The sequence below is a fragment of the Sceloporus occidentalis genome, unplaced genomic scaffold (assembly GCF_023333645.1).
Source record: "Sceloporus occidentalis isolate IW3139 unplaced genomic scaffold, rSceOcc1.0.p SCAF_47, whole genome shotgun sequence".
Lineage (NCBI taxonomy): Eukaryota > Metazoa > Chordata > Lepidosauria > Squamata > Phrynosomatidae > Sceloporus > Sceloporus occidentalis.
Window position 1 is genome coordinate 3987563 of NW_028317027.1, and position 72089 is coordinate 4059651.

At 39.8% G+C, this 72089-nt stretch overlaps 3 protein-coding genes across 3 annotated transcripts in view; 1 reads left to right on the forward strand and 2 right to left on the reverse strand.

Annotated features, from left to right (window-relative positions):
• LOC149289237 (solute carrier family 67 member A2-like) overlaps positions 1-4380 on the forward strand; it is a 9379-nt gene extending 4999 nt beyond the window's left edge. Inside the window, exons 4-6 of the mRNA XM_089490951.1 lie at positions 1-104; positions 346-555; positions 3584-4380. The exon at positions 1-104 is cut by the window's left edge and continues 26 nt beyond it. Of these exons, the coding sequence (XP_089347077.1) occupies positions 1-104; positions 346-555; positions 3584-4380 (1111 nt within the window). The remainder of the gene's footprint in view (positions 105-345; positions 556-3583) is intronic.
• An 18368-nt stretch (positions 4381-22748) lies between these two features.
• LOC149289238 (sodium/hydrogen exchanger 2-like) lies at positions 22749-52045 on the reverse strand. Its single transcript, XM_089490892.1, has 12 exons — positions 51796-52045; positions 39050-39513; positions 31147-31397; positions 29233-29450; positions 28555-28757; positions 27587-27676; positions 26802-26872; positions 25826-25981; positions 25319-25415; positions 25001-25135; positions 24516-24606; positions 22749-23116 (listed from the first exon to the last, which is right to left on the reverse strand). The coding sequence occupies exons 1-12, from the start codon at positions 52043-52045 to the stop codon at positions 22749-22751; spliced, it is 2394 nt and encodes a 797-aa protein (XP_089347018.1).
• A 13022-nt stretch (positions 52046-65067) lies between these two features.
• LOC149289239 (sodium/hydrogen exchanger 4-like) overlaps positions 65068-72089 on the reverse strand; it is a 37311-nt gene continuing 30289 nt past the window's right edge. Inside the window, exons 12-20 of the mRNA XM_089490893.1 lie at positions 71475-71692; positions 70152-70354; positions 68999-69085; positions 68459-68529; positions 67650-67808; positions 67012-67111; positions 66225-66344; positions 65924-66011; positions 65068-65375 (exon numbers count right to left, since the gene is read on the reverse strand). Coding sequence (XP_089347019.1) covers positions 65068-65375; positions 65924-66011; positions 66225-66344; positions 67012-67111; positions 67650-67808; positions 68459-68529; positions 68999-69085; positions 70152-70354; positions 71475-71692 — 1354 coding nt within the window. The remainder of the gene's footprint in view (positions 65376-65923; positions 66012-66224; positions 66345-67011; positions 67112-67649; positions 67809-68458; positions 68530-68998; positions 69086-70151; positions 70355-71474; positions 71693-72089) is intronic.

Consider the following 72089-nt stretch of genomic DNA (forward strand, 5'->3'; position numbering starts at 1 on the left):
ACGGTATTCCCTAATTTGTTGCATTGTAGTCAGTGCTTTGGGGTACGCTCTTCTTGGCGTATCCACAAACATCTATATATACATTATTGCTAGAATACCTATAGGTAAGTAAACATTCAGAAGGCATTCCAAATATTTTTGGATTATGTATTTAGATTTGTTTTTGCTGGGGGAATCAATGTGTGTATCAAGTTATATTTTCTAAAGATTGTTATTTTTGGGCATTTTGTTCTCCTTTTGTTTCAGTTGTCTAAATCAAGTGTTTTAATAATGTTAAATTTTCCCTCTTTTAAGTTGAATATATGCATACCGTATTTCAAAATAACCTTTCTGTCTCCTCCATAGGAATTTTTAAGCACTCGCTTTCTATATCAAAAGCATTCCTTGCGGACCTGGTGTCAGAAACAGAGCGCCCCCTGGTAATGGGAAGATTTAATGCTGCTTCCAGCATGGGTTTCATTCTGGGTCCAGTGGTTGGTGGTTGTCTTACAGAACTGCCTGGTGGATTTTATATTACCTCATTCCTATGCTCTTCCATATTTGTTATAAATGCAGGTAAGTGTACACTGTAAAACTCCAAGGAGTTTATTAAACCCTGTTTAGCTCATTATTAATGTGTATTTTCATAACCCAAATGCATTACTTTATCAATATTTAGTAACGTTGGCCATTCCCCAGATTATTCTCACAATTGAAACATTCCCGAAAACCGACATCAGGGGCAAAGTTTATAACCCTGCACAATTTACAGTCTTCAAAAAAGAACGTGTTTGCCTTCAACACTTTTCTAGGTCCTTAAATGGCAAATGGTTTACGTTTTCCAGTCTCATAGGGTGAGCGGCTAATCTACATACAGCCCTTACTACCTTGCTGCAGAATCAGATTCAGCATGCAAGACATCACCTGTCCTGATCGTTCTGGAGAATCTCACTCCCAAATACACTGGGGCACAATATTAAAACAGCTCCTCTGCCCGAGTGCATGGTAGCTCTCACAAAAGCAAGGACAAGAGTAATAGTGGGCAGAAACTGTAATGCTATGAGCAATGAAATTATATATGTGATGTATACAGCGACAGAAACGTAGGTGTAGGAATAAGGTGCTTCCGTTGATATTTTCTTTTTTTTGTTGCGTTTTATTCAACCCCTCTGCTGTAAATAAGTAACAGCTGATTGCTGTGCTTGGCTTTATTGATGAGCCTTCTCCAGAATGGCATCTACATTAAGAAGACATTCATAGCAGCCCAACACTCACACAGTGATGTGCAGTCTTTTACAGGACATACAGCACACCCTGTCATAGTTAAAGACAAATCGATAATACTAAAGTGACTTCCCATTCATAATTTTATAGCTTTTAGTTTGTTTCGTAGAAGCCAAGCAAATCTATCCACATTCTAATGATTCCTATCAGGGAAACTTTCCCTGCTTACAATATTCTTTTAACTGCAGTTTCGCTATGAATCGGACACTTCTTATTTATTTACTTGTTCACAATTACCCCAGAACATGTTGCCAGACGTTTCCCCGCATATCTTTACTTTGACACTAGTACGTTCATACTTACAGATCTGTAAATGATCTGAGTACTCCCACCGCTGGGTATTAGTATGATCGACAGCTGGCCAAAGAAGCAACAGATGGCATTTTGATTTCAAGTACAGCTATCAGGCTAAAAATGAACCAAGAAAAGAAATGGCACAGGTTAAGCAAAAAAAAAGGACCTCTAGGAACGTTAAGGGATCCCCTCGCATGAAAGGGTTTTCATCCCTATTCTTATGGTACATAAATACGCAAAATCTATATAAATATTGTCACATTTTTTAGCTTGGAGAGTTATGTGACAGTCAGATTGGATTTTTGTGTTTCTCATTATGTAAATGCATTTTCTTGTTTTACTTCTCTTAACTGTAATTTACAATTACAATCTTGAAGGCTTAATATATTACTTGGTTTGTCTCATTTGCAAACATAAACTTACCGTATTTGCTCGATTATAAGACGACCCCCCAAAATCTGAATATTAACTTAGGAAAAAAAGAAAAAGCCTGAATATAAGACGACCCTAAAGGAAAAAAGTTTTACCAGTAAATGTTAATTCATGTAAACAATTTTTTTAAATAAAAGCTATGATTGAGAAAATATATTTTCCAACCTGTCCCCCAGTTACGCACATCTGCCCCCAGGCTTGCCACACCAATATGGCACTGTGGCCCATGATATGCCTTTTAACCCTCTATGTGCCACTGTGCCCCATGGTATGCCTTTTGACCCCCTATGTGCCACTCTGCCTCCAGAAATGCCTTATACCCCTATATCCCATTCTGGCATTTAGGGGGTTAAAATGCATATTATGGGGCAGAGTGGCATATAGGGAGGTATAAGGCATTCCAGGAGGCAGAGTGGCATTAAGGGAGTTAAAAGGCATTGTATAGAGCACTCTGCCTCCAGAAATGCCTTATACCCCTATATGCCATTCTGGCATATAGGGGGTTAAAATGCATATTATGGGGCAGAGTGGCATATAGGGAGGTATAAGGCATTTCAGGAGGCAGAGTGCTCTATTAAATGCCCCCTTAACGCCACTCTGCCTCCTGAAATGCCTTATACCTCCCTATATGCCACTCTGCCCCATAATATGCCTTTTAACCCCCTAAGTGCCAGAGTGGCATATAGGGGTATAAGGCATTCCAGAAATGCCCTATGCCCCCATTTAACACTCACACACACACACTTACCGGTGCTTCCAATTTCCTGCTGTATTGCCAGGGCAGCGGGTTGACGTTGGAGTTGGCAGCGGGGGTTTGTCTGCGTCCGTCGCGCATACCTTCCCCGGCTGTCAGAGATCAGAGTTCCCCGCACCGGTGCGGGGAGCTCTGATCTCTGACAGTCGGGGAATGTATCCGCGACGGACGCAGACAACCCCCGCTGCTAGCCACACCTCCTTCCGGCTGTAGCGGACGTTGCCTACGCGGCGTAGACGTCAACCCGCTGCCCCGGCAATACAGCAGGAAGCACCGGTAAGTGTGTGTGTGTGGGGGGGAGACAGGAGGATCCAGGTCCCCTGCAGCGGTGCGGGGGATCTGGATCTTAGTCTCATAATCAGACCTCTATTTGAGGTCTGATTAGAAGACGACCCCGATTAGAAGACGAGGGGTATTTTTCAGAGCATTTGCTCTGAAAAAAACCTCGTCTTATAATCGAGCAAATACGGTACTACTTACCTTGCATTCTTTTATTACACAGCTAACACATAGCTCTCAAGCAGTTGTGGAATTACAACTATTGTATAGAATCACATTTGCTTCCTGAGTATCATGGGAGCTTTGGTGCTAAAACAACTAAATACCCCATTATATGGAATCAACAATTACTAAACAAAACAGTATATGTAACTATTGAAAATATTATGTATTTATATAGCATTTATCTTATTACACAGGACTGTACACAACAAGTAGTTCAACACAATATTGGACTTAGACACAAAAAAAGGGAAGAGGTCCCTGCTCGAACAAGTTATAATCTAGAACAAATATTATTAATTAGCACTGGAAATAATAATGTAGTTTAATTATTTGCAGGTCTTGTTTGGACAATGCCACGGGCTGACCTAATAAGGGATACATCCTATTCCAGTCCTTCAAGTATTAGCAAAAGGACGACCAATATGTCTTCTGCAAAGTCTGACCTCCTGTTGAAGACTTCCGAAGAGAATGGCAGAGCTGTTAATACTTACTCTGCACAGGCTATTTGGACTCAGGTGGTTTCTGCATCTAGGAAAGTTACTAGAGTTGCTTTGTCTGATATGTGGGACATCTTTTTAGTACGTTTGCTAAGTGCTATTGCTGTCATGTTGTACTACAGCAATTTTTCCTTGGCGATGGAAGAAAGATTCCATATGACTCCCAAGATGACTGGCTACTTAATAAGCTATGGCAGTGCCCTTGGAGTTCTTGCTGGCTTTTCACTTGGACCTCTTTCCAGCATTTATAAGCATAACTCATACATGATGCTGTTACATTCTAGCATTGTTACATTTGTATCTATACTGGTGTATTCACTGACACCAAAGATGTGGGTTGTTGTCTTATCATCTACCTTTTTGGCATTTTCTACAACTGTAGGACGGACATGCGTTGTGGATATAGAACTTACCCAAGGTAACACACATGGAAGTGGTACACTTATAGGTGTTGGACAGTCTGTAACATCGGTGGGGCGCATAATTGTTCCGCTCTTCTCGGGAATAGCACAAGAATATAGTCCATCTGGACCACCCCAGATTGGTGCGATATTGGCATTATCATCCATGTTTCTTATGTACAAAAGTAAATCACGCTACTCTGTCGATACAGGCAAAAGAGTGAAAGTCGAATGAAACATCTACATTTGAAAAACAGCCAAGATAAGTTAAATCTTTGACTCTCAGTAATGGAGAAAGAAATGCATTAAGGGATAATTCCTTTACTGTTGCCAACCAGTCATAAAATAGGTAGCAGTGAGGACAGAATACATCACATAACTATATCTCTCTATGTGCACATTTGCTAGGAATGTTACTAGCCCGATGTGCATATATGTGAATGTTACAATCTACCTATCGCGGACCAAATTTGTGTTACTTGCACGTATGCCAATAGATTGAGTTCCCGATATTTTATTTGACTGTATTGTTTTGGATTTTTAGATAAGAGTTTTCAGATGGAAATATTGTATGTTAATATGATCTACAATCAACGGCTTTTATGTAAAAGAGAAATTGTATAAGTGTAATTGTTAAAATATTGGTTTCTGTGAAATCTGTATGCCATGCTATATAAAATTATAATATATTCCCCCTGATTTGTTCTCATGTTCTGCTTAGTTTTTTAATAAAAAAAAGTCCTATTTATTCTAGTAAAATGTGATTAGCATGCCTTTTAATAAGATCATGATAAATTGTTAATCACCGAACTTCAATACTATGGGTATTAAAAGGAGGATATAAAGAGTAGAAATTAGTATTATTGATCTGTCCGGTATCAAATGCTTACATTACATTTTTTTATACATTTGCCCAATAAAAGGTATAAACAACTAAAGACCAATACCGCTATATAAATGTTTATGTAGCCATTAACAAAATATAAATATTACATTATATGTAATTTATGTTATTATTTCTCCAACAAGCCCCAGTATCGTTTACTTCCTTCTCGTGTTCGAGGATGACAGTATGTACATAGCCTGTAAGTATACCTTTCCTAGTGTCAATAAGGCCCCTAACAGCTTGCATGGGTAGGGCCTTGCCACCAGCTGGTATGGTCTTTACATATCACTTCAAAAATTAAAGGGGGATTCCCACAATTGTTTACAATATATTTTTTTAATAAAGCATTGTATGTAAGTAATACTTAATGATGGGTGTCACACCAACTTGTGTAGTGCATACATGGACTTGCTACTTGGTAGAGATGGTATGGCCAATTTCAGTATGAGAGGGGTTAATTTGATTGTACAGTCATGTGGTGCCAAAAGGTCTTGTGAGATAAATGTGTCCTTTGAAGCTCGGACTCCAACCGGGGCCTTCTACAGGGTGTTAGGTCCTGCAGTGGAGCTGCCGTTTTGTCTAGGTTCAAATGTAGACGACCATATGCCTGTTTCCCCCTCATAATACTGGATTCTTTGATATGCTAAGTGACCACTAGCAGTCAGGAAAACCATCTCATATCCAGGTCATATCCAACACATATCAATAATAACTCATATATTCATTATCATACCTCCTTGTGTGCATACCTAGAACGGGGAAAGCGCAGCCTACAAAAAGAGTACAAACATGACAGCGCAACGTAAACGGTTTGGAAGGAATTGTGAAGTCTATGATGGTCAGTCATATGTAGCAAGTGTGACATATCTATGGACTTCACAATTTACAGGAAATTCATAAATGCATGAATTATGGCTGTGGCGAGCACAGGAGGGACGATAAAATGAAAATAAGTTATTTTGACGGATATGTTTCCACTACTCAAGGGGGAGGTCACTTATGGTACACCTTCCCTCTGCTTATACCACCTCTGGGCCGGCTTGGAAACTCGAGATGAACTGGGAAAGAGTATAAAGTTAGTAAAAGAAGATTGGTCAGTGTGCTTACTAGGGGCCAAGATCTAATTTTGAGTAAGTCGCCATCTTTCCTTGCCGGAGCCCTACGGACAGAAAAACTGTTACTTGACCATTCAGTGAGTAGTTAGGTTTTCTGTAATTTTCTCCTTTTTATTTTTATCTGTTCGTGTAAATCTGTTTATCATCTTTTTTGTATGCACTGTGATTTTTTTATTCATAATAAATATTCCTTTATTAAGTTCTGCCTTTGTCTGGTAAAGACTCGCGTTACCTGAAGAGACCGTTCTATTGGTAATTTTAAATCACATAATTATTGTGTTAAAATATACTGTGTGGGTTTTTTTAGTCTGATTCGTTTGGGGTACCAAGGCACCCCATTTCTAAATTGTCTTGGTGGTGGCAGCGTTATTTTGATATTTGTTATATCATTATAGTTAATCGCGGGTGGTATTAAGGGTGGATATTTGTATTTTTATCACTATTTTCGGTCTAGGGCAGACAGATAGTGAATTTTAACCCTTTTACCACCAGAACCAAGTCACGCGCACGCTTGGAGTAGAGTGCGTTCGTGACAAATTGGTGGCAGCGGTGGGATAGTTAAAGATTTTTTCCATCTTTTTCGGTACCAGATTTCAGTGTTGCTGGATTTGCTAATCCAGACACTAAAAAGAAATTGTTTCTCAAATTCCAAAGGCTGAACTCAGTGCATACTTAGTATATTTACACCTCAACAGTCCCCCCCCCCCCCCTCTTTGTTTTCTTTTCTTTTGCTATCATTCGTTTGGGCCGGCGTGATAAATGGAATACCAAACACAATCCAAGAGTGCTCTGGAGCAACGTTGCCGTGAACAATGTATTCCCATCCGGGGAAAATCAAAGGATGAACTTATTCAAGCGCTTGTGGACTATGATATGCAACAAGCAGCGCAAAGTGATGCTGCAAACACTTCTGAGGGAGGCATGGTCACGCGGGAGATACCTGCAGCTGATGTCGGTGACGTGCCAAGATCTGGAGATCCCTTGGACTCTTATCTACAAACTGTTTTCAAATACGTGGACTCAACAGATGCAAACCTCAGGCTGCAGCTTATCCTTAAATATCAAGAGAGGGAAGCTGCAGAGCGCCAGGCTGAGAGAGAGAGGGAAGCTGCAGAGCGCCAGGCTGAGAGAGAGACTGCAGAGCGCCAGGCGGCAAGAGAGCATGAACTAAAACTGGCAGAGTTGGAGAGGTTAAGTGCCTCACCTATCAGTGTGGTTTCAAGAGACTCTTCTGCACCCAAACCACGTGCAGAGAATTTTCCCACTTTGGACAAAGATGGGGATCTGGATGTTTTTCTGCGCAGTTTTGAAAAGGTTTGCAGGCAGTACCAATTGCCAAAGGACCAGTGGGCAAAGTACCTCACCCCTGGTCTCAGAGGTCCTGCACTGGAAGCATTTGCAGAGCTACCAGCCGAATCTGAACAGGACTATGAGGCAATTAAGGCTGCACTGCAGAGACGGTACAACCTTACCCCTGAGGTGTACCGAAAGAAATTCCGGACTTTGCAAAAGCGTTCCACAGAGAGCTACACTGCAGTTGTGGGACACCTGACGACGGCATTCCGGCAGTGGATTAGAGGGCTGGAGATTAAAACCTTAGAAAGCTTGGAAGATCTGATCATCAAGGAACAGTTTTTGCAGCTGTGCCCAGCCAATGTACAAGAATGGCTGCTGGACCGGGAGCCCAAAACAGCATTGGAAGCGGGTGAGCTGGCTGATTTCCACACCGCCAACCGAGCACAATCGGACCGGAGCAGAGGTTTTTCTACGGGAGCATCCAGCTGGAAGACCGCTACACCACGGCTTCCCATCACCCAGTCTAATATACCATCTTCTGCGTCAGTTTCTACCTCAGGGAGAGAGGAAGCTAGTGCCATTTCTACGTATGGGGATAGCCGCAGGTGTTTTATTTGTAATAAAGTGGGGCACATTAGCGCTACTTGCCCGGAGAAAAGAAATCCTACGCCATCCACAGGAGTGGGTCACCCCTCAGAATCACCATCTTCGGTGTTGTTCGTCTGCAGCGCTGAGAACACCCCCAATGTGAATATGCAACCTGTCACTGTGGGAAACAAGGTAACTGTGGGGCTCAGAGACACGGGGGCAGAAGTGACTCTTGTGCGTCCAGAGCTAGTGAGCTCTGAGGACTTTATTCCTGGCAAGACCTTAACAGTGCGCGGAATTGGAGGAGTACGTCATGCAGTGCCAATGGCACGAGTATTTTTGGATTGGGGAGCAGGGAAGGGTGTAAGAGATGTGGGGGTATCAGATAACATTCCTACTAATGTGTTACTGGGTACTGATTTGGGTAGGCTGTTGTCAAAATATATGCCGGAGGATGATACTTTTGATTTATCCAGGTCTTCTAGGGGCCCTACCATAGAAAGGGCAGTGTATAAAAATGTACCAGGGCAGCCTCATGGGGAGAGTGGGCAGAAAGGTTGTGCGTGTCTGCCTGTACTAGAACCCAGAATGTCTGAGGTGCCGTGGGAGAATGTGAAGGTTTCGCATCACTGGGAGGGAGGGCAGATTGAATCTGTGCCAGAACCAGGGATGTCTGAGGTGCTGTGTGAGAATGTGGAGGTTTTGCATCACTGGGAGGGAGGGCAGAGCGAATCTGTGCCAGAACCAGGGATGTCTGAGGTGCCGTGTGAGAATGTAGAGGTTTCGCATCATTGGGAGGGAGGGCAGAGCGAATCTGTGCCAGAACCAGGGTTGTCTGAGGTACCATGTGAGAATGTGGAGGTTTCGCATCACTGGGAGGGAGGGCAGAGCGAATCTGTGCCAGAACCAGGGGTGTCTGAGGTGCCGTGTGAGAATGTGGAGGTTTCGCATCACTGGGAGGGAGGGCAGAGCGAATCTGTGCCAGAACCAGGGGTGTCTGAGGTACCATGTGAGAATGTGGAGGTTTTGCATCACTGGGAGGGAGGGCAGAGCGAATCTGTGCCAGAACCAGGGGTGTCTGAGGTGCCGTGTGAGAATGTGGAGGTTTCGCATCACTGGGAGGGAGGGCAGATTGAATCTGTGCCAGAACCAGGAATGTCTGAGGTGTTTTGTGAAAGTGTGAGAGGACCCCCCGACTGTGAAGAAGGGCAGAGAACGAGTGAATGTCCGTCTGTGCCAGATCCCAGAATGTTTGAGGTGCCGTTTGAGAACTTGAAGTTTTCGCATCACTGGGAGGGAGGGCAGAGTGACTCGGTGCCAGAACCAGGGATGTTTGAGGTGCTGTGTGAAAATGTGAGGGGGCCACCCTGTGAAGAAGGGCAGAGGGTGAGTGAGTGTTCCTCTGTGTCAGGATTAACTGGTTCCCAGGGTACTGTATGTATGCCTCCTTGGAGTGGAACAGGTGGAGTGACAGATGTTTCAACCATAGCTGTGGTAACCTGGCAGCAGAATAGGGGACAAAGAGAGGGCTTTTGTGCACCTGTGCCCATATTCTGTGGGACTACGAAGTCAGGACACAAGGGAGAGGGTGAAACTGGTGACCATTCTGTTATCCCTTACGAAGGGCCTACATGGTTTGGGAAGCCAGGGCGAGACACCCTAGCTACCCATCAAGTAGATTTGTTGGGGCTTGTAGCTATACCGAGCCGCATGGAGAACCAATCTGTTACTAAGGGGATGGACTATGCCCCTGGGTACCCTGAGACCATGGCCTTTTCCTGTAACAGAGCAGACAACGTAGCCGATGCTTTGAAAAGTACCTTCTGTAGGGTGGGTTTTCCCAAAGAAATACTTTATCTTAGCCGGAAACTGTTACCCAGGGAAAGAGTAGGTAGGCGCAGAGATAAGCTTGTGGCTTAATCTCTGGGCCACCATCTTATTTGGGGGAGGTGTCACACCAACTTGTGTAGTGCATACATGGACTTGCTACTTGGTAGAGATGGTATGGCCAATTTCAGTATGAGAGGGGTTAATTTGATTGTACAGTCATGTGGTGCCAAAAGGTCTTGTGAGATAAATGTGTCCTTTGAAGCGCGGACTCCAACCGGGGCCTTCTACAGGGTGTTAGGTCCTGCAGTGGAGCTGCCGTTTTGTCTAGGTTCAAATGTAGACGACCATATGCCTGTTTCCCCCTCATAATACTGGATTCTTTGATATGCTAAGTGACCACTAGCAGTCAGGAAAACCATCTCATATCCAGGTCATATCCAACACATATCAATAATAACTCATATATTCATTATCATACCTCCTTGTGTGCATACCTAGAACGGGGAAAGCGCAGCCTACAAAAAGAGTACAAACATTAATTTGTCACGAACGCACTCTACTCCAAGCGTGCGCGTGACTTGGTTCTGGTGGTAAAAGGTACTCTTTTTGTAGGCTGCGCTTTCCCCGTTCTAGGTATGCACACAAGGAGGTATGATAATGAATATATGAGTTATTATTGATATGTGTTGGATATGACCTGGATATGAGATGGTTTTCCTGACTGCTAGTGGTCACTTAGCATATCAAAGAATCCAGTATTATGAGGGGGAAACAGGCATATGGTCGTCTACATTTGAACCTAGACAAAACGGCAGCTCCACTGCAGGACCTAACACCCTGTAGAAGGCCCCGGTTGGAGTCCGAGCTTCAAAGGACACATTTATCTCACAAGACCTTTTGGCACCACATGACTGTACAATCAAATTAACCCCTCTCATACTGAAATTGGCCATACCATCTCTACCAAGTAGCAAGTCCATGTATGCACTACACAAGTTGGTGTGACAATGGGGGTTTCAGCTAAACCATTATTAATTTTTCACATACCAAAATATTTCACGTGGCTACTCGCCTTCCTGTGCTTGTGAAGCTTGTCCTCCCAAACTAGAAGCCTCCTGGAAATCAGAACACTGACAAAATTACATCACATGCAACATAGCATGCAACATAATCTCATAAATATGGATGACATACACAACATTTTATAGTGTCAGAGGATCGATTGACTGCTTCTGTACTTAATGTAATCACAAAATTGAGTACTTTTTGAACCATCATTTCTGGACAAAGGATGAAAGGGCAATAGCACCGGGAGCACTCGAATTGGCATGTATAGAGACTTGGTGCTTTTGTCAAACAGGCTGTTAGGGGTCAGCCACTGAATAAATCTCTGAAGTCTGTTAATCCCAGGGAATGTTGGCAGGAGATTTGTGGCTTCAACTATCTCACTTCACTTTTTATTATGAAGGGCCGACACTGGCAGGTTTATCCAGCTAGAAGGGCTAAGTTTACCATGCATAAAGTATAAATTAATAGATGAGGAGATTTTGAAGAAATTCTCATGCCAGCTCTGCCTTTAGTGAATATGCCCCATTATTTCTTACTTCCCTAAAAAAATGTAGGTGAGGGTACTGAAATTAATGAACGCATATTTACTTTCTACTAACATTTTCATCTTAGTGTGGTTTACCCTGTAGAGTGCACATGTAGTGGTGACAATAGCTTCTCAGTAATACAATGAACCAACCAAAGTGTAAAATCTCATCTCTAAACCTGGCTCATTGAGCCGTGGTACTCCGAGGAGGGGGGGGTTGGGCTACCACCCTAGGCCTAGTCGGCTTAGGCCAGGATACGTCACGGCCCTTGGTGCCACTTCTTACATGTGCTTACATGATAAGCTGACATATCTTTCTGTTATCCCGCAATAAACAATATAACTTGTTTTTCTCATGCTTTTTATTTATAGCACAGCTTGTCAGGAGTAATTACATAAGTTACGATTGTAATCAGAACAGTATCACAGTTCTCTTCATATTGTGGCTACATTTCACAGGTTTACAAAATACTTGCACGTCTTTCACAGGTTATTTGGAACCTGCTGCAACTCATTGTCACAAGTCGTATATAGCTTCGTGGTTTTGGATAAGTACGTACAAATATGCACACAGAAAATTTTACTTCCTTACCCCTACCAATCAGAAGCAAAGCACCTACTTAATATCAGAGAGAGAATAAAAGTTATTGATTGTGCTTGTAACATTTATGAAAGACTAAAACAAGACCAGTGTATTTAGAGGTAACTATTCAATAAATGACTTATTAGGAGTGGAAAACATCTATTCTATAGCACTTTCTCCCCCGTACGCGAGTTTCAAAGGTTCTCTAAAAACCCACCTTTCTCGAGAAACATACAACCTTTCCTTCTAACACTCTCAGCCAGCATTCTAATCAAGCCACCTGCAGATCAGCAACCTCTACAGATCATCCTGACCTGATCAACTCATCCCCCTCCAAGCAGTCCTCTTCTACTGTTTCCTCTTTTCCCACAACCAATGACTAGATTGTGAGCTTGCAAGAGTGGGACCCTCTTCCTTCTGTACCAGTATGTTTCAAAATGTGTCATTTTAATAATAACTGGCACCGTCAAGAATAAAAAAAATAACAGAAAACATGGGAAAAAAGGGGTTCGCTGTTCAATAAATAAATACCCTATTTTGCCACCTTTGTTATTTCTATGGTACCTGGACTTATTCTGTGCCTTTAAACTTCTAGGGCTAGCTACCTTGGAGCTCTCTTTCATGGACCTGTATCCCAGAACCTGTTCAGCCAAATCTTCGCCCTGAGAGTTACCGAGTGGGGCGACCCCAAAGGGACAAACAGGGCAGGAGAGACACCAGGCACAAGGCAGGTAGGGTTTAGGCAATATAATAGTCTCTGAGTAAAAAAAAATGGCAAAAGCGTGGATAATCATACTAGTGCTGGATCTACTAAATGAGATGTCAGCGGAAAGCCAAATTCAGTACACGTAGGAGGTAGTTGTAATAGCCAGGTCGATAGAGAGGGTAGTCGTAATAGCCAAGTCTGTACACGGAGAAGGTAGTCATACTAGCCCAGGTCCACACACGTAGAGGGAAGTCACAGCAAGCCAGTCAGTACACGGGAATTCACAGAATAGGCGAGATCAGCAAATACTTTTGAACACAAACACCACACTAGGGTAAGTAATAGCAGGAATTCTGGACCTTTAAATCCAGCGCCACTGTAACGTTCACCCTTTGCTGTATGGACTTGGTTAAACTTTGTGCCATTCATTTCATGTTTCCAGCCACTAGTGGCCGCCCTTGCCATTCAGAACCACTCAGACTAATTATCAGGTCCAGCTGCAGTTGCTTAACTGATCAAGTCAGCCTTTATAAACCTGCCCAGCCCTGCAGTCTGGGCCTTGACATTAACGTTTGAGGACTACCTGTTTGGTTCCTGCTTTTGTTCCTGCTTTTGTTCCTGCTTTTGTTCCTGCTTTTGTTCCTGCTTTTGTTCCTGCTTTTGTTCCTGATCTGTTCCTGCTTTGGTTCCTGAGTTGCGGCCAGTGCCCCACTAAGTGGACTGCCAAGTTGAGTACCCTGCAAGTGGGCAACCTGCTGTGTGCCCTGCAAGTGGGCAACCTGCCGTGTTCCTGAGTTGCGGCCAGCGCCCCACTAAGTGGACTGCCAAGTCGAGTGCCCTGCAAGTGGGCAACCTGCCGTGTGCCCTGGAAGAGGGCTTCTAGTCGTGTGCCCTGCAAGAGGGCTTCTAGTCGTGCCGTGTGCCCTGCAAGTGGTCAACCTGCCGTGTGCCCTGCAAGTTGGCAACCTGCCGTGTGCCCTGGAAGAGGGCTTCTAGCCGTGCCGTGTGCCCTGGAAGAGGGCTTCTAGTCGTGTGCCCTGCAATAGGGCTTATAGTCGTGCCGTGTGCCCCATCCCGTGGGCTTCCTGCCGAGTGTGCCCCATCCCGTGGGCTTCCTGCCGAGTGTGCCCCATCCCGTGGGCTTCCTGCCGAGTGTGCCCCATCCCGTGGGCTTCCTGCCGAGTGTGCCCCATCCCGCGGGCTTCCTGCCGAGTGTGCCCCATCCCGTGGGCTTCCTGCCGTGTGTGCCCCATCCCGTGGGCTTCCTGCCGTGTGTGCCCCATCCCGAGGGCTTCCTGCCGTGTGTGCCCCATCCCGAGGGCTTCCTGCCGTGTGTGCCCCATCCCGAGGGCTTCCTGCCGTGTGTGCCCCAACCCGAGGGCTTCCTGCCGTGTGTGCCCCAACCCGAGGGCTTCCTGCCGTGTGTCCCAACCCGAGGGCTTCCTGCCAAGTGACTTTCTTTGTGTATATGTATTGTACCATCATATGCAATACAACTCTTAATCCGCATCTTCTGTCCTGCGCCTGTCTGTACCAACCCCAAGCCATCATGCATCGTGGGGTACAGACAGAGCCCCTCGTATCCCCTGCACCTGGGCTCCTTATCTACCTGTGTCCTCGGTTCGTGACAGCCACATGAGGCCACGCCCCCAGAGCAGGACTCAGATCCGCCCTAAAGTAATAAATAAGGACGCCCCCTGTCAGTCTCTTGGTTGGGCACGCCCCCTCCTGTGAGTCACACTCGCTGCCAGTAGTCGTAAGGCTTTGGCCAAATGTCAGCGACTGTTGGCCAAAGCGTACAACATCGCTAAGTAAAATCGGTGGAGTCTGGTATGCAGATGAAGATTCAGCACTGTAATCAGGATAGCCGGGTCTGGTACACGAGAGGTTAACGTAATCAGGATAGCCGAGTCTGGTACACGAGAGGTTAACATAATTAGAATTGCCAGGTCTGGTACATGAGAGCTTAAGGGAATTCGCATCAGAGAGCACATCTACACGGCACAATAACTGAGCACTGACTGAGTCTCAGTGCTCAGTTTTTGAATTGCCCGCTAGTAGACACCACGCCCATGGACGTGACGCTACGTGCGCGTCTAGCAGAAGTAGGCTGTGGAGGCTGAGGAAGAAGAAACGGAGGATGCGATGCGGGACCTGGTGTTCGGACCGAGCGGGTATTCAGGTGAGTTGCTCCGCTGGACCCCAGGACCCTGACAGCCAGGGACTTGCGGTTTGCCGCGAGCGAGAGCGGTGGCAGCTAAGAGCGGATTTGCCGGTGGACAGGTAAGTCGTGGCACTCTCCATCTATTGCTCCTTATAGGAGACTGGAGGTAAAGATTAAAGGGCAGGGCTAGTATTACCTAGGGATGGGGCTAGACTGAAATTACCTTGAAAGGGGTGGGCAGTGGGTACAACCATTACATGGAAGTTAAATACCGTATTTGCTCGATTATAAGACGACCCCCCAAATCTGAATATTAATTAAGGGGAAAAAAAAGAAAAAGCCTGAATATAAGACGACCCTATAGGAAAAAAGTTTTACCAGTAAATGTTAATTCATGTAAACTATTTTTTTAAATAAAAGCTATGATTGAGAAAAAATATTTTGTTTTTATTTCCTTCTATTTTCCAACCTGCCCCCCAGTTATGCACATCTGCCTTTTAACCCTGTAAATGCCACTGTGCCCCATGATATGCCTTTTAACCCTCTATATGCCACTGTGCCCCATGATATGACTTTTGACCCCTTATGTGCCAATCTGCCTCCAGAAATCCCTTATACTCCTATATGCCACTCTAGCATTTAGGGGGTTAAAAAGCATATTATGGGGCAGAGTGGCATATAGGAAGGTATAAGGCATTTCAGGAGGCAGAGTGGCGTATAGAGGGTTAAAAGGCATTTCTGCCTCAGTCACTATGTACAACATTGTAGTGAAGCTGCAGTAGATCTCTCTGATCACCACAACTGGCCGATGTTGCATCATGGACTACTTGATTGGCTACTGTCACCCACAAATATGCGGCTGTTACTTTTCTGTGAGGTTAGTTGTGAAGTTTAGTGATCTAAGGAATGCAAGCCTAGGTAGTAAAACAGTTGCTTAAGCCTTCCCCTAAGCTCTGAATAATAAAAAATGGGACCAATGCCTGGCTTTATGTAAAGACTTTTCCCATATTTCTATATAAATAAAATGCGCATTCTTTCCTGTGTTTCTACTTAAAATTTGCATTTCATCACTCACTCCCCAACATCCCAAAAGTTTAAGCCTTGCTTTATAGTAAAGTCCATTCTCCAGTAATAGGTTAAAAGTATGCATGCATGTTATTGAAATAGAATTCCTGTAAAATTACTTAACTATAGGAGGGCTGTTTGTTGTAAATTTCCTAAGGTGGTTCAGGACTATCTCTATAACAATAATTTTATTTTCCCTGCCACTCCTAGGGGTGGAGATCCATGCACACCCAATCATCTGAAATACTAATAGTATGTTACCATGGCACACTATCTGGTGTTAACATATGTATAAAATTATTTGTAATTTGATGATACATTAAAAAAATATTAGAGTGTGAGATAGGCTAATTCTATAGTATCTGACTTCTAAGAGCGCCATAAATCTGACTGTGTTGGAACAATAATTTTTGACCTGATAAGCATGGCCACAAACTGTATATGATGTCTTGCCTTGTGTTGCCGTCAACACAATTGTTTTCAGCCATAAACCTAAGAAAGTTGTATATATATGTATATTTTAATTTGGCACTAATAAGTGTACTTAGTGCTTTACAGTGTACAGTATAATAAATATATACTATATAACTGAACTGTAAGAACAGACATTTTGATCACAGTACAATAGGTGAATGCATTAGGAAAGGTAGTCCCGAAGAGCTTTCCTAGATAGCTTGGAAGTACTAAAACATATGCAATATGTGTTTCAGTGTTAAGAATGGAATACAAAATCGCTGGTTTAATGAAACCTTAAAAATGAGAATGTAATCCACTTCCTCTAGGTGGTACTACAACCCCGATTTTCCAATTCCAATAATTTAATTTTCAAGGTACAAAATTAAGTCTATATATACTATATGGACGAAAGTATTGGGTCGCTTGACCATTACACCAACAGGAAATTTTATGGCATTGCATTCCAAATACATTAATATGTAAACGACACAAACATACTCTGCTGATTTTGTACATTTGCCCACTGACAAAGACATGATCAGTGCATCGCCTTGGTATATGCCGCATCTGATGGTCACTTGTGCTAGCTGCCATTGAGTTCTTGAGGAAGGTCTTTAGTATCCTCTTGACTTTGTGTGTATATATATATATATATATATATATATATATAGTATATTGAAAGCATTGATCACAGCAATTCTCACTCATTTCATGCAGGAAGTTCAGTGAACACAATGGTAAGTATTTTCGCCTACCTTGTACAAAGCAAAAAGCCATAACTGCTAAGGATTTTCAGTAAAACAACCCCTTGATCCTTGTAGGATTCTGGTGGAGAACATGACCAACCACTCCTGTATCATATAAGTGGCAGCCTCTTCAGTGAAGCCACATGTGTTTGCTGTAAATATTTCTGTAGTATTAACAATCTACTAATTTTATTTTGATTGTGATTATTTTGATTGACATGTGAACATACGGTAACATAGTCAATAAAATTAAGCTATTTGCAGGCGTAGCCTTGTTTTCCCACTTAACTACTAATTCATTGGGCATCAGGAATGCTTAAACAGATGAGTTTTATTAGTTCAACAAGAACAGACAGAACAGAGGTACTGTATGCCCTCCAAGCTGGAGACTCTCAGGCGGTACTGCAGGTGCTGCTGCTTTTTTTTCTGGTTAGGAGGAGCAGTGGCACCTGGATAATACACAAGTATCCATTCTAATACTACGTAGAATCCCAGATGGCAGTGTAAGCATCTTCTCACAGGTCAGGGTCATGATGGACCACAGGTCTCATCATGATCAGGGCCGTAACTAGAAACCACCGGGACCTGGTGCGAATAAATTGCCCCGGGCCCCCTAACTTCTATGCCTTCTTTGCCCCTTGCCCACCTTCCAACATACTACATATGTAAACACACTTATACAAATTACACACACTTACTCATACTCACTAACACAGACTTCATCTCACTTACACAATTACACACCCATGCTCATACACACATGTATACAATTACACATCCATGCTCATATAAACACACAATTACACTCTCATGCTCATACAAACACACAATTACACATCCATGCTCACACACACACGTACACATCCATGCTCACACACACACGTACACATCCATGCTCACACACATACACACAAGTACACATCCATGCTCACGTACACACACAAGTACACATCCATGCTCACACACACACAAGTCCACATCCATGATCACACACACGAGCAGCATCGGTTTCACTGTGGGGGCATGTGATGTCATGTGACCCAGATATGTTCATGTCTCCCCGTGCTGGTTTAAAATAGTTTAGAAAGGGCCCTTCCAACCTGGATCGGTGCAGTCCAGGTCGGAAGGGCCTATTCTAAGAAATTTTGAACCGTCACAGGGAGACAGGAAGAAGGGGTCGCACCGGGCCCCCTAGAGGCACGGGCCGGTCCCAGCTACGACCCCTGTAGTTACGCCAGTGGAGGTAATGCAGTTGCACACAACATATTGAATGTTACAAGTATCCCTTCTTAATGGTTTGGAGGGAAAGGGTCTTCCCTACACATCACCTTTACCTATTAGTTCACTAGGTTGCAGAAACTGAGGATATAAATATATAGGGCCATACCACATGTCCAAAGCCACTGAAATATAGATGTAAGTGAGCTTTGCAGCAGACAGATCTATAATTTGATGCATGGACTCCTTCTTCCAGTGGCTGCTCCACAATATTGAAGGAACTCACTGGCCTGTTGGAAATCTTGTTCTTTGAAGTGCAACATATAATGCTAATTAAGGGAGGATTCTGTTGTTTTAAAGTGTAAAACCAGTTCTATAGCATTCTGTATATTCTATGTCTGGCATTTTTCCTGGATGATACATAGCACGTGGCATCAGTAATGATATTTTTTTACACGTCAATGTTCCATACCCTAGAAATGTTACCAGATAATAGCTCTCTAGTATCAAATTGTATGTTAATGTTATAGCATATCCATTGTAGAGTATACTAACAATAATTCATATTCTGCATCTCCTAATTATATGTTAAAAGTTTAATGAGTATGCAAGAAAATGCTATATAAATGAAAGAAGCACAACAATAAAACCAAGGTAAAGGTAATTTATATTTATACAAAGTCATAATATTTTAATTCAAAACTTGTTAAATGTTCTTCCAAGGCACGCCTGATCTTTGGGTTTGAGCAGCTCCACCACAAGTTTAAAAACTCTGTGCTGTATCTACTCACCTCTCGTGAGGTGTACGACGCCTGATCCTGTGTTTTGTGGATCATTTTGGAGTAAGGCCCTCGGATTAAAGTACAAAAGCCTGCATATAAACAAGGCATCTGTGGCACATGCAGGGCAGTAGCTGAATACAGGCACTCAAAAGGGGAGACCTTCCATTCATTTACCCCTTTAGGACCCACAGAGGGGTGGAGGCAGAGACGTCGCTACCTATAGGCTAGGTAGGCGCAGGCCTAGAACGCAGATAGTTTGGAGGGGCGCCTCCTCTGCCGCAGGCTGGTTGCCCGCTGCTGGAGGAAAAGGGCCTGTTGGGGGCATCATTGATCTCCCTCTAACCGGCAGTGCTCCAAAACTCATTCCTGAGCTCTTACTCACCTTGGATTTCATTGCTCCCTCGGGATGCTGCCAGTGAGTGATCATGATGCGCCCAACTTCACTTCAGAGCGCTGGAATATGACCTGCGGTGAGGTTGGGTGTGCCATGATGAAGGCCTGCAAGAAGAAGGACTTCAGAAAAGAGAAAGGTAAGTGATAGGGAGATATAAAAAGGGATAGATGAAGAGAAAGATATAGGGGAGAGAGAGCGAGAAGTGGAGAAAAGGGGAGATCATGTGAAACAAAAGTATCAGGAAAAAAGGGGAACAATTTTGAGAAAGCAGATTGATCTTGAATAAAAGAAGAGATGAGATAAAGTAGAGAGATGAAGTGAAATAGGAGGAAAGCTAATAAGGGATCAAAATAAAGGAAACAAGAAAAAAGATAGAGAGAGAGAGAGGCAGAAATAATAATGCTTCAAAACACATCATTAATTGTGGTCAGAATGCAAACATTGTACGCTATATGCCTTGATGGGCTTACATATTTTTATCATTCTTCATTTGTCATTCTGTGCTGATCTGGTATTTCCAACACACCTTTTAACACTACAAACACTGAAACAATTGTTACCTATGGCTAATTTACCAAGCAGGTTATCTACCTCGTACTTTTTATTGATGTCTACTACACTTGTGTTGTGGCACTTGTCAATAGTCTTTTTGTATAGATACATTTGAAGGGCCATTTCAACCCTATTTTCCTGTAAAATACATAATTAAGTCAATTTTCCACCGTCTTCAATGCATTGTACTACATGTAAATCAAGGCATGCATTCTTTAGAAAATGAGAATTAAGTATACTTTCTGCACGGGTTCTACGGAACCTCACCGAATTTAATGAAAGCTCTTCTGCTACAGAGATCCATGGGCGTAGTGGCGGCCAATTTAATTTTTGTTAAAGTGTCATAAAAATACAAAAAGAGTGCTCATAAAAGTGAATAACACACAATGGAAACCTGTTACATAATCTGCTTCTCTTTACTATATTACAACTGTCTCTTTTATTTGCTGGAATCATCTGTATGCAAATACCTAGAAGTAGACATCTTAATATAAAATGAATGTATTTATGAAATATGTATTAATTTAGCTATTGGTCAATCACCACATAGACTAATGCAATCCAATATACATTTGATTTGCACACAGGAAATGGTAATGTCAGTTCTCTGTAAATAATCTGCATTCTTCACCCTGAAATATAAAATATATTACTCCCATTCATATTATACACTATTTCAACTTTTGCAGCAATATGTCTATATAATTCCTTTGGTAGATGTTAGTTAATGTAGACACAGGCCAGATACACACTCACTGGCCACTTTATTAAGTACACCTGTTCACAAATCTCTAATCAGCCAATCACATGGCAGCAACTCAATGCATTTAAGCATGTAGACGTGGTCAAGACAATTTGCTGAACTTCAAACCGAGCATGGATGTGAAGCGGACAAATCTGCAGCAACTGCGTGATGTCATCATGTTCATATGGACCACAATTTCTGAGGAATGTTTCCAGCACCTTGTAGAAAGTATGCCACGAAGAATGAAGGCAGCTCTGAAGGCAAAAGCGGGTCCAACCCGGTACTAGCAAGGTGTAACTAATAAAGTGGCCAGTGAGTGTATATATTCATATTAAAATGTTCCTAATAACGATAACAATAAATAAATATGCAACTGCCTACCCACAAGAATTCAAGGTGGAACAGTTCATGAAAAACCACAATTTTTTTAATATAAAAATAAAACATACTGCCTTGTTGACCTCAAATACAGAACGATACAGGTGCATAGTGACAGTATTCTGTAAACTGGACTGCTTTACTAGAATCAGATCGCTCTATAGGTACACCACATATATATACAGTATATACAGTGTGTGTATATATATATATATATATATATATATATAACATGCACCCCAACTGTCCTGATTTACGCAGGACAGTCCCGATTTCAGGTCTCTGTCCCACTGTCCCGCCTATCCCTTCCTCTGTCCTGCTTTGCAGGGGCAGAGGAAGGGTGAGGCGAGATCCGTTCTCACCTCAGGTGCAGCTGCGGGGGGGGGGGGCACACAGCCACCCGATCAGCAGCTGCAGCCTGCAGACTAGCTGGAAGAGCGCAAGCTCCCTCTAGTCGGCTCAACATTAGAGAGCGTGAGGTCTGTCACTTCAGACCTCCCTTTACTGCTTTACTGCTCCCAATTGGTCACACAAATTATGCCAAAATAGTATATACAAGTACATCCAAGCACATATATTAAAAAGGGGGTTGTATTAGGTAGTACATACTTCTTGCATAACTGTGTTATTAATAATGTGATTTTATATAATTTAGGATCTCTCTCCTTAGATTACTCCAAAGGGTACCAGTGACAATGTCACCAACAGCAAGTGCACACAGAACTAAGACAAGATGACATCTTTATCCACCACAACCCACAAGCATAGCCTATGATCATGCTTATGCTTTAAAAACAGTATAAAGGTATAGCTTATCATCAAGTTGACTTAAACTGAGAAAATCACTAAGAGGGGACAGAAGGATTAAAATAATCAATGCCATCTCTGATGGGGGAAACATAACAGAGAATGTAATTTGGCCTGCTTCAGATCTTCCTCCTGCTATTCTAGTTACCCTACAGGTACCCTTTATTTCAATTTCTCCTTCTGAGACACAGGCTGGTGGGGCAATTTATTTATCGGCAAGGATGTTGCTTATGACTAAAGTTCTAGGTATTTAATACAAATATATGTGTCTTTATTGTTACAGTATCTTCTTTTGGTGAGTCTAATGGGTCTACTCACTAAAGGAAGAGTTGGCAAGCGAGTGTGAAGGAGAATTGTGTACTATTAAGAAGATAGCTTAGCTGGTCCTGGATAATGTATAGTTAAATCAGTGAGATGTCCCCACCCTTTCACTTATGCTTTATGCAGGGCCAGCTCAGCCATTGGATGAGGGAATTGAAACCACAACTCTCCTGGCAACTATCCCTTTAGTGAGCAAACCCCACAATATTTTCCTCTGTTGAAAATGTGTTGGCAGATAGAGTATTTGTAAAACAAATTCATCAAGAATCAAACCGACATTTATCCAATATATTGTCATATTTAATATTTATTCTTTTCAATTTCCTAATAATAAATATATGCTACTTAATAATCTTCTATGGAAGAAAACACAATTGTTAATATTTGGGTGGCCTTGGGTGTGGTTTAGTATTTTTGTATTTTCTTTTCTGATTCTCCGCTTCAGAAGCTCGTCTGGTTCGAGGCGGTGGCAATGGTGCTGTGTTTTCCATGTCTGGTCCCTTGTCCTCCCTTAAAGTTTCAAACCTTGCCTTGGGCAAAAGAGGTTCTCGAAATCCGGTAGGCATTTGAGTTTTGTTTAATGCATGTGTTTCTTTGTCATTATCATGCATTTCTCTCTCATTTCTCCACTCAAAACTGGTGTAGGGCTTCCGCTTTTTTCTTTCTTCTTGTAGGATTGTTGCTGCTCTGGGATGAAAGTTTAGTTCTAGGGCAGAGTCACCCTGGTCAGAATCTGTGTCTCCAACTGTAAAATATAAACAAAGAGAACAGGTTGTACATATTTGCATTTATGTTTTTATGTATTCAAAATGAATAGTGCTAAAAAAAAAAACAGGAGTCTACAGGGGACAGGTAGTTACTATGGTTGCCCAATGATCCTTTTAATGTTTCCAATAAAAATGCAGAGCGAAGATTTATTACTATAAAATCTCACGCATAATACCGTTTCTATGATGTTTCAGAAGAGAATGTAAAGAAAACACCAGTTATATTATGGTTTTAAAGCAGTAGCTTTAGTAGCTATACTAGCTATAGTAGCTATACTATAACATACTTTATACACACAAATAGAGCATAGATTAGTATCTGCAACCTGCAATATTTCAAAAACAGCACCTTAAAACATGCTCCTTTTCCTGGCCTTAGTTAAAAGATGGATAGCAAAGAGAACTGTAACATGTGCCCTGTTTTTAATAAATAAATTAATATCATAAGATATAAAAAGTGTAATTGTACTTATTACAATTAAAGTACTTTAGTGTGAAAAGCCACGCAAAATAATATTCAACAAAACCAAATAATGTGGTACAATGAAATCTAAAAAAATCTTACTGTATATGTGTATATCCAAAAAGATGCAATTTTAAACTACAAGAACAGAAATAGAAAATGAAAACATAACTTAAAATCTTTAAGACTTTTGTAGTTGTAAAAGGGATAATAGTACACAAACGAGGTGGCACTTTTAGAGACTGATAGGACAAACGGGGATAGGAATAACACAAGGTCCAATGGTTAGGTAGCCAGGTAATATTAATATGGTAATATTGTTTATATTTCATTTTACCATATAATTTTGTTTTGTTTAATATTGAATATTTTGTGTGGATTTTCACACTATAGAAGTTGAGTAGGAATAAGTACAATCACAACTTTTTATATTTTCTCATAATTTTTTATGAATAGTGCACATTTTAGTGTTCTCACTGTTTTCGGTTTTTAACATGTTTTAAGTGATTGTAGCACCATTATTACACTGCGAAAATGTTATCGTCACTTTGACTATTCTGTTTATTATTCTTAGTTAAAAGATGTTAGAGTAACTTCATACTACTGCATAGATAATTTGACCATCTCAAATTTAGATCGAAAAGATTTGTAATTAACTCCGTGACATCATTAGTAGGTATACAATCAAACTGGAGAATTTACTGATCCATGTTTACATTATAGTCATTAGACAAGATAAAGTGTTGCCAAGGATCCATAGTAAAACAGCAGGCACACTTAACTCATCATTAACAAAGTATCTGCTTACCAGTAACCTAAACAGAGCACTTGCAAACTCATGTAATTAAAATACAACTCTCAGGATAAAGAAAACTTTTTTTCCATTAACATCTACAAGTCTGTTTGTGACCGACCTGTAAAAGACGTTGTCTTTCTTTCAATTGGTGCGTCATAAAGCTTGGTATGACCAGGAAGTGACAAGTATCGCGCATGGTGAGTTGTCGCCTGAAAGGAAAAGGTTACAAATGGTAGCAATGTTTATTCCTATTACTCTATAAACTAAGAAACTAAGATCTGTGAGAAAAGTGGGCCGTTGATACTTCATTGCTAAGCCCCTTCCGTCCTTTAAAAGGTTCAGCAACTTAACTAGCGAGAAAGAAATAACTCAATAGGGAGAAATGGGCAGATCCCAAGACAAGACAGTTATGATGGTGGTTCCTACTTGTATACACAAGATCACAAGAAATACACTAACTAAAGAAATACAAGAGTATTTTATAGGAGGTTGGTAAATTTTTCTAGGTTGGGGCAACAGTAACCTGACTCATGGAATTCCATGATCATGGCGTCCATAAAAGGTACTTCAAATAGCATGTATCAGTCAAATGTAATAACGTACTGGCCTGGTCCTTGACAAAAGGCTGTTATGTTTCTTCAGACTCTCCCTCATACTGTGTCGACGGCGAATAAGTATTTCTTTGGCTTGTTTTTCATTAGTCCCTGCTGCAAGGTTGTGCCTGTTATAGGAAAGTGTCTGGATCCAAACAAAAAAAAATACATCCAAGGTAAGAAAGATGCATTTTTTACGCCTTTTCATTGTGAATACTGCTGATGATGCTGCTGATGATCAATAAGCCATTTTTTTTGTTTACCATTATCACTAATAAATGATCTGAAATGGAATGAATGGATATGTAATCGAGGCATATACACTTACCCGTTGGCGTATTTGGTATAGGTTCTTTGTTAACATATCTCGCATTTCGTTCACCTCAGTATGGGAAAGGCGTTTCACCTTCTGTTTTTCAAAGGTTCTGACAAAAAAGAACATAAGACAATTACTGTGGAGTATATATAACCACATTAGCAACAGCATTTAGGATATCATTATTGTTGAATGGCAAGTGCTGTACGCTGTAATTCATGAGGGGTTTTTAATGTAAAACCTTCCTCCAATAGCTTTTCTTGTTGTTAGAATAATTTAGAAATAAATATAAATATATAATGCTCATAAATCTTACACCATACTGACCAGTTAAATGGAATTTTAAAGGGGTTGGTCAGTATTTACTAAATCTTGGCTGATTATACAACATAAACTTTGTAATACACTGAAATTGCTTAACAAATAAAAAATATAGCCATTATCATGTCACAAAGTCATGTAATAGACTCTTTTAAGTCACTGAATTTGCAGTTTGTGTCACTTAAAGATGGTACTTACACCAGTGATGATAATGATGGATCTCTGCTCATGCCTGTCTCTGCCATCTCAATAGCTTGTTTTATCTCCAGCTTTTTATATAGTGACACTATACTCGATGTTGGCTCATTATCCCGAATCAAAAGTTTTCGCAGATACTTGTCAAACTTTTTAAATCTGTGTAGGACACAATTAACATATGATTGAAAGACTTGTACATTTGAAGAAGTGATTCTGGTGCACTTTGAAAAGTGGTCTCATCACCAAAACAATTAGTAGAATCCACCTAGCCCCCTATGTATATAGCTTTTCCTGCTTTCATTTTCTTTAGTGCTCTGATAAATGGAAAACAGCTCTTTAATGAAATTGTATTTATTTTACAAAAAAATCTATTGTAAATCTACATTAAAACCTGCAGATATATGCTAAAGGCAAATACAAGTTTCAACTATTGTTTTATAAAGCATTCACAAAATATTACATACTATGGCTATTTGTATATTATGCTACATATGCTTATCAGCTCTTAAAAAACACTCCAGCTATCACATGCACTACAACGCATTTGCTGCATGGTCCTTTTACATTTTTTTTTCGTGATGCTGTCTTTGCAAATGCATGGGGGGATTCTGCGGAACACATCTCCCTGCGCATGATATACTTATTGCCAGTCATCTCCAGTGCTGCCTTGGCGAATGCTGCGGGCAGAGTTCTATTTACATTATTGATATCAATGGGAGTAATCTCTTGATTGGCTTCTTGATGCAAGAAATGTTGGCTCACAGAAGAGAAGGGCATCAGAATGTTTTTTTGAGGGAATACATAATAAAGTAATCACAGAGCACTGTAATATGCATTCTTCTTTCATGGGAGTGTCAGGGACATTTGATTCTATGCAAATATCCAACATCATTTTACTGTAATAATTAACTTTTCCTGAATTTAGAATTTGCCTGATAGTTGGAGTTGCGGCCTTAGTAATACCCCACTGACTTACTTGTCTCTGCAGTAGTTGTGTCCCCAATGCCCGCAGACATCTTCAATCCCAGCCTTTACATGGTCCAAAAACTGCAATTTGAATTAGAGGTTAGCTTTAGATTATTAGATCATTTAGTACTGTATCTTATTATGCTCATGAGCTGATGTCATGCCTAGTCAGTAATATATGGTGCTCTCTGGAGAGGGAAGTAAATTCCCTATATACTGTGTAGTCTATATAAAAAATCCTGTATACAGTTAGAGGTACAGGGGGGAGATACAATGAAGGGAGCTAAATATTTGCAGTTGAGAAGTCAGCTGAGACTGAAAATAATTTATTGGCATAGAAATGGAAGCCATTTAACCAGAAAATAATATTGTTGGGCGAAAACAAGTACTGCATAGTCCTTGAGAGAGAAAGTGTACAAATGAGTGAATACATGATAATGTTTATAATTTAATGTGTGAATCGCTAAAAAACACTCACAAATGAAAATCTGCACCAGTGAATTAAAAAAAAATTCAATGTGGTCCCCCCATAGTAGGGAGACAGCAAAGTGTATTTAGACCATGTCCCTTGCCAGAAGCAAAGGGATTAGGACACAATGGCACAAATACAATTCAACTGAAACCTAGGAATTTGGAACAAAACTAAAAAATCTCCCAAATGCACAGAGTGAGACTTAACTAAAAAGTTTTAAGACTACAATCCAATAATTACTTTTTAAATGGGGTTCCCCTTTACCGCCAACAAAATAATTCCTTTACTAACAGATTAGAGCAAAATAACAATGCTTTTAATACCCTGTTATGAATTTCTTCACTTATAATCTGCTGCTTCTTGTTTGCTTTTTTCACGTTTAAAAATTCCACCAGTGGACGAATAGTTATTCCCTAAGAAAATAAAAAAACAGAAACAATAATTATTTCCCAATCTTTGATGATAGAATTCATCTAGTTTAAATGGAAATGTAAAAGTATACAGTATGTTACTTTTGTTATATTATGATCACTGTTGAATAGCTAATATTACTGCAACAGGGTTTCAGAATGAACATTGTTGTGGTTCTGGGCTATTTTTTTTGTGATCTCTTGTGTTCTCCATTTTACATTGTGTTCTAGATTTTACCATATGATGTCATATCTCAATGCCCTGCATCTGTGTACTTCTTTTTTTTACATATCAAATATATATCATATTTTATTAAGCGTTAATTCTATTACACAGAATAAAACAACAAATGGTTTAAGGCAGTGACGGTGACCCTATGGCATGCATGCCACAACAGGCATGCCAAGTCTTCTGTTGTGGCTTGCGCCCAAGTAGCTGAGTGACCGGTTAATTTTTGAAATTGTACCAGAATAAAGGGGTCATACAGACCTCTGCTTCACTGGTCCCTCTCAGGCTGTTGATGCTGAGTACTGGGATACGATGTCATATGCTGACGCTCAGCACTGAAGTCATGTGTACCGGGATGGAGCACTTATACAGAGGTCTGTAGGAACAAACCTCGCTCTCCCATTATAGGAATTAAGAAAGGTCAGAGATGGGGAGACATAGTAAAAAAATGAAGACATAAAGAGAAATATATAGGAGAGAAAATGAGAGAGACAGGGGAGAAATAGAGAGAAAAGATTAACGGGGGAGATAGTGGCAGCAGCAAATGGGTTCCATCTGAGAAGCCCCCAATCACCTGGGCCCCAAATACTACGCCATTTGGGGCCCATCTTAAAACTTAATGAGCCCTAGGGAATAAGGGTGTTTTACTCACTTGAATAAAAACTGTGAAGAAGATAACCACAATAACTGAAGTGATAAAGAGTTTTTTCCTAGGGAAAACTGAATCGGGAAGCAGAAATACGAGTGAGAAGCAGATTGCTCCTCGAAGTCCTCCGTAGGCAATTATGAACTGATCTTTGAATGTCAAAGTTATTGTACGAAACCAGTTGATTATGTGGGTCAAGATAAATACACCTGGAAGAGAATGAACCATTTTATTTCAGATGGGAATCTTGTCAACATTTAGCAATTTAATCCTACCACATATGATTTCACGATGACTAGCTGACAATTTATCAGGATTTTTTCAAGAAACCTTGTGATTGCTTTACCTAAATGAAAGCAGCATACTTTTTATGCGTAGATGCACATATAGATTGGCCACAGTTTTCAATAGCTGTCTGTCTCAAAAAATATTTATATGCCACTACGTTCAAAAAGCTCATAGATTGTGCCATGTCTGGGAGTAATAAAACATATAACATATAAACATATAACATATGAAGATAAAGCAGAACCGTCATTTTTGCTATGAGAAGAAGAGAAGAAAGTGGGGAACAAAGAGAAGAAAGGGACAGAGGAAAATAGTGTCCATAATTTTTGTGACAGGCATATATGCTAGTTAATGTATAACAGTTTGGTAAGAATTTATCATGTGATTTCAACGTACCCATTGCTCGCCAAACCAGGCAGAAAAACAGCGTGAAACAAACAAAAGCCCAGTTCCACTCATGGTTTCTCCCAACTGTAGAAACACCCATGAAAATAAAGATCAAGGTCTCACTAACACTACTAAGCATCTTCATAAAATATTTGATTGTAGTATATGATTTCTGGGAGACATTCTCTTCTACATATTTATTCATAGACATGGCACATGTAGCTATGCTGTAAAAAAAAACAAAAAAAAGTCCGTCAGTTCACACAGCACTGGCTTCTTTAAAGACTGAAAAAATGGGAAATACATATTTCACAACTATTTCTGGAAACGAAATTCAAAATATTAGTCATGTAATGTTATTTTGAAGATTTTGATACTGACTCAATGTCAGTGGAACCCTAAACTGCCAGGATTTGCAGACTTACTTTGTTGAATCATCTGCATTACATCTGGGATTTCAATGTAAATATGCTAGGGGCAAATCCTTTATTATTAAGGGCCAACTCAACCCTTCTTACAGGAAAAAGTTGCTGAGTTTGGCTCTTCAGAATAAACAGTCAATACATTGGGATGAGCTGTTTCAATTCACTGTATCATCCTTGTTGATTGGTACAGCAATGTAATTCACTCATCCAGCACTGTGGTATGTGCTGGCGTAGTATAACTCAACAAATAATAGGAATAATCCAAAATGAACTAATTAAAAGTGAACAGATGGAGTTATACTGGAATTCAGCTGGAAGAAACTGCATGTAACACCTAGTCAGCAGCACCATCTCCCTTTGGCATTAGCAGGAACCATCCGTTTCCATCACCATCAAGCTCTCTAGGCCACTGTCTTTTGCATGTGACTTTCATTACAATCAAATCACCTTTACCCAAGCAGTCCCCTACCTTATGTCTCAATCTTCCTCAACCTCCTAATAGATTTTAAATTAGTAGGGGTCTCTTCTCTTCTTACATTTGTTCATGTTATTATTAATCTTAATGTTATGGTTAAATCTGTATTTCCCTTCATTTAAGTATTTTCACTGACCCTTTATGAGCAGTAAGTTGTTATATATACATTATTGGTACTAACAGGTGGCTATAAACATAACTTGCATAACTGAATGTGGCGTAATCACAATCTTATCTGTAAAACAAACCAATAAAAAAGATGTCATGACTCTCAAGTTGGTTTTTATTGCATGCTACTGAAACTGTCCAGTTGATTACATTCATGTATATCTGTTTTGTTCTTTTCTATTATTTCCTAAAGTGGCAAAAAAATAAATGATGTTTAGACATGTTCCACTATATGTTTTTACTTTGGAACTAATAAGCAGTGGAGTAACGGAAACAGTCCTAGATCAAAGGGGCACTCTCTACATTACATGAGTTCGCGCTGCAGACTGTCATAAGTTGTCTTCTTAGAGCCATCTTCATACCTAAAGGGGACAGGAGCAAACTTGTCCCCATGACCCCCTAGTCCCATTCCAGCATGATGGGAGCCTGACATCCCATGTGCATGCTCATGTAAGCTGAGTATGTGCAGAAGAAATACATCGGAGCTGCTTATGTGCAGCAGTGGTGAGCACTATCAATATGATATATTTTTTACATCATGGATGTCCTCCGATGTATGGACAATAAAAAGTATACGTCTATGGCCCAACTCTACCTTCTTAGACCCAGTCGTGGGTATCTCCAGTACTGGGTTGCAACCCGTCCTTTGAAGAACCTCAGATACAAGAATGTAAGCTCACAAGTGCAGAGCTCTTTTTCCACCTGTACCAGTACATGATACGGTTATTCCTGACTTTGTTAATTTTGCATTTTGCCTTAAATAATATAGCTCAACGGAATCTGCAGGTCTTAAACTATATAATAAGGTTTTGATTTTTTCATGAATCTCTAGCGTATGTTAAATTGAATACTTACGCCATGATACCTGAGAGATGAAACATTTCAGCTGTCAAGTATGACAAGTAACTGTACAGAAATACAAAAAGAGGCTCAATAACACGGATGTTGCGGGTAAAGCGGGTGGTGAACGCTGCTACAAATCCAAAAACTAGTCCAATTATAATTCCTCCTACTCCAACCAGAAAAAAATTTGCGATTCCAGACAAGACATCAATCGTTTCGATAGTTTTCATTTTGCAGAAAGTTTTGAACAAGTTATAGAGAACCTGCAAAGAGAGAAGCAAGCACATAACTATTGCGTGACTAACTATACAAAAATATTTATATGATTAATTGCAGTTTTTGCTGCAATCCTTTATGTCCATTGTGTTGCACTGACCATGGTCAATTCATAGAAGAAGAAGTTTACTATTCTTCCGTTTCAAATGTTCGGAAATTTGCTAGCAAAACCTGCCCGTAGTTACCTTAACTTGGAAAGGTTGTAGTGGTAACAGGATTGAAAACTTTAAAGGCCATCATTGCTAATAAGAATTCTAACATTTGTGTTGCACTGTTTGATTACTAAACACATAGCTACTGTATTTAGGTACTCGTCATTGAGCTTCATTATTTAGTCTCATTTATCCGCAGACACAAAGTGAGGTGGAATTGCTGTCCTGTCAAGTTGGGGGTGGAGTTATTGCCCTAAAATGGCAGCAAACAGACGTGTGTAAAATAATTATACAATATAAGGCCAAATTAAAAGGGAATGGTTGCCATAAAAGATTTTAGAATAACTAAATTCATTAATTAAAACTTCACGTAGTTTGTGGTTTTTTGTTTGTCAATTAGTATAATTGTTTTGGGATATTCATTTAACCCCAAGGTGACTGTGGTCTGTGTCTCAGAGTGGCAGGGCTGTCATTATCTTATGACCTAATTGTCCTTAAGTTCTCCCTCTTCTCCTCACCCATCACCAACATGATTATTGGGTAATCATACCAAAGTTTAGAAAAAGGTTAAAATACATTTCCCTATTTTATACATAAAGGGTGTTTTTTGGTTTTTTTAAATAAAATACAGCTGTATACAGTAAAATTAAGTGTTCATAATTATAAAATATGTGATGGATAAACTTTAAATATTAATTACGGTAGTTCTTTATTATCATGACTCCCTAGTTATATAGTGGGGCTTAAGTGAAAACACACAGTATACTGTGGGGCAAAAAAGTATTTAGTCAGCCACCAATTGTGCAAGTTCTCCCACTTACAAAGATGAGAGAGGCCTTTAATTTTCCCCATAGGTACACTTCAACTATGAGAGACAGAATGAGACAACAAAGTCCATATATCACATTGTCTGATTTTTAAAGAATTTATTTGCAAATTATGGTGGAAAATAAGTATTTGGTCAATAACAAAAGTTCATATCAATACTTTGTTATATACCCTTTGTTGGCAATGACAGAGGTCAAACGTTTTCTGTAAGTCTTCGCAAGGTTTTCACACACTGTTGCTGGTATTTTGGACCATTCCTCCATGCAGATCTCCTCTAGAGCAGTGATGTTTTGGGGCTGTCTCTGGGCAACACGGACTTTCAACTCCCTCCAAAGGTTTTCTATGGGGTTGAGATCTGGAGACTGGCTAGGCCACTCCAGGACCTTGAAATGCTTCTCACGAAGCCACTCCTTCGTTGCCCGGGCAGTGTGTTTGGGATCATTGTCATGCTGAAAGACCCAGCCACGTTTCCTCTTCAATGCCCTTGCTGATGGAAGGAGGTTTTTACTCAAAATCTCACCATACATGGCCCCATTCATTCTTTCCTTTACACGGATCAGTCGTCCTGGTCCCTTTGCAGAAAGACAGCCCCAAAGCATGATGTTTCCACCCCCATGCTTCACAGTAGATATGGTGTTCTTTGGATGCAACTCAGCATTCTTTCTCCTCCAAACATGACGAGTTGAGTTTCTACCAAAAAGTTCTACCTTGGTTTCATCTGACCATATGACATTCGCCCAAGCCTCTCTAGCAAACTTCAGAGGGGCCCGGACATGTACTGGCTTAAGCAGGGGGACACGTCTGGCACTGCATGATTTGAGTCCCTGGCGGCGTAGTGTGTTACTGATGGTAGCCTTTGTTACTTTGGTCCCAGCTCTGTGCAGGTCATTCACTAGGTCCCCCCGTGTGGTTCTGGGATTTTTGCTCACCGTTCTTGTGATCATTTTGACACCACGGGGTGAGATCTTGCGTGGAGCCCCAGATCGAGGGAGATTATCAGTGGTCCTGTATGTCTTCCATTTTCGAATAATTGCTCCCACAGTTGATTTCTTCACACCAAGCTGCTTGCCTATTGCAGATTCAGTCTTCCCAGCCTGGTGCAGGTCTACAATTTTGTTTCTGGTGTCCTTCGACAGCTCTTTGGTCTTGGCCATAGTGGGGTTTGGAGTGTGACTGTTTGAGGTTGTGGACAGGTGTCTTTTATACTGATAAGTTCAAACAGGTGCCATTAATACAGGTAACAAGTGGAGGACAGAGGAGACTCTTAAAGAAGATGTTACAGGTCTGTGAGAGCCAGATATCTTGCTTGTTTGTAGGTGACCAAATACTTATTTTACCGAGGAATTTACCAATGAATTCATTAGAAATCCTACAATGTGATTTCCTGTATTCTTTCCCCCCATTCTGTCTCTCATAGTTGAAGTGTACCTATGGTGAAAATTACAGGCCTCTCTCATCTTTTTAAGTGGGAGAACTTGCACAATTGGTGGCTGACTAAATACTTTTTTGCCCCACTGTATATGTCCTAAAATGAGCTCAGAGATCTTCTTACAAAAAGGAGAGAGATCTGATTCCTCATGATAAAAACCAACATTAAGTAAAATGTGCGTGTGTGAGAAAAGTTTTTTGGGGAAGCTAACCACACGCAACAGCTCACAACTACTGACAAGCACCTCAGAGAAATGGGATACAAGAGGCAGTAAAAAATCATGCTTGATATTTGTAAAATTGATGCAATGCAAAAGTGAATACTATAACAGAGCCTATAGCCTTTTAAACACAACTTATTTTATATTGTTGTGTGCCAGGGTCATATGTTTGTAATAGAAGATACTCTGAATAGAAATTATACCTTTCACTTCATGAATGCAGTTTTTCCAGTCTTTCCCAGTACCTTGACAGCAGTTTCGGTTGTGCCTGTAATGCTTTCGTAACTGACAAAAGCATTCATTCATTTGTAAATGTACACATAAACACAGCTAACAAATGACGTGTGCCACTCAATGACAAAGCAGGTATACCCTGTCTTAATGCAAAAAGTCAGCAACCCTTACTGGTGCAGAAAATTCAACATTGTATCCCGTTCAGTAGTAGGCAATTATCACCTGTTTCCCCAGATCCTAAATTTTACGGTTCTATGTCCTAAATCAACCTATGTAAAGATCTTTACAAATTAAAATAGCCAACCTATACATATTAAAAACCCAGCTAGTATGTATATCCTCCCCATTAAGTCATCTCTCCACTATTGTTGAATTGCATGCAGATCATTGTTGATTGTGTTAACTTGCAGGTTGTTGATAGGCAGCTTTTGTAATTGTGGGTAAGGAGAATGGGGGAGGAAAAAAAACTCCAGGACATGAAAATGATCAGTAAGGTTACACTCCATATTTAAAAAAATTTCCCATGCAAATCGATAGAGGGTTCATCAGAATCCTCTCTATATATTTGTTCTGATTTCTAACCCCCCAGCTATTTGTTCCGTTGGTCTAATGAGACCCCTGCATGTATGCACATTTGGCCCTCCCATTGATTCCAGTAGGACTGCTTTCCTCCCAATGTTTGGCAGCTTTTAGCTTTATTGCAGAGATGCAGCATTGGAGCTTCAGTGTCTTCAGAAGCTACCGCAGAAAAAGCATGTTTGGAGCTGTAGACGTTTTAAATTTAATAGATTTAACTCAATACCAATAAGCAAGACAAACGTCTAACCAAAATGCAGAAACCACAGTCATATGTATAGAACAAAACCATCTTGTACCATTTTTCTCATTGTATATTCCACCTAGTGACATTCTGGTCTTTTGTCTCTATGGAAAATTCCAGCCTGATTGTTTCAACTCCAACGCTTAAGGACATTTCAACAAGAAACGAACAGTGTGGATTGTACAGACGTAACTAAGTATAGCTACAATGATGTTTTAGATTGTAGAATAGCAATTAAAAAGGACAGATGGTTCTTTTGCATTTGCCTATTTAAGAATACTGCCCAAGTAGTACCACTAAATAGCGAATATTTTACTTTACAGTTCTATTTTGTCTTAGAAACAGAGGTTTCAGAAGAAGGGCTTTTTTTGGATATGCGTTTTATATTTATTTCTTAAATTAGGGATCGTGAACTGATTAGTAGCTGGATAAAAGAAGACAACATTACATGCTAAGGTGCTACATCATACAATATATGACCAAAAGTAAGTTGACACTTGACCATCAAATCTATATGAGCTTATTGCATATCCATTTTCATTTTCATCCACAAGTCTGTGTGGAAATTTGTGCCCATTCAGTGAAAAGAGCAGTTGTCAGGTCAAGTACTGATACTGGATGAGAAGGTCTGGCTTGCAATCAGTGGAGTAAAGGTCATGGCTCTGTGCAGGCCAAGCCAAACTAGCCAAATCATGTCCTTATGGACCACGCTTTGTGCACAGGCGAACAAAGCAAAATGTCTAAGTGAAAGATGCAAATAAAAAGACTACCCTATAAGAAAAAAAGCAGCGGAGGTTGTCTGCGCTCATAGCGCAAACGTTCACCGGCTGCGAGAGAGGAGGATCCAGGTCCACTGCAGCGCTGTGAGGGATCTGGATCTTACTCTTGTAGTCATACCTCTATTTGAGGTCTGATTATAAGACAACCTCAAATATAAGACGAGGGGTATTTCTCAAAGCATTTGCTCTTATAAGCAAAATGCGGGCAAACACGGTAGTTTTCTGTAAGCTACTACAGTTGGCTTCAACACTGCCTTTATGGGACCAAAACCTGCCCGAATGCAAAGATTCGGCTGGCTAACGTTTGTTAACACAAAGTAACACTGACTGAGCAATGTGTTACGTGTGTTATAGACACATTTTTGTATGTGTGACTCTCTTGTAAATCCATGGCCTTTAAATTTTATTATATTAATATATTGAAATGTTAGGGACTACTCTTTTACTTCACAACTGTTACTTATTGTTTCTTTTTTCCTTACAGGAAATACTAGATGAGAGAATGACAGCCAAGTGAAACTTTATCAGTTTGATCGGAGTGTGTGAGTTTCTATGAGGAACAGGTGAGACTGGTTCAAGCTGTGCCTAGCTCTAAGGAAACTGAGAAGAATATTTTTACTGGATTTGGCAGGGGGATTTGGCTATGTGGCTGTCACACTCTATGGCAGTATTCAATGTCTCAAAATAATTAAATATCAAAATTATATTCAAAATGGTTTGAAAAGTAATTTCCGTTACATTTTATGGCATATTGGATTATACGAGCTCATCTCCCTTTGACTTCAAAGGGAATGCTACTGAGCATTTACAGGAAGCACTTCTCTTGCTAACATTTCCTGGGTTTGGAAGAGGCAGCCTGGGAACAAGTTAAATGAGTCTAAACTCTTATTGTCTAACTACAACAACTATAGAATACATACACCAATGAACTCCAAAATGCATTACAAAAAATAGTGTTGGGATCTAGACTGTTCCTTTAACCCCTTCAATCCCAGGGGTTTTTGGTACCTCAAAGCCCAGAGCAATTTTGCCATTTTTGGGGTATGTCGGTTTAGCGAAGATTCTCTTTTCCTGTGAATAGTGTACCCATATAAACTATATATTGTTTTTTCAAGGAGAGATAGAGCTTTCGTTTGATACCATAGTTGGATGATTAGCTGAAAATTTAGAATGAGAAATTTAGTAAAAACTAGCGAAGATTAGAAAATTAAACTAATTTTTTTTTACATTTTCCCTCTGAATCCTCACAAAATTAGGTAAAGTGATGGAAAATCCCCTCCAAGTTTATTAATTCAGGTGTCCTGATTTCAGAAATACCTAATTTATATAGATTTTCCAGACTTTCCCAGCACCAGGGAGCATACTATAAGGTGTACAATTTTGTATAATTTTTATGCCTATGGCTTAACGGGTTTGGGGGTTGTGAACGGGGGCAGAAGGGTTATACTGGCTAGATGTTATGCTAGGGCAATAGGAAGTAAGGTTTTTTAATAATTTTTTTATTATCTTTTTTTATAGATTTTTTTTTTTTAAAAAAAATTATTTTATTTTTTTTTACATTTTTTTTATTTTTTATATATTATTTTTACACAGAAATGGTTAGAGGTCCTCCTAGGGACCTCCTGAACATGCCAGTGATGTCACAATGACATCACAGCTCACATTATAATTTTTTTTTGTATTATATATATTATTATTTTAATGATTTATTTAATATTATTTTTTAAATGAATTAACTTTTTTTTTTTCTGCTTTTCTCTTTCAGGACAGGAGGGGGAGTGAGAGAGATGGTTTCTCACTCCCCTCCCCGCGATCCCCCTGCACCGATCACACTGTGATCTCTATGCAGGTCCTCACAGGTCCTCGCATCGGGGAATGCCCGATCGCGCGTTTGCAACTGCGCGATCGCACGATCGGGCACTTTCAACCGTAACAGCTTACCGGCTTTCATGCCAGAAACTGTTACGGGAGATCGGGATGCAGAAAGCCAAACGACAGCCTGGTCTCCCGTGCAGCGGCAGGGATGTGTCCCTGACGCTGCACGAAGGGCTGGACGTACCCGGACGTCCATAGGGGTTTCCTTGTGGGCGTTTTTTGGACGTCTCGGTACGTCTATAGGGGATTGAAGGGGTTAAGGACTTTCTTGAAATCAGATGCTGGGAACACTATAACATCATATTAGGTTACAATACAAATAAAGCACTTGGAGACCCTGACAACTAGACCTAAACCTGGAGGAGAAACACTGAGCATTCCCACACCAAGCTTAAAAACTAAAATTACAGTTACGTTGCCTTGGATATACTTTCTTCATGTAACTTTGCCAAGGACACCTTTGACCTGACAGCGACATTAGAATTCATTCCACTTAACACTGACGTATTTGAATAATGAGAACGGGTCCAAAGGTTTAAGCCATTCAAGTTTCAAAAATCATGCAAATATTGTAAATTTTAGTTCCTGTTCAATGTTTCAACATTTTGTTGTTTTATCAAAAGGCACCTGCTACACGATCCGTAACGGAAACATACTCTGCTGGAAATGTGGGCAGAGCAGGGAAGCGGGCACAGCTGGATACGAGACAGGATTATGTAGTACTGCTGTGCTGAACTGAACTTGCTTGAGAAATTCAATTACGACAAATTAGAATATAGCATTGTTTTCGAAACAATCATGCTAAATCATATGACATTATTCTTAATTATTCTTAGGGGTATATACTTGAGTGTACATATTGTCATCACAACCCAGACCAGATTAAAAAAATTATAATAAATATAAATCAACTGGAAATTTCCATTGGTGTCTAAAGTGATTGTTTCCATTTTGGAATTGTTCGGCAAATTGTTCCAATTTTGCTGTTCCTTTTTATTCAGCATCGAATAAATGCTGTTTCTCCTACTGATATGAGGAGCAACAAATCTATAAAAAATTTGATTTCACATTTGGTGTATAGATTTTTATACAAATTTTACAATTCTTTTAAACTATATCAAATATTTTATAGGTTCATCATCTTTCCTACTAACAATAAATAGAAAATTTCTTACATGACTAAAGTAATATAATGTTGTCTCTTTTACAAACATCTGTTCATCTGATATAGTGATATTTGGTATAATCAATGGAAAAGATTATGAAATGCACAAAAATTGTTTTTTGTTTTTTTTTACTCACCACTGTTACGGCATCATTTAACAATGATTCTCCAAAAACTAAAATGTAAAGTTGTTCATTGACATGAATATTTTCAAAAACAGCCAGGACAGCTACTGGGTCCACAGCTGAAATGAGGCTCCCAAATAACAGGCACTGCAGCAAACTAATGTCCAACAGACCAAATGCTTCAATCTGACATATGCCAAACAAAGATATACCAATTCCAATGGCATTCCACAATGTGCCCACCACAGCATACATGAAAATGGTGCCCGCATTGTCAAAGAAGGCCCTCGTAGGTAAAAAATAACCAGCATCTAGTACAATTGGTGGCAGGAGATACAAGAAAAAGACATCAGTCTTCATTGCTGGTGGAGACTTCTCATTGACTGCGAATATAATGCCACCAAGAAGTAATCCAACAAGGATCAGCAGGCAGCTCTCCGGCACAATTGTGTGCAGTTTGCGGTACAGATGAAAGCCTGTATGGGCAAAAAATAAATGACATTAAAACCAGGGCTACCTCTAGATCTAGATCTAGATGGTGTAGGACCAATCCTAATTAAAACATAAATCAGCTTTGAATTAGAATATGGTGACACTCTTCTAAATTATTTATTTTATGGGATTAAATCACCAAAAAATAGGAACATGAGTTGCTTTTCTAATATATTCACATCATTCACATGATATAGGTAATGTTGATGTTGTGAAGACGGTAATCTTATTTTCTGGTAGTATAACACACTACTATACATACATATACTATTTTAACATACTACGTTTTACAATGGAAAACCAACTATTATATTGATTCCTAACTTCTAAGTAAAAAAAAACATGATTAACATAATGTTATTTATATAAGTATGTATTATAAGTAGTTTTATAAATTCTAGGGGCTTGCTTGGAACAGCAATGTAGCAAATCTAGGGCTATTGATCAGACATAACCATGCTATGTCACCCTCTCTTTCAAGTATGGCACTGCTGCATTCTAAACACATTTTTACCAAACGTTAATCCCTTGTCTTTGAATGTAACACCTATGTTCCGAAGACACTCTAATTTACCTTTCCTCTCTTGGGCTCTCCCCTCTCTTTTTACTCACCTCACTAACATGTCTCTATAGCTCTATATCTCCAAGACTGATGTCTCGATCACTGTTGAAAATTCCACAGTCTACCCCGGCAGATCAAGTTTGCTGCCATGGTGTTGCAGTTGAATCTGTTCTCTCCTTCACCCTTCATATCCAGTTGCTCACCAACTAATACCACCTTTACCTGTGAAATATCTCTCAAATTAGTTCTTTCCTCTCACAGGAGACTTCTGAGATACTAACTTGTCTCCCCTCTTGTCTCCCAGGCCATTGTTCTGATTCATTCTTAACATCTCCGTCACACCTATCTCATCATTCCTCATTTGCTGCCCCAAAAGAGCTTACAAAAAAGCTGTTAATAACATTGCTGCCCTTTATTGTTGTACATATCTCCAAATAATCCCCTAACTGCCCCTTCTCACAGTTTATGTTTCTCTTCAACTATTAACACTCCTTCCCACTTTCATCTCTGGGATTTTACCCATGCTGTACGTACTCTCTGAAATTCCCTAACACACACCGTCAGAATATTTCGTACAACTTTAAACTAAAAATTCACCTATTCAGAGATTCATACAATCTCTCTTCCTCATATCTTCAACCTTCATTCTTAAAGAAACCTGTTCTCACCTTTTAAATCTCCACGCCACTGTCTTCACTGTACCACCTTTGGAAACAATCAAGCAAGCCACTTTCCTTCTATCTCATTTAACCTCAACCTCTTAAAAGACTGTAAACTCATAGGAGCAGGACCCTCTTCTGCTTCTGTTACTATATATTTTTAGAATATGAATGTTACTATTAATTTTCACTCTCCACTTATTGTAATAGCATTGTGGAATATGATGGCACTCTATAAATAAAACATAATGACATGTATTATGTATATAATGATGAACGGGATCGGCTGGAATTGGGCAGTTCCTCCTGAAGTTCTAATTCCAAACTGTCCCATCAAAGTAGCAATATTTGGTGCCTATAATTAAATATTACGTATTAATTAATTCTTTTGCATAAATGGAAACTTTTCAAGTCTCATATGGAGATTCTCGACCTGGCCACCCAATTTAACACAAACAATTTAATTGTGAATTGCTTTTAATATTCACTCTATATCATAGAGTATTATGGGTATAAAAAAGGTACAAAGATAGTGTTTTTCTGTATGCCATTTAAACATAATTTACTAAAAAATACTAAGTACTTTCATTCGGTTTAATGAAATCTATCTAGATTTGTAACGTGTATGTACCACGCCCATGCAAACAAATTAACCAGGCTTGTACTAATGTTTTACTGATTTAAGATATCATATTCATTGGCCAGCTTTCTTGAGTGTTTGTACACAATGTGTCATTGTTGGCACTCCACTGTTTCTGCTTTTCCGTGATTTTTGCTTTACCTGTATTAAAATCATTGCTGCTCTCCAGGAGGGAATTTTTTGTCACCCCAGGTAAAGGTCAATTTACACATAAATCTCAATGATAATAACAGCTTTGAACTGGATCTTGATCTTTGTTCTAAATTTGGCATGGCTAGTCTTTCAGTTGTGCTAATTCATTACAGGTTATATCCAAAAAAAGAGATGCGAACCTATTATTATGCTGCATGCATAATCATGTGAATAGTTGTTGTCTTCTCTGAGTTTAGAATAAAACCAATATCTATATTTATTGTAAATGTTCAATTTCTGCAATATTAAAAGGGTTTCTACATTGGTAATTCCATATAATAACATTCCATATAATACAGAATTTAGTTATTTTTCTTAAAAAAAATAAACATTTTAATGTTTTAAAAGGGGGGATCCACAACTGTAAATTTGTATAAAATATTAATACACTTTAAGTTATTACAACTCAAATATTATCCGTGATTATTTAAGAACGTGCTTTTAAATTTAGGCTCACCGTAGTTTGGGGATTATAGTTTATGTGCACCTTGGTATAAAGCTTTATACCCTTTACCTCAGTTTGTCAGTGTAAGCTGCAGTCAGCACCAGGTAAGAAACCCACTGTGTGTGTGATATGAGAGGGCCTGTGTGTGTGTATGTGACTGTGTTTGTCTGTTTGTGTGACTGTGCGTGTGTAATGTCTGGTAATAGAGGGGTTAATTCTACTCCATACTGTGTCCCTGAATAGCAGAAATAAAATGTGGTCACCCTAACTGGGGCAGCAAATGATCTGGGATGTTTTAAAAAAATTAGTCTGGGTGACTGGAGCGCTGAAGGGCAAGAGCGATGGAGGGCATTTATTAGGGAACTGGATTTAGCTACCCCACTTCTGCTGGTTTATTAACAAGAGATTATGGCCTATTAAGGTTTTGCCATCATCATAACAAACTTGTAAATTTGGATTATAAATGACCTACAAATATAACATTGCTCTTTCTAAGAAGCCTTCAGCAAGCAAAAACTATTTGTGCTCCAGATTGTTTTCTAGATGCTATTTTTAACACTAACATGGTTATATGATGTTGTCAGTAAAGTTGCCAGCCTGGAAAGAATACCATGTGGAGAGCAATCTACTACATAATTGTCAGAAAATCTCATATTTCACTCCTGACAGCAAACCTACATTTACCAGGGACGCTGCAGGGGATAAACAGAATAATGAACACTACAGAATGAAGATTCTAATTATATATATATATGAAACTCTGTGGGACCATGTGGAACAACAGACACACAGGTGCAAGTTTTGTGTTTTAGACCATGCGCAAAGTTTAATTTTAGCTTCATTGGCAGGTAACCATATACCTCTATCCTATGCCTGCATTGTCTATTAATGAACCTAGTGCTAACTGCTTTCAGGTAATCCAGATCTACATGTTGTACAATTCATGGCAAGTAATAAAAGACAATTTAAAAATCACAATTTGAAAATGTTAAACGAGAGTACAAATTTAATGGCTACATCATAAAGATTACTAACTGCGAACTGACAAAAATCCTTAATTTGCCCCCTGTGTTAATTTTTACCACATTGTAAAGTGTTGTTCATTAACTTAGTATTAACAGTAAATCTAATGCGTTAAAGTTTTACTTTACTGAGAGGGTGGCAGATAAGTGGAATGGTCTACTACTAGAAGTGGTATAGGTTGTATGTTAAAGAACAATGTGAGTACTTTAGTATGCATTCTTCCAAAACAAAATAAAATAAAGCACACTCCTGACACAGAAGATGGAGTCCTGCTGCTGTAGTTGCCCACCTCTAAAATAATCTAAAAGTTTTTGCTACCAATTGGTTGCTTGAAATCAACAGGAGCACTCTCCATCAATGTTCCCTCTAATTTTTCTTAGGTGGTGTGCGCAGAAAATGTCTCTTGTGCAAAAATTTTCCCAGAGCCAAAATTTTGTGCGCACAATATGCTTCTGCAAATGTTAAATTTAAATTGTTATTCTATATTTTTGGTATAGCCCGCTCATGGTTAATCACACTACATTATAGTGTGATAATGTAGTATTAGTTACACAACTGTATTATTTACTGTAATGTTTTTTTAAAGGTGAAATTCTCACTGCATAAGTAAATTATGAGCGAATCACGAGCGGAAGGCTCCAAGCCGCATAAAAGATAAAAAAAAATTGGGAAAAACTGTTGTCCGCAGGGGCGTACCTAGAGTATTTGGCACCTGGGGCGGATCCTGTACGTGGGACCCCCTCACACACACACTTTAAAACTGCATAGCTTCTATCATTAGGCAAACATTGACAGGGGAAAAGAAAAGAAAAGACACTGTACAGCCAACACACTGTATTTGCAGCATGCTCACACTGTTTGGTAGGCCTCATATTATACATTTGTATTATTTGAGCCTGAGACTAGCTTAGCGCACCGACATTTTTTCTTTTCCCTGTTTGCACATATTTGAGGTTGTTGGCTCCTCATCAGTCTGGTTGCAGCTTGCTGTCCAGGGGTTAAATGGGAGGAGGTTTAATTGCACCTCCCCCAACACATTAATAAGGTTTTGGTAGCAGTATAAACTGCTTTGTGTGCCCACTATGTAGGAGGTGAGAGTAGGTTCTCACCCTATTGAGAGTGTGCCTTGACGTGGCGGGTGAGCTTAATTATGCTTTGGCCAATTCATATAACCAAAACCTCTCATTTATATTATGTTTATATATTTGTTGCCAACTTTATTAGGGTGAGAAGCGCAGACAGTATTTTGTTTTTTGTAAACATTGACAGGGGGACTGTATTTCTCAACCAGAAATACAGTCCTCAAACCATTACTAAACTCATAGAATTCATCCTCACACACAACTACTTCAGTTTCAACAACAATATATATCTGCAAACCATGGGCACTGCCATGGGGACGAGAATGGCACCACAATATGCCAATCTATTTATGGCTGACCTGGAACAACGATTCTTGGAAACACAACTTCACAAACCCTACAAATAGTATCGCTACATTGATGATATTTTCATTGTCTGGACGGACGGAAAAGAAAACCTCAGAGAGTTCCATAACGCATTTAATACATTTCACCCATCTATCAAACTCAAAATGGACTTCTCCACAGAAAGTGTAAACTTCTTGTATACAACTGTCACAATAAACAAGGACACACTACATACATCCCTATACAGAAAACCCACAGACCGATCCAACTACCTGCACAAATCCAGCTTCCATCCATCCCACACAAAGCAAGGCATCATCCATAGCCAAGCCACCAGGTACCACTGCATCTGCTCCAACACTGATGACAGAGACATGCATCTAAAAACACTGTCTGAGACACTCAAACAAAAGGGATACAAACCTAGGATCATCAATAAGAAAATTAACTCTGCTCTACAAACACCACGTGAACACCTGTTGCAATACACAGACAAACATCCTCACGCATACCTCTAGTAGCCACATACAATCCTGCCCTAGAATAAATACCAAAAATCATCAAGGATCTGCAGCCAATGCTAGCAGAGGATGTGGTGTTAAAAGAAATTTTCCCTGAACCCCCCATCTTGGCCTTCAGACAACCAGCTAATCTCAAACAAAAGCTGGTGAGTAGCAAACTACATACTGAAACAACACACACAGATAATGGAAGCAAACCATGCAACAAAGCCAGATGCAAACTTTGCCAACACATCTGTACCAGCAACACAGCCACCCACAACAACAAGACATACAATATTAAAGGATCATACTCATGCACTTCACAAAATGTTGTATACATGATTCAATGCACCAAATGTACTATAGGGTGTTACATCGGTGAAACCTGCCAGCAACTCAATAAAAGGATGAATCTGCATCAGATGAACCATCATGATGAAGAAAACCTTTGCACTCCAGTTGGGCACCACTTCACCCAAACGGGTCACTCCATATATGACCTTAAAATCAAAACACTGAGAGGTAATTTCAAAAACACCCAAGAAAGAAAGACATTTGAAGCCAAAATGATAAATGTTTATGATTGTAAAAACAGAGGACTTAATGTGGATTTGAGCTTCTTAGCACACTATCAAAACTTCCTATAACCGTTTTTTTTTTTTCTCTTCTTCTCTCTCTCCTACACGCTTAGCCCTGCTCCCCCCTAGCCTTATCTGTGCAGTATATGCCACTATATACTATTTACGACCCTCTTAGTTTTTTGTCTGCAAATTCTCTACCGTGTTGTTTTAACCCCTGTTTTAACCCTGTATCAGAACATGTACTGGTCAGTTTTAAACTGTGTTTTTCACTTGCTTGGTCAGAAATGCTTTTGACTTGATAAAGGGAGGACTCCCGAAAGCTCGTCTATTATTTTAAATACTGTTAGTCCAATAAAAAAGGTATTACAAGATTCTGCAACATTCTGTTTTTTTGCATTCTTATATACTGAGGCAAACATTGACGGTGGTACAGCATAACTGCTATCATTATATACTGAGGCAAACATTGACGGTGGTACAGCATAACTGCTAACATTATATAGTGAGGCAAACATTGACAGTGGTACAGCATAACTGCTATCACTATATACTGAGGCAAACATTGACAGTGGTACAGCATAACTGCTATCATTATATACTGAGGCAAACACTGACAGTGGTACAGCAGAACATCTATCACTATATACTGAGGCACGCACTGACGGTGGTACAGCATAACACCTATCACTATATACAGAGGCACACATTGACCGTGGTACAACATAACACCTATCACTATACATTGAGCCAGACATTGACAATAATGCAGCATAACCCCGATCACTATATACTAAGCCAAACATTGATGTGGTGTAGGCCTACCACTTTAGTGTCTGGCCTAGTATCTATGTATATATATGTAGATGAGTGTTTAATAATACTTCTACTACCCCTTAAATTTAAGTGGAAGGGTTTCCATCACCTTTTACCCACCATAACTTATGTAATGAACCGAAAATGACCCCCCCCCACACCTTGAAAAACAAAAACAAACAAAAAACACTTTTATTAAAAATAACACACCAAAATTAGACAAAAAAAATCAATAACAATATATATATATATAATATAACATATATATATAATTAACAGCAATCACACTCCTATCATGCCCAGGTTCTAGAATGTACTGGTTGCTTGGGCATGATAGGAGTGGGCTTGCTGTTAGCAATCATATATATATATTAATATTGTTATTGAATTTTTCTGTCCAATTTTGGTGTTACTTACTTTTAATAAAGGTGTGGTTAACACACCAAAATTGAACAAAAAAATATATAATTGCTAACAGCAATCCTATCATGGTCAGGCAGCCAGTACATGCTGGAACCTGAGCATGATAGGAATATGATTACAGCCTCCCTATGCCATGCTACCCCCCCCCACACTTACACATCCATGCTATCACACACACACTCATTCACAAACATTCAGTTTAAGCTACAGCATAACACCCATCACTCTCACACACTTACTAATTCACTTTCACAGAATGTTTTCCTACCTGTCACTTTTCCTCCTCTTCTGTGTCCTCTCCTTCCTTTGCAGTGGAGGCGGTGGGTGTGGCTTCAGTGCTGTGCGCCGGGATATGACATCAAATCCCAACGCACAGCATCAGTTGCCGCGCGCATCGAAAGGGAGCAGGATCGGACATTAACAGACCTCCAGCTCCCTTGATTTTTTTAAAGATGGTTAGAGGGAGATCCTTGATCTCCCCAACCGAGCTTGCTCCTCTAGCGGCGGACATTACTGTCCGTCTCTGGAGGAGTGCCGTGCACACAACCAGTAGAGGACCGCCCCCCCCCCCTTCGGTACACTGCCGGTTGTGCGCACAATTTTTGTTCGTGTGTGCTCCCTCTGAAAGCTATGTGCGCGAGCACAAGCGCACAGCTTAGAGGGAACACTGCTTCCCTCACATGCACGTGGTAGTCTGAACAGACCTCACCAGCAGTGCTCGCTGAACCAGCTCTGAAGCCACCAGTAAGTATATCATATGCTAAGAGGTGTGCACATCACCTTGAGCAACAGCAGCATAGAAGAGGGGAAGATCACCAATGAGGGTGACCTGCCCCTTAGTTTTTCTACAGGAGGACTGCTGCCACACAATAAGTCGCTGCTTGCATGCCATTTACCTGGGGGGTGAAGCAAAAGCATATGGGAGGATCCTGTAGAATCCCCTCATGCTAGGGTGACCACATTTGCTCACTGCCATTCAGGGACACTTCTTTTATATTAACTTTCAGAAGGGTATTCCCACAGACAGTGCTACAGCATGACTCCTAACATTATAAAGTGAGCCAGACAGACAGTGGTACAGCTTGAGTCCCATCATTATAAAGTGACAAGACATAGATGGTGGTACAGCATGACTCTTATGATTATATAATGATTCAGACACTAAGGGTGGTACAGTATATCACTTATCATTATATAGTGATCCGGACTCACATGATGATAAAATTATTTAGTGATCCAAGCACAGGCAGGCTGTTTAGGGGCCGAAATGGTACAGTCAGGCTGTTAGGGGTAAAAGATGGCACAGACAAGCTGTTTGGGTTAAAGGTGGCACAGACAAGCTGTTTGGAGCAAAGGTGGCACAGACAAGCTGTTTGAGGACAAAGGTGGCACTGTGGGAAAGTTACTTGTGAAGCTGTGATGGCCCGGGACAATTTTTGGACAGGGCCAGTGTAGTTTCTAGAAATGCTCCTTCAGCTCAAAACCAAGTAAATAATACAGTTGTACTTAATTGAGTCCCTTTGATTAACCATATATATAGATAGATAGATAGATAGATAGATATATAGTCGAACTTGCATTTGCGAGGTGGCCCTGGCACTTGGCCAACAGCCGTATGATGACATAAGTGCTGCCAATAGCTAAAAATAGGTGCCCGCATACATTTTGTACGCTCCCGTAGCGCGTGGCTGGGTATATCTAGCCACTGACCACACACAGCAGCACCCGATCTGCCACTAGAGCCAGCTCACATGTGTCATGCTTGATTCAGGCTGGGCACAGGTTTTGGTGTTTTTATGCAGTGTTAAATAGTAGAGGGAAATAGCCATTTGGGGCACATGTATAGCTTGATGAGCTTTGGCTACACTGTATTTGAGCCCGATGCCTGGCTTTACTCTGGATCATACATAGATGAGAAACATATGCTGGATCAGGGCCAGTCCAAACTCTTCCTCTAGCCTACAGTTGGGCTTGGCTCGGGCGCTGGTTGGCTCACCCACCTCTTGTACTGCATAAGGCAGTAATTCATACATATTATCTTCATGTTTTTTTATTGTCTAAACATTCTTTCATACATACTTAAGAGCAGAGACAATTTAAGAATCCATTGGGCCACAGAGAAAATATCTTCATTAGCACCATTTGTGCATATTTTCACTTAATTCATTATATGGGGACGCAGCTACTATGCGTGGAGCTCTAATGCTTGCTTTGGCTCACAGCAGGGGCTCCAGTTTAACAAGGGTTCTAGGCAGTAGCCTAGGTTGGCTTGAGGATCATTATCCTATAAATATCCTATAAACTTATTGTGCAATAGTGTTTGTATAGGGGTTTATTTACTTTAAAATTCATCACTTTAATTACAGAAAGATTTTAAGAAGCAATTTAGCTAATGATCTAGTCGATGGTTACTTAAAAGAATGCCAAATGAATGCAATTAGTGTCCGATTGCTGTTATCATTGCTTGCTTTGTCTCTGAAGGGTAAACTCGGTATGAATAATTCATACCATATTACCTGCCAACAAGCTTTGGTTTGTCGTACTAAAACTATACAGGTCTCGGGGCTGGAACTGAAATTGTTATTTTTAGTGTACATACTGTATACTGTAGTACCATCAAGTACTTAATATTATAGTAGACATACAGTCACAGTCTACATTAACACACATATATATATATATATATATATATATATATATATGTATAATAAAATAAAATATATTTTTTTAGTATTTTGAACATCATTTATCACACTTATTTTTTCTTGTTATGTTGCATTTATAAGCGTTAGTCGTTTTAAAATTCATTCATGCATTTTAAAAGATCTTATTCTGTATGTAAAAATCCCACTAGCTTTTCTCAAATAGCTTTTCAAAATGGCCAGCACAGATTTTATTTTTTTATTTTAATTTCATATATACCTGTCAGCTATAAAATTATGACCATCTGTCTAACATTGTGTAGGTCCCCCTTTTGCCGCCAAAACAGCCCTGGCCCGTCGAGGCATGGACTCCACTTAACCTCTGAAGGTGTGCTGTGGTATCTGGCACCAAGAGGTTAGCAGCAGATTCTTTAAGTCCTGTAAGTTGCAAGGTGGGGCCTTCCTGGTGACATGTGTTCTCCAGGTAAGCAACACACACACACATCCGGCCATCCACGTGATGGAAAAGAAAAATTTGATTCATTAGACCAGGCCATCTTCTTCCATTGACTTCGCCCCCCACGAGCATCAATGAATTTTGGCCAACCATGACCCTGTCGCCAGTTCACCGCTTTTCCTTCCTTGGACCACTGCAGACCAGGAACACTCCACAAGAGCTTCAGTTTTGGAGATGCTATGATCCAGTCCTCTAACCATCACAATTTAGCCCTTGTCAAAGTCACTCAGATCCTTATGCTTGCCCATGTTTCCTGCTTCCAACACATCAACTTTGAGGACAAAATGTTCACTTGCTGCCTAATATATCCCACCCACTGACAGGTCATCATGTTATGGCTGATCAGTGTATTAACCAATCACTTGATTGTTCGGCTATTTGCCAAACACGTCTGCCATGTTATATACTACGAGTTAGCTACAGCACAAGCTTGACATGCATTCAGGGAGTGGTCTAGAAAGACCACCTACAGGTTTTGATGAGATCCCTTTTATGTCACTCATTAGCTTTTCCAAGCAGCCAATCAGTGGCATGGAACATCAGACCATGGATTAGGTGTATCACTGCAGCTTCTACTAAAGGTAAGCAATTAATATAATTTTTTATTTCAAGTTCACTTAATGCATATTAATATACTAAGTACTTTAATATGGATTGTTTGTTTAAAAGGCCACCTGGGACATTTAGTGTCCTTTTAAGAGGCAACCTAGAACAGGCCCACACTGGCCTTATTGCAAACCAGGTAACTGTCCGATGGGCCTGTACCAGGCACCGCACTTCTTCTATTGTGTCAGATCAAGTGCTGTACACAGCGTGATGTATTAGAGATGACATTTTCGGAAATCTTTTTACTTAGGGCCCTAAAAATCCTGGAAGAGCCTCTGCCCCCCGCCGACACCACGTTAGTCCACTGTTTAAGAGTTAGTAATAGCTTTGGCTGGTCGTGGAGTATGTGTAATAATCTGTTTAGTCACCAGTCACATTTGGAGGGTATTTTGAGGGTGTGTAATGGCACACATGCCCTTCTCTAAATAGCTCATGTAACGAAGCGGAAGGTGAATATGTAACAAGGAATATGTTAACAACTCTAGTTAAAAATAAAGAGCTTACCTCTCCATTCCGAGTCAGGACGCACATACAATTCCTTTATATGATTATATGAACTATGGAAGCCTAGTCTGTGAACTAGCCACATACAGAGGGAGTGCCAGGGAAGTGGCTACACATTTTCATAGATCTAATTATATAACTTAAACCTTTATGTATCTATGTATATATTAAATATATTTTACATGTATAGTGTCACGTTAGTTCTCAGAATGTATTTTTTAGAGGAGTGATATGGTTAACCCTGTATTTCCTGCCTGTAGTGTCTACTGTAACCTGCAGCATGTTATGAGTAATCACATCAAAAGATTAAAACCGGTTTTTACTAATATGGACAGTTATATCTTTAAAAAAAACAGTACAGCATTTCATTATGTCGCTTAAACCTCAACCGATCTTGTGTATATGTCTGTTGTGTTAGTTGTCATCATTTATTTTCGGAGCGCTGAACTGGTTAACCCTGCATACTAAAAGAATCAAAACCGGTTTTTACCCCCTGTGACCCATCAGGACCGGTATGTCCTAGTCCTAGATCAGGTGAGCTAAAACTTTATAATTACGGTAAAGTATAGCACTGCTAAGTGGCATGGACACTCAAACACAGTCATTGTAAGTAACACCATACCCAGCTAAGCTGTTCTTCCTAAATGGGAAACTTTGTGGTGTGACATTGGATCTCCTGAGAACGGGGCTCTTAAATCGCCTCTGAGAAAGCAGTGATCCACTCACCAATCTTGGCCAAGGAAGCCAAAAGAATCCATAGCGTGATCTCAAAGGGCACCTGCACATGCGGGTAATCCAAAGTGAAGACGGACAGCCTGGTTTCTGCAGGGGTCACCTCGTTCCTGGGAGCCAAGTGAAAGTTAGGGCTGGAGCCACTGGGCGACAAGGTGGCTGTCACTTGGGGTACAAAACCCCAGCAACTTAGGCACACAAGCCACAGGGAGACCCCGGAATGGAGTGGCACAGGGGGTAGCATCGTATACGTTACGACTCTTCCAAAGGGTACACTGTTCTTTTAAAAGATCTTCTTCACAAGAGCTAACAAAGGAGAGATGTGCATGTGTGCAGCTTGGTGGGATGGCAGGTAATCCAGATAGAGCAGCGAAGTGACTTAGAAGAACAGGTTGCAGAAAAGCCTTGGGGCTCCCTGTCTTCCCTGCCTCGCTGCATTCAGTATCAGGTGCACAGATACAGAGCACGCCCAGCGCTGGCTGCACAGCTCTGCCTCCACGACTCCTCCTTCACTTCATCTATGTCAAAGACTCTCCTCGGCTTACAGGTTTTCATTCAGTGCAACCTCACTGCTAACATAAAGAATGCAGCCGAACAGAAACACGAGTGGCTTAGTAAGTGAATGCACGGGGATGTATAAGAGACCTAGTTTGTATACCTGTAGGGGGCAGAAGACATTTGCAGGTGTCTCTAACAGTAAAAGAGATCATCAGATGTGAGCTGTTGTGTTTGTAAAGTACTGGAACTCCAGTCTAGGGTACAGTAACTGCCATCATGCTCATCCACACACAGAATGAGAACTTTGCATAACCTGAGTAGCAGAAGAGTCTATCCCTGTGTTTTCAATACAGTAAACTTATGTCAGCTATTTGACTCCTAAGACTAATATAAAGTGTGGAGTAACTAAATATGATTTAAAATATATTGTTTCAAAGTGATAATGCCATTATAGAACACAATGGAATGAATGTGAACACTCTTTTGGTTGCTATGTTGATAAGACGGCTCTGTAACCTTGGCGCCAGCCGTTTTTTTATATATATAGGCCCCAATATTTTTTTTTTTCTATAATTTTTAACCGAACTGATACACCGTAACTTAAATGTTGGGAAAAAAATGAAATGCCTGTTTTTTATGTTTACTAGGATTTTTAAACAGCTGCTTCTGAGTGAGACACATAAGCGTTGATGCCTTTAGCAATCATGGGGCTAAATGTTTTCATTTCTTGCAGAAATAATATTGGATTCTGCAATTTATGAAGATTGCAATGGTCCATTTCACTCAGTCTTATGGATGAGCATGATGGTAGTGTAATGGCACAGACGTTGATAGCAGAGACCACCTCTGTAGTATGGATGACAACAATCGGCAGTCACGACGGGGGTAGAGTTGCCACCTGTGATATCGATGATGGTACTCAAAGAACCTGGAGAAGTTTTGGGGTGCTTAGTGCCAGAAACCCACCTCAGACCCCATGAATAAATGTTTCTGGTTGTCTCCTTTCACTCTAGGTGGCAGTCATACCCCTCATAACTCCATCAACACAAAGATAGATAAAAGAAAACTACCGTATTTTTCGCTCTATAAGACGCACCTGCTGATAAGACGCACCTAGATTTTAGAGGAGAAAAAAAAGGAAAAAATATTTTGAGCTAAAAAATGGGCTAAAATATTTATTACAATAACTGAATAAGCTATGAACACAGTAAGACACACACAGTAAGACACACACAGACACAGTAAGACACACACAGACACAGTGAGACACACACACACACACACACACACAGTAAGACACACACACACACACACACAGTAAGACACACACAAACACAGTAAGACACACACAGTAAGACCTCCCTCCCTAACCCCCCTTCTCAGTATCTCCCCTCTAACTCCCTAACCCCCCCTTCTCAGGATCTCCCCTCTAACTCCCTAACCCCCCCTTCTCAGGATCTCCCCCCCCGCCCCGGTCACTTACCTTAAACTCCTGTGTTGGAAGCGTGAGGCGTTTGTCTCGGGTGCCGGCGCTTCACTGCTGAGCGCCGGCGTCTGACGTCATATGCCGGCGCCCAGCGTAAAGCGCCGGCACCCGAGACAAACGCTTCCAACACAGGAGTTGAAGCGCTGAGGCAGGCGGCAGTGGCGGCGGCCGCCGCCAGCAAAGGATTCCTGTATATCTGTCAGGCAGGGGGGCCCGAGAGTTGCCGAGCGGTTGTCTTCAGCAACCGCTCGGCACCCCTTGGGCCCCCCTGACTGGCAGAAATCCAGGACTCCTCTGCTGGCGGCCGCCGCCGCCTGCCTCAGTTGCGACCCCGGATTTATCGGCGTATAACACGCAGGTAGGGTTTAAGCTCCGGATTTTAGTTAAAAAAGTGCGTGTTATACGCCGATAAATACCGTATATCGTTGCCCCCCCCCCTCCCTCCCTGCCTGCATCTTCGCTCCATAAGACGCGGCTGATTTTTCATCCTACTTTGGGAGGAAAAAAACTGCGTCTTATGGAGCGAAAAATACGGTAAGTAAATGAAATGAACTTGATTTAGTTCTGTGGTGTAATATTTAGAAGTTAAACATTTTCATAAAAACATTGTTACAATGATAATGGCTAAAATGGTTCTTGACATCACTGCTTGATTCATGTATACTCCTCAACAAAGTTAGGGATTGAACTCTAAATTTTCATCATATTTTAGAGAAGAGAGTTGGTGAGCACTGGCAATCAAGAGCATCCAGAAAAACATTCCCGGTTTCTGAGGAAGTGGTCTGAACAGACAATACTTATTTTATCCTTAACTTTCAGCCAAATTTTGTACTCGCATGTGCCCCTGATTATTATTATTATTTTTTATTGTTTTATATAACAAGTAATATATAACATAACAATTTGACTTATAGAAACAACAGGTGAGGAGGGCCCTGATCAAACGAGCTTACTGATCATTTCTGGTTTTTACCGTTTCAAATTCCATTGTCCCTGGAACTTCAAGGGCAGAGGCCAATAAGTGGCGTAATGCAGCAATCTGCTGGATGTATACAGACACAAAGTACGCATTTACACTTTTGTAGAGTGCAGCTGTGTGTAAAAAGCAAGTGGTCACACACTAAAGCACAGGACCTTAAGGTGTGTAGAAGGTGTCATCAAGAACTGGTTCACTTAGAAATTTTTTGGTTTGGCATTTTGGTTTGGAATATATAGTTTTATGCGGTTAAATTCATATTTGGGACCTTTACTGTGTCTCAAATGAGACATGGGCCCAGTAAAGTGATCTGTCAAAATGCCAAGTTTTAAAATTGAAAAGCACATGTTCTAGTTTTGACTCCACAATGTCTGAGAAACATGTCTTATCCACGCTAGGGTGGCCACATTTTATTTCTGCCATTCAGGGACACACTATGAAGCGCATGAGATCACACACACAGGTGTGTGTTTATATAATAGCTGTTATTTTGAAATCATATTTCAATCACGGTCTTTACTTCAAACATAGAAAGTGACGGCAGATAAGAACCAGTAGGCCCATCCAGTCTGCCCAACCTCTGAGTACTTTTCTTTAGTACTTGCCCTTATCCTATATCTAGCTTGGCCTTATGCCTATCTCATGCTTGCTTAAATGACTTTACTGTATTAACATCTACCACTTCTGCTGGAAGGCTATTCCATGTGCCCACTACCCTTTCCGTAAAGTACCTAATATTTTCTGATGTTACCATTAAACCTTTGCCCCTCTAGTTTATGCTTGTGTCCTCTTGTTGTGGTAGTATTTCTCCTTTTAAATAAACTATCTTCCTTTACCTTGTTGATTCCCTTTAAGTATTTAAATGTTTCTATCATATCCCCCCTGTCCCGTCTTTTTTCCAGGCTATATAGGTTAAGATCCTTTAACCTGTCCTGGTAAGGTTTATCTTGTAATCCATAAACCATTTTAGTAGTCCTTCTCTGCACTTTCTCCAACATTTCTATATCCTTCTGGAGATACGGTCTCCAGTACTGTACACAATACTCCAAGTGAGGTCTCACCAGTGCTCTGTACAACGGCATGAGCGCTTCCCTCTTTCTACTGCTAATACCTCTCGCTATACAACCAAGCATTCTGCTAGCATTACCTACTGCTCTACTGCATTGTCTGCCTACCTTTAAATCCTCAGAAATAATTACCCCTAAATCCCTTTCCTCACACGTTGAGGTTAGGACAGTATCAAATATTCTATACTCTGCCCTTGGGTTTTTTATGCCCCAGGTGCATTACTTTGCATTTATCTACATTAAATGCCAATTGCCACAGTTCTGACCATTTTTCCAGTTTACCTAGATTGTTTGCACATGTAGTTAAAAATACATGTCTAACGTATATATATATATATATATATATGCGTTAGACATGCATTTTTAACTACATAATATGTGCTCATCTCTTTGAAGTAAAGACCGTGATTGAAATATGATTTCAAAAAACCAGCTGAAGTGGCAGTTAGTTTTCATTCTTTAATATTAGACCCTACATCCAATATATACTAATATTATCCCCTGCTGCCGATATATATTAATATTAGCCCCTGCTAACAATATATATATAAATATTAGATCCTGCTGCCAATATATATATATATATATAAATATTAGACCCTTCTGGCAATATATATATAAATATTAGACCCTGCTGCCGATATATATTAATATTAGCCCCTGCTGCCAATATATATAAATATAAGACCCTGCTGACGATATATATTAATTTTAGACCCTGCTGCCAATATACCGTATTGGCTCGAATATAGGCCGCACCTGAATATAGGCCGCACCCTTAAAGTTTGGTGCTATTTTAAATAAAAAAATATTTTTAAAGAAAAAATACACATTAGTGGAATGGTAAAACAGTATTTTATCTAATAAACAGACATACATGTATTTTAAAATTTTTGGTATCTATTATACAGTTTGTCAGCATTTGTTATATACAAACAGAAAACCAATAGCCATTTTAAGGTCCCCTCCTTAATTCGTAATGCATCTTACTTATAGATATGCCCCTCTGCCCCCTGATATGCCTCTCTTCCCACAAATATGCCACTCTGTGACCCAGATATGCTTTATAACCCCTGATATGCCACTCTGCCCTCCAGATATGCCCCTCTGCCCCTAATATGCTCTATAACCCCTAATATGCTTTATGCCCCCCAGATATGCCACACGGACCCCTCAGATATGCTTTATGCCCACCAGCCTCCAGATATGCTTTATGCCCCCTAGAAGTATCACTCTGCCCCCTGATATGCCACTCTGCTTCCTAGAAGTGCCCTGCACCCCCAGACTCCATGGTGTGTAGCGCGCCGGCCGGTGGACATCTGTGCGATGCGCACAGACAACCTCCGCTGCCGGCACTTCCACCGGGACTTCTATGACGGAGAAGCACCGGCGGAAGTTCCGGCAGTGGAGGTTGTCTACGCACAAAGCCGCAGCCGGTGAACATTCCTGGACAATGCATTGTGCCAGATTGAGGCTGCCCGGGACCCGGGACTTAAAGTCCTATTGCAGAATTGTCCCGGGACATGTGGTCCCTAATCCACGCATGTGGGTTATTGCTGTACTCGGGGGGGGGGGGGTGTTACTGAACACAAATCAAGACCTTTTGTGTTCTTTCAAATATCCACTCAGGATAGTCTCAGGGGAGGCTGTCTGAGCGTATCACAGAGTAGGATACCGGTCCCCTGCACCGCTGCGGGGGATTTGTATCCCAACCCCACTGCCTGCCCGGCGCTAGACCCCAAATATAGGCCGCACCCCCACTTTAAAGACTTAAAGTGGGGGGGGGAGTGCGGCCTATATTCGGGCCAATACGGTATATAAAGTTCAAAATTCTATAGTGCAAAATAAAAATATTATAGGGGCCCCAACAATGTCACCATCACATCACTGGTTGCACAAGGTTCCAGAGACCTTCTTTTGGGGAACTCTATTCATATTGTACTGTGGGCAGTACATACAAAAGGAAAGAAAATAATAATAATATAAAAAGCTATATAATAATAAAAATGTGCCCCAATACCTTTTGTCTTTACCAGTGCTGTATCTTGCCCTAGGTCGAGGGCAGCACTTTATATGGAGAGGCATAAAAAGCCTCCCCCCACCCGGGTACCCCCAGCCAGGTCCGGCGCTACCTATAGGTAAGGTAGGAGCTGGCCTAGGGTGCAGATAGTTTAGGGTGGCGCCTCCTCAGCGCCAGGCTGGTCTGCACATTAATGTCCTTCCATATACCTTTAGCTTACCTTTCCTAGTCCCTCTCTTACAATACTTAAACTAGTGTAACTGGTCCATCCCTAACAGCACCTTTATCTCTACCTATTGTATAATATACCCTAACTCCCTCTAGATTGTAAGCTCGTTTGATCAGGGCCCTCCTCACCTGTTGTCTCTGTAAGTCAAATTGTTATGTTATATACTACTTGTTATGTCCAGTCTACCCATTGTACAGCTATGGAATATGATGGCACTATATAAAACAATAAATAATGATAATCTCTACTGCTCTTCTTTTTCTTTCTCTCCCATTTCTTCCTGTCTCCTCCATTATTCATTATCTCTCCTCTGTTCTCAATATTGTTCCCCCTTTCCCCATCTCTCTTCTTTGTAATTATCTCCCACATCTCACTATCTCTCCCTTTTCTCATTATATTCCCCTACGTTCTCCTTTTTCCAACTCATTATCTCTCCCCAATATCTTTTTTTTTTCTATTCTATGTGAAACAAAAGAAAAATAAGGTGAAATATCTTTCAAATACAATACAATTAATATTTTATACAATACAATTAATAGACTGAAACCAAAGATTATGGCAAATTAAGTTTCATTTATTATTTACAACCAACAAAAGCTGAGGTATGGAACATATATTGTGTATTTCCCTCTTCCAAGGACATCTGCTGAGTCACTGCAGGGGAGGATTGCCAAGGCGTTATCAAAATGGCCCACTCCAGCCACACCCTGGCTTGCCTCAGGCAAAAGCCCCATTTAGCTCTGAAAACAAGTCTGACCACAAAGTCAGTGCTTTTCATTGACCGATACCGTTACTGGCGACTCTAGGAACAATATATAGGGGGCACATAAGATACCACAGTCCAAACTTTCAAAAGTTTTCCTCTCTTCCTCAGGTATTGCTTCAGACCTGAGAAAGAGAGGAAAACTCTTGAAAGCTTTTCTTTATGATTTACATAAGACCAGTCCAGGGGAGGTGGCCTCTCTGCTCAGCCCCTCCCCTATAGATACGCTACAGTTTTAGGGGCTGGCAGAAATGTGATTCACCATGCACAGTGTGCCCGTACGATTTGAAGGCACTGTGCCAATTGGTCCTGCAACTGGGCAGGGCAAAAGAACAAGCACTTGCCCCCCCCTTGCCCCCCTGTAGCAACGCCTATGCATACCGTCACCAGATGGTTATGCTTGCACCTGGCCACATGCCATTTCCAGGCCTAACCACAAAGTCAGTGCCCAGTTCTGGCCTGAACCGAACCACAGAGTGGGCTTGCTGGCAACCTTGAGAGTAGGGAAGGCCGCATTACCACTGAGAAGCGAGCCATCTGGAGCATCTGGTGTAGCCTGAGTCTTCTCTGGTGTTTTTCCGGTCACCCTCCGGTGCTATGTCATGATGGGATGGGTGGGTGTTGAACAAAGCAGACATGTATTTAATAACAGACCTGGCCCAGATGGCCACCTTAAATTTCTATCTAAGTTACTTAATCCCCTTTGTCCCTGTCCTAAATTTTCTCACCGTTGCAACTAGCCTAGACTCCATTTTAGGTGTACCTAGGGGGCAAAGCACCTTAATGGTACCCGCTCCCAGGCCGTCCCTCGCTAATAACATCTCTCCCCTTTCTACCTTTCTGAAGTCCTTTAGTGGAGTGCATCTCCTTACACTCACTGCTGAGCACCATGATATGACGTCAAATCCTGCTGCTTCAAATTAATTGCCGACAGCATTGCAAGGGAGCAGTGAAATGTGAAGTCTGATAGTCCACGTGTTTCACTGATTCCCTGACCTTGCCTATAAGTAGTGCCGACCCTGACTGATGATCCTCTTGGGCAATTCAGGCCCCCTGGTGCCTTGCTGCTCAGTATACTGGTAACATGGGAGATATTTGATCTCCCCAATAGGTCCATTTACACAGCCTCCATAGACTTTTTTAAAAGTCAAAAGTGGGCTGATGATGATCAGATCACTCATGGCCAAAAAGAGTGATCTGATCATTATGGCAGCCCCTGGATGACCCTGCCCTAGAAAGAGAGAGGGGTCATCTAGGGTAATAATGAACCCCACCCCACACACAAATTATTAATACAAAATACATAATTATTACCTGATCCCTTGTCAGTGACATTTTAAGTCACTGGTTATTGATCGGTCTCTCTGATATCAGTGGCCTAAACGTATCACTTACAAGTGATCTGATATATATTATTTTATATATATTTATAAATATATAATATTTTTAAAAAGTTTAAAAATTGAAATGCGCATGTTTTTGACTTCACAATATCTGAGAACATGACTTATCTATGCATGTGGGGTATTACTGTACGCGGGGGGGGGGGTTACTGAACACAAATCAAGACCTATTTTGTTCTTTCACATATCCACACAAAAAAATAAACATGGTGAAACTGACTAACTTTGGAAGGCCCCGTGTGGAATCAGCTGCATGAGACAGTATTAGGGTGACCACATGTCCCAGATTGCCCGGGTCCCGGGCAGCCTCAATCCGGGACAATGCCTTTTTTAGTCACTTCCCGTGACTCCGCTGTGTTCCTGGGCGGAACAAGAGAAGAGACGCTGTGAGGGAGCAATGCGAAGGCAGCCTTTCGGGACTGCACGAGAAATCTGCAGATCAGGTAAGGAGGTGGGAGTAATTGACCACATATGTGGCGGGAGCGGGCGGGATCGACCACATATGTGGCGGAAGTGGGCAGGATTGGACACATATGTTGCGGGAGCGGGCAGTAATGGTCACAAAATCAGCGGAAGCGGGATTAAAAAAACAGCCTGCGCAGGGCTCTAACCTGGACCCAACAAACTGATCTGTCAAAATTACATGTTTGAAAACTTTAATGCGCATGTTCCAATTTTAAACCCCCAGTGCGGTATTCCTGTACTCAGGGGATGTTTGTGAATACAAATCACAAGTTGTTTTAGGAATTTCACGTACCCAGGGAAAAAAAATTACTGAAATACTTTTCTGCAATGTTTAGGACAGACTGGCACTAAAATGGTTAAATCAAAATTGTTTAAATGCCCCTAGTAAAATACATTGGGATGTCAACTATTAAAAAATATATGCTTTTGTTTAGCAGTTTTGCTTTGTCTGGCCGCTATTGGGGCGCAACTCCCAGGATACCACATTTAAAACAAATCTTGTTTAGAAACAGCGATGAGCGTCATTCATAGTTAACCCTGTAAGTACCAAAATAAATGTAAATACCAGGCATATGTGGGAACAGGACACATACCTAAATACACTTTTGGAGGTTTTTTTTTCCATTTGCACTGGTTATATATATATAGTTTTTATAGGTGAAACTGTGAAAATATTTTCTTTTCTTTCCCCTAATTTTTCCCACATTTTTAGATATTTTTCATACTAAATGATGGTTTATATATATATATAATTATTATTGCTGGTATATAAAACATAGAAACATTGAAAGTGATGGCAGATAAGAACCATTCGGCCTAACTAGTCTGCCCAACCGCTGAATATGTTCCTTAGTTCCTGGCCCTATCTTATATCTAGCTTAGACTTATGCCTATCGCATGCTTGCTTAAACTCCTTCACTGTGTTAACCTGTACCTCTTCTGCTTGAAGGCTATTCCATGCATCCACTGCACTCTGAGTAAAGTAATATTTCCAGATATTACTTTTAAACCTTTGCCCCTCTAGCTTAAGACTATGTCCTCTTGTTGTGGTAGTATTTCTTCTTTTAATGTTTATTAAACATGTTTATTTCCTTTTAAGTATTAAAATGTTTCTATCATATCCCCCCTGTCACGTCTTTCTTCCAGGCTTTCTATGTTAAGATCCTTTAACCTTTCCTGGTAGGTTTTGTCTTGAAATACATGAACCATTTTAGTAGCCCTTCTCTGAACTCTCCGAAGTATCTGTATCCTTCTAGAGATACGGTCTCCAGTACTGGACACAATATTCCAAGTGAGGTCTCACCAGTGCTCTGTACAACAGCATGAGCACTTCCCTCTTTCTACTCAATGAAGACGCTGCTGGGGGCACTGTCCTAGGTTGACCCTAGGGCAGCACAAAAGGTAAATACCTTATTTGCTCGATTATAAGACAAGGTTTTTTTCAGAAAAATACCCCTCGTCATATATTCAAGGTCGTCTTCTAATCAGACCTCAAATAGAGGTCTGACTACAAGACTAAGATCCAGATCCCTCGCAGCGCTGCAGGGGACCTGGATCCTCCTCTTCGGCAGCCGGTGGAGGTCTGTGCGATGTGCGCAGACAACCTCCGCTGCTGCCAGCACTTCTGCCGGGGCCTCTATGATGGAGCGCCGACCTCACATGACCTTCCAGTGCTCATTCATAGAAGCTCCGGCGCATGTGCAGGCAGCAGCAGCGGAGTTTGTCTGCGCACATCGCTCAGACCTTCATCGGCTGCCCCCACTAGAAACCAAGGAATCTGAAGCACAGGGGAGAAGGCTAGGGAAGCACTGGTAAGGTGGGGGAGGGTAAGAGTGGCATATGTGGGGGGTATAAGGACTTTCTGGAGGCAGAGTGGCATATAGGGGGTTAAAAATAAAATATCAGGGAGACAGAGTGGCATATAGGGAGTTAAAAGGAATATCAGGGAGGCAGAGTGGCATATAGGGGGTTAAAAATAAAATCAGGGAGGCAGAGTGGCATATAGGGAGTTAAAAGGAATATCAGGGAGGCAGAGTGGCATATAGGGGGTTAAAAGGAATATCAGGGAGGCTGAGTGGCATATAGGGGGTTTCTGGGGTGTTAAAAGGCATATCTGGGAGGAAGAGTGGCATATAGCGGGTATAAGTCATATCTGGGGGGCAGATGTGCATAACTGGGGGCAGGTTGGCAAATAAAAGGAAATAAAAACAAAAAATGCATCTTTTTCAATCATAGTTTTTATTAAATATGAAAAAATAGTTTACATGTGAATTCATATTTACTTTTTTCTTATAGGGTAGTCTTACATTCAGGCTTTTTCCTTTTTTCCTAAATTAATATTCAAATTTGGGGGGGTCGTCTTATAATCGAGCAAATACGGTACATAGATGATAGTAAGCCCAAAGGACAGAAATGCTCAACTCTTACTCAAACTCCTGGTTTAGTGAATATAATTCAGGGTTTTGTGTGAGCTGTTTGATTAGTGAATACTATAATCTAACACAATACCAAGAACTGCTTAAGGTCTACCTCACGAGATTTTAAATGGACAGGATATGAGCTATGATGAATTTGTAGACAATTTAATTGTTGAAAACTCACGTTTCATTACCACACATAAACATTACTACAGACAAGGAAGTATTGTGTTCTTTATCTGCAACACTAGATGTCACTGTTGTTCTTTACATTTAAATTACAAAGCCATTTGTGAAATGTGATGTCAGGGGCTGAAATTAAACGAGAACATACTTGCAGAGCTATCTGGGTACATGCATTATAAGTTTAAATGTTTATATGTTTATAAGTTTATATGTTTATATGTCTAAATAAATATCCTAATGCAACAATTGCTATATTGGCTTTATCCATTAGTAAACGTATATCTAGATTATCATCAAGTATTCATATGCTACTAACATATTTTGAAGAACCAGACATAGAACACAAATAGTAGGGCCTGTAAAACAATTGAATGGAGTTCAACAGCAAAGAATGGTTACAACCAAAAACAATAGAATAGAATTTAAAGGGAGCAATGCAGGAAATTGTTGTTTCCTGCCACACGACACAGGTGCATGTAGTTCTCTTTTTACCTAATGGAACATAGCTGTGTTATCATCTTTATCTCTAGTGCATTGAAATGAACAAATGTTTTCCCATTGCAACATCTTGTGAGAAACCTGTTTGAGTTTCAGTTAATCAGCAGTAATACACATAATAAGTGGGTGTGATTAGCAATTTCATTTTAATGCTTTCAAAATGTATCTCATTTTTGCTTATCTTGTTGTGTTTGTTAACCCGATGTTGGACTCATAAGTCAGATATATATCTGTACCAGGGGGTGCTGAAATGTTGAGTTACTTTGTACCTTGGAAGAGGCATAAGGTACACAAAGCAAATACGCATTTACCTATTTTTTAACTCCAGGTATTGAGTGATAACCGGGGCTGGTGTGCTATGGAAATTCTCGGTCTGACCCTTATCAAGTCTATATCCATTATGCAAGGCACACACAAACACAGAGAATGGCAAGATTGCTACACATGATGCCATGCAGTAACAGAACTTTGAAAGTAGGAAACACAACAAAATTTAGAGTTTATTAAATTAGTACATATAAAAATACAACTACAAGCAAGTGCATTGAAAAATTAAATTGATAAGTAATCCACTAAACACCCTTTTTTCTTATGAAAAAATATATATATATATATATATATATTCTTGATTCATTGAGTTTTCATTAGATTTTTTGATTGGTAGAGCCAAGTCTTTTGTATTTTTATTAAATATAGTACTTTTATATTTTCAATTTTTTTTTTATAAAACATTGTGCTGATGTTTTTCCACAATTTTAGCAGAAATAGGAAATGTTGCAACAACTGGAAAATATTTTTTTATTATTTTTAAACTTTAAAATGTGATGTATTTTCTTGCAATACAATATACACTAAATATATACTGGTATATTTCAAAGGGAATTCATGAACTTGCTAGTTCCTTTTTAGACCTTGTAGAGTGTTTATTATAATTTTCTTTTCACATCAAAAAAAAAAAAAAAACAATTTGCAAAGGTTAAAATATGTTTTTGTTTTCTATTTTTGTCGATCAACATACAGAGCAACTATACATATTTTACACTTCACATGTGAAGAGATTAACTAGCAAGAAGGAAGAGTGGCTGCATGCTTCAAAATACATGTCTCTTTAGAGGGATCTACACAAAACCAAAAATGGAGGATTATGTAACTAAATGTTATAAAGCAATCTGCAATCAATACGTGTTTGCAAAAATATAATTTAAGGTGTCATAACATATCTGAAATGATTTCACAATAGTGTTTTGTGCATAAATTGTTATTTGGAATGGTCATGTCTTCTTACATTACGTCTTGTAGAAGATTCTGCTGCTTCATTATCACTATCTTCATTAGACTCACTGTGGACATCTTCCTCAAGCACCACATCAAAGTATGACCTTGTGTTTGCTGACTGATATCTTGATCTTGCAAGTAAATGTCTTTGAGGTCCATTTTCATTTAAATGCCAGGTTCCAGTTGTGTTAGGTTTGTTGTTACTCCTTTTCAAAGTAGTCATCTTACATGGTGATTTTGCTTTAGATCCCAATATTTCACAAAATACTGAGTCAGTGTCTCCATCAACATCTGAAAGAAAGAACAAGAACATCTATCAACTAAACTGAAATGTACAAAATGTTAACACTGCTGTTGGTAAAGTGGTTTTGCCATAACAGTTTTTTTAAAAAGTAACAATAACTTCATGACTGTAAAATATGTAACATGAAATTCAGTTTAGCCAATTAAATTATTTTTGTTTTCCATAGCTATCAGGATACAGTATAATTCAGGTATTTTCTAGAGTTTCTTAACACACTTTTAGAACTGCAGCTATCAGTTTAGGTATCAAGAATATATCAGAAGCTGGGTGTATATAGCTATTGGCCCAACTGACACTAAAATCTATCAGGACCTGTTAAACAAACTCAATTACAGTTGAAAACTTCTGTTCTTCTTATAAATACTTTTATAACAGATATTAAAAGGTCTAGTCTGAAGATATCTAGCTACTCATAATAACATGGAGTTTAACATTATTGCTGATTGCGTAGGTATTTTTTTTTACAAGTAAACCCAGAGCTAGATCTGTTTGGATGTTTCTAATTCTATTTGTTTGAGAGCTTAATGATGTTTACCTGCAACCCAATGTTGTTGTGGATCCTTTGCTGCAGCTTTATAACCATCATGAGGAAGTGATAGAAAACGTACATTATCGGTGCTAGTCTGCTGTATATAACGAGGGGAAAAAACATATGATTTTAAGACCGTAATATTGTCAAGGCTTTATTATACCGTAATTATTTAATTAAAATATTGTACCTCTTTATGTAAATTGTTGGCAAAATATAGATTTATATGTCAAAGACTTGACAGCTAGTGATTTAAACTGGAAGCTGCAGTATAAACCATTATGAACATGACTTTTATTATCAGTACCTGTCTTCCCCATGGAAGGCTGCTCCCTTTCTTGATACTTGAATAGCGTCGGATGAAAATTTCTTGGCTTTGTCGTCGACTTTCATCCGTTGGTAAATTGTATTTAATGTATGAAGGTGTCTAAAACATACATGATGTAGCTAAATGCTATGATATAAACAATCTGGCAATATATATATATTAGCAAATTTTAAATTATTAGAAATTAGAAGCCTAATTATGGTACAAAATATGTTTTTTTGCAATTATAATGTGCTCAGGCCAGGCCACCTTCTTCCATGTGCTAATTGGTTGAGGTGCGTCCCTTAAGGTAACAATCAGCATTTTAAACATTCAGAAGAAAATTTCCACAATGGCTTCTTCTATATGTGAACTGTATTTTGAAAAAGGTTAGTATAAGTGTGTCGGCTGTGGCATGGAGCGTCAACTGGGCTAATTTGAGACAATAGATATTTTGTATACTGAATACAGAATGGTGATTTGGGGACATAGGATTAATTTCTGACCCACCAGCCCCCTCCTTTAATGGTGTGTCCATGAGACCTCTGTTTTTTTATTTTTTTAAATATTTTCCTTCTAAAGAGCAACACCAATGAAAACACATAATAGAGGGCTTTTTGTGTATTCTAGCATGCGCGCAAATGTAACCTGTGTCACATTTTGTCAGCTGAGGTAATTCAGATAAAAACTTGACTTTAAAAAAATGAATCCCCATTTCAGACTTGGGAGAAATCTGCATAAAAAAATATAAATAGCATTTCTTTATTCAGGACTTTACTGATCTTACCCTTTGACGGACTTGGTAAAGGCTATTTGTCAATATATCCTTCATCTGGTCTACATCTTCAGGAGACAGATTCTTAGCCACTTTACCGCATGTAGCAGTTCTGTATATTTTACAAAATTAGAAACATTAGAGAATACCTCGCAGAATGGCACACCAGCCCAAAATGAACAGCTCTGACTAAATACTAGTGCAAAGAGACCGAGTATGGGCCGTGTCGCTCACTGACTATTTTGTGTGCTAAAGTTCCTGACCCCTGGAAGGGGTATGATATTTAATATAGAAACTGAGTGAAACCTTTTTCAGGTTTATGCAGTTGTGCCCCTTACCTTTGAAATTTATATTGGCATATCCCTGAAGTGCAAAATTACTACATGTGAAGGTAGTATTTATTCGGGGAAATAAATGTGACTATGTTTGCTAATTCCTCATTATTTATGTGATCACTTTTAGTATCCGTTTACGTAATCCTTTTGGATGAATCAGGGATCCGTGAAACAATCATTGTTTTGCCACTGATCCTCGAAAAGAAAAGCTGTTACTTTTAGTTTACTCGATATGTTACTGAAGCAGACAATTTATTTTCATAAATTACCAAAATGACCAGGTTCATCCTACAGTGGCATTTCATGCTCACTTACCCTAAGGAAGGTGTGGAAATGTCTCTGTTCATACCAATTTTTGTCGTTTCAATAGCTTGTTTAATTTCAAGCCTTCTATGAAGAGAAACTATGCTTGATTTGGGCTGATTTTCACGGATAAGCGCCTTTCGTAAGAACTTGTTATCAAACTTTTTTAACCTGAAATTTATAGAAAGAAAATGTGATTCTGGCAGGCTTAATATACTACAAATGATTTTGCAGTAAAAACACTGAAAATGAAAGAGATCACTTTTAATGTTTACTTCACAAATGATAGAGCCTGTTCTGACACTTCTTGAGCAGCTATTGCCCACTGTTATTTTTCCCTTTAAGAATGCAAGAGTGAAGTTTTTTTTTTGTGGACATTTAACTTAAACAACATTAACTAGAACATTTTGCCATACATATAGAATATAACAGTATCCCTTGAATTGTTAATGGGGTCTATGTCTATATCTAGGGCTGAGGTCAAAGTCAACATTAGCCAAGGACTACTGTATTATGCCACATCACACCTATTCTGCATTCTCTCCATTGGCTCCCTATTAAATTGAGAATCTATTTTAAGATGCACTTGCTGACATTGAAAGCCCTAAAGAACCAAGGCCCCTGTTACCTGAAGAGTTATTATCAGTTATTATCACCCTACATCCTCACCCCCTTTGATCTACACATCTTTCTCTTCTTTTAGTGCCCACAGTGCGAACAAAATCAGGCTCCAATGCATTCTGCCATGCTGATCCTACATGCTGGAACTCTGCCACATAAATTCAGAACAGAATTAGCACAACAAATTAAACTGTGCTTACTTTTGTCTCATCCGGTAGTGTCCCCAGTGCCCACAAACATCTGCAATTCCAGACTTCACGTGATCCATTAACTAATTTAAGGAAGGTGACAATTGTTACATAAGTGCAATGGTGCATATTGAACTAAATAAAGTCATTAGTAAATATGCAGCACATTACAATTACTATATATAGTACAAGAATAACTAATACAATAGAATACAATTTACATATTGTCCTATTTTAGACTCTTGTGCATGTTTTCTGTCAATCTGGCATTTTTTTGGAATATTAATGATTTTAAAATAAAACCCAATCACAAAAATTACATTTAAATTACAACCAATTATACCAGTTAGGCGTAGTTATATATTACCTATTTAACTTGCAAAAAGCATTTTATGTATACAACTGCAGTCATTTTACAACCTTCCAAATTATCATTAGGCAGACTAACTCCACTTTAAGACCTTGTGGTCTTTTATACACATAAGTAACACTAGATTGGAGCTGTTAACAAAAAGGAAATATAGCAGAATTTTTTTTTTCTAAAATCCTTACCCTTGTATGAATTTCTTGATTAACTGTTTGTTCTTTAGGTGTCTTTTTGACATCTAGATATCTGACTAAAGGTCCGATGGTCATGCCCTGCAATTGTGTACATTTTGTTTTAATGTAAAATACACAGAGAATCTAAAATTAATTACACTTGAGTAAATGTCTCCATGACTAAACAATACTCCAATGATTTTATCCTAAAGCTCCCTGCTAGTTTCTTCATAGAAAAAATGTATTCATATTGGAATATGTTATGACTGTACTGGCAGATACCCATATTCTTTATTGTTTTAAGCCAAGCTAATTAATATCCCCCTGTGAGTCACTGTGATTGTATTATTAAATATTAGTGAATAGCAAATATGTCAATCTGGTATCTGTTACTACAAAATACCTTGTGTTAATAAGCAATTTATTATTATTATTTATTGTTTTATATAGCGCCATCAAATTTCGTAGCGCTGTACAATGGGTAGACAGGACATAACAAGTAGTATGTTACATTACAAATTGACTAACAGAGACAACAGATGCGGAGGGCCCAGCTCAAACGAGCTTCCAGTCTAGAGGGAGTTGGGTGTATTACACAATAGGTAAAAGTGCCGATGTTAGGGATAGACCAGCTACGCTAGTAAAAGTATTGCAGGAGAGGGACTAGGAAAGATGAGCTAAAGGAATATGGGAGGGCGTTAGTGTGCTATGTTGTAAGCATCCTTAAGAAGTGGGTCTTGAGGGATTTTTTGAAGGAATAAAGGCAGGTGGAGAGAAGGATAGACCGGGGGAGAGCATTCCAGAGGATAGGGGCAGCCCTTGAGAAATCTTGTAATGGACAGTCATGTCCCTTTTTTGCATATCTGTTTCTTTATGTAAAACCAAACACCCTGACCCTGGCTCATTCTGCCTTCTTCAGTCTGATAAAAGGTTTGTGTGCCATTCAATCCTACCTTCAAGTGGTGAAGAAGAACTCTGAGGTCACCGAAAAATGTAAATTTGCTTACATGGTTAAGGTAAGACCTACTGCACTCAAGGTGAACCAAGTAACAGCTAGAAACTGAAACGTATGAATTGGCAGCAATTAAACATAGGTAAAGAGCAGTGGTTTCTAACACAAACCTCAAAGCACACGAACAAGGCAATATTTAGTACTTTTTCTTACCTTAATAAATACTGTAAAGTATATAACTACTATGGTAGAAGTAATAAACATTTTCTTTCTCGGAAAAAGGATAATGGGGAGCAAAAATACAAGTGAGAAACTGCTGGCACCCCGTAAACCACTGTAGGCAATGATAAACTGGTCCTTGAGAGAGAAAGGGAATGTGCGGAAATGGTTTCCTATGGAAAATAGGAGAAAAACACCTGAAAAAAAACAACAGACAAATACATAAAATCAGTTGTCAAAATTAACATACATGATTTAAAAACTACAAATAACGTATGATTTAAAAAAATGTTATAGAATACAAGAAATTATTACATTTTATGTCACGTTGGAATAAATAAAGAAGATCCTTAGAGTATCTCAATCCTGAAAAGCTTGTATCTCACAAGCAAAGATCATGGTTCCATATACCTGACAGTAGAGTACATGCTTAAGCCAATTACCCATGGTGGGTTTGCTTAGAGATTTCGAAATTGATTCCCTACACTGGTCTAAACCTCCCTCATTAGTAGAAACTATACATCACAAAATACATTACAGCATGCACCTTTAAGATCTATTGTACATATGGGGGTAAGCATGTGCAGATGTGCATGTCTTATATGACGCACTTTATTAAGCACAGTAACTTTTTTAATACATGTACTATGTATCACAATTTTTTTGTAGAAAATGTAAGTAATACTATTTGGTTATCTTTGATCAACATCTTGTCAGGGGAATGAGGATTTGCTTTCCTACTGATACCCATTTAATATCTAGAGCTCAGATAATTTGCACAGAATACTATCAAGGGAACACCTTGTATTTATAAGGTTTATATCACCTTATAGTGATATATATATATATATATATATATATATATATATATATAGAGATATATATTAGTAACCCACACCAAAAGGTAAATCAAAGAGTTAACCTCTATGAATATATACTGCACTGACCAAATGACTATATTTATTTAAAGGAGTGGCCCCAGTTAAAACACAAGTATGACAAAACGAAAACAGCACACTACCTATAATAACATATTTTTAACAACATATTTGTAATCTGATACTAGTACTTAAAAAAATTGATGGGAGTTTCGCTTTACTAATAGCAACATAGAATTTGACGGCAGATAGGAACCGTTCGGCCCATCTAATTAATAATAGAAACATAGTATTTGATGGCAGATAAGAACCATTCAGCCCATCTAGTCTGCCTGTTATTTGTCCCTTGGTCTTGTTTTATAATCAGGATAAGCCTCATGCCTATCCCATCCATGTTTAAATTCCTGTATGAACCTCAGTAGTATATGGGCCATCTTACTCAGTGCACGCCATATCAGACAGAAGAGTAAAGTGAAGATCACAAACGCCCAGTTCCACTCGTGATTTTTCCCCACAGTAGTGACGCCCATGAAGATAAAAATTAGGGTCTCACTGACACTGCTTAGCATTTTCATAAAATATTTAATTGTCACATTTGAATTCTTGGAGACATTTTCTTCAATGTATTTTTTCATGGTCATTGCACACGCTGTCATGCTGTTGGAGATAAAGATTTAAATGTAAGTTATACCAAATAAATCTATGCAAAGGGTGTAGAACATATGTCCAAAATAACATGCATATTGATTTTAAGCAGTTTCTGTTTAGTGAGACTAGGCAGCCAGGTGTAATACTGTTTACTCTTCAGCGCTGAATTACCCTATTAGTAATGGCTTTATGAAATATTGCCAAGCATTAAAACCACTTAAGTGGATACTAATGTTCAAACATAGTCTCCTATTGCGGAAGGAAGACCCTTGCCTTGATAAAAAAGGCAATCCTTAAAACGTTTAAAGAACAACCTTTTCGATTCCTTATTAGTTTTGGCATTTTGGGGGGGAAATAGTAGAGATGAAAAAAGATTTCAGCTTGGATGTAACTAGGGTATCTGAAT

Coding starts and splice junctions, on each gene's coding strand:
- LOC149289238 (XM_089490892.1), bottom strand. CDS start 52,045: ATGCTACCCCCTGTGCCACTCCATTCCGGGGTCTCCCTGTGGCTTGTG. Junction 26,873..27,586: donor GTGAAGAAATTCATAACAGG/GTATTAAAAGCA, acceptor TTCAAATTGCAG/TTTTTGGACCATGTAAAGGC. Junction 25,416..25,825: donor CCATCATTATCATCACTGGT/GTAAGTACCATC, acceptor CTTTTTTGTCAG/AACCTTTGAAAAACAGAAGG.